A 69,996-nucleotide genomic window follows, 5' to 3' on the forward strand; every position below is an offset into this window, starting at 1 on the left:
CAAGTGATGTCTGTCCCCCGCCCTGCCTGTAAAGAGGGAGGGCAGGTCCCTGCAGCTCATCTTGGTGACATTAGCTAGCCTTCACACAACAGAAGGAACGGGAGCCTTAGAAGCTTCTGAGGCGTGCCCGAGGCCCCTGGACAAGGTCGTCTCTGGTCCTTTCCCTCACACCTTGCTCGTGCCTTCCGGTGCAAGGGACCAGCCTGACCCCGGCACTCTGCCTGCCAGGTGCACCAGCGGGACTGGCCAGCTCGGGGGCCCTGGATGCCCCTTTCTGCCAGGAAGAGGAGGAAGGAAGCCTTCCTCCCACATCCCCAATGGCACCAGAGGACAACAAGCCTCTGAGTTCCCCATTTTCCGCTGCGGAGTACACAGTGGCCCAACGGAGAGGCCCATTCGCGCCGCACACAGCCTTCCGACTTCACCGGCGGTGTATGTGGTCGTGTCGCGGCTCACGTTAGCTGTAGGGACACGAGGCTGATACCAGCCCTACTGTTGCCACCCAACAGCCTGCAGAACGTCTGAGGCGTATGCACTCCGAGCACACACGTACTAGTGATCCCACGGCGTTCACGGGCAACAGATATTTAAACGTCATCAGGACTCACATATTGAGGTTGTACATAATCACATGAACGACAGGTAACAGGCTAATGTTCTTAAAATATTTTTTCTAATTTTTTTAAAATTTTATTCACTTTAAAGAGAGAGAGAGAGAGACAGAGCATGTGCAGGGGAGGGGTAGAGAGAGAGGGAGACGCAGAATCCGAAACAGGCTCCAGGCTCCGAGCTGTCAGCACAGAGCCCGACGTGGGGCTCGAACCCACGCACCGCGAGATCACGACCTGAGCCCAAGTCAGACACTCAACCGACTGAGCCCCCCAGGCGCCCCAGGCTAATATTCTTAATATGGCAGTAGAGCAAAGTACACATCACTTTCAAGACAAATATCCAGAGTCCTCAGCGTTTCTAATTTTGTTTTTGTAAAATCCCGTCTTCTCCGTAACGACTGATCACAACATCACACCCTCTACGATGTGTCAGGCGCCGCGCGGAGGACCTTACCTGGGTCCGCGGGTTCGTCCCTACAACAGCTCGGATGAGGACGCTGACGCCCACAGCCACTGCAGATGAGGGAACGCAGGTGCAGGCGCCCAGTGACCGGCGCATCCCAGCTCTAAGCTGAATCCCGGGGCCGGACCCCGGGCGGCCAGCCTCCACGCCCATGCTCTTCGTAGGTTCTTGGCGAGCACCCTGCTCCTTAGGGAAGCGGTCCGTTGCGCAACAAACCTTCTCCACGATGGCAGAGGGCAGAAACGAGTCCGCACTTTTCACATAAGGTGGGTGCTCTTCCTCAGCCAATGCTGATCTATAGGGACCTACATAAAAAATACGGATGAATTCTATATTAATGATTGATGGACTCAATGCAGTCCCCTTAAAAATGATTCCGAATGACAGAGAGACAACATCCCATCCTTTATAGATTCAACGGTTGCTTGACTGAGGTGGGCGGCTCAGTCCGTTGAGCATCCGATGCTTGATCTGGGTTTAGGTCACGATCCCAGGGTCGTGGGATTGAGCCCCTCATCGAGCTCTGTGCTGAGCGTGGAGCCTGCTTGGGATTCTCTCTCTCCCTCTGCCCCTCCCCCACCTGCTCTTGTTCTCTCTCTCTGAAACAAAATTAATTAATTAATCAAAACATAATCATTTGGTTGAGATTTATTATTGGTCAGTGTGAGTGCTGAGGAAGGAAGGAAGGAAGGAAGGAAGGAAGGAAGGAAGGAAGGAAAAATATAAACTATGTCCTCTCTTGTCCCCAGAGACCAAAGTCCGGTCTCACCTTATCTTTTATCTGATCGAAGTCAGGTGAATTTGTATCCTCCAGAAAGTTCTGCCTTTCACAAGATTAAATCCGTTCCGCACTAGACGCTCACTCATCGAAAGTGGAGGAAGACCTAATATGACACTGAATGTTAACAACACTGGAATTAAAATAAAATTTAAAATCCATCAATCAAATCTTACAACTCCATGTTTAAAAAAAATGGAGGAAAGAAGGAAGCGTTTCGGGGGAGGGAGAGGACACGTGAGCTTTGCAGACCCCGAGGGTGGTCCCTTATCTCAAGGTCAAAGAAAAGGCTGTGCTCATACGTGATGCGCCGCGATTCCGTTTGCTCCCCGGGAATCGGCAGGAGCCCGCTGAGCCAAGAGCAGATCCAACTTTACGTGAAGCTGGTAATTAATACTGTTTCTGCTCTCCTATTTTTAATAAGCCATCTGACTGCTCTTTTTTTGGGGGGGGGGGGGAATTACAGATTAACTCACACCGCTTTAACTTAAAAATCAGTGGGGTAGACATTTCTTCTTCCAGGAGGGGAATTCTGGATTCCCTTAAAAATCCCAGCCTGGTTCCTCCAACATCATGGCTGCTAACCTGGGCCTGCCTTTCAGCGCGACGAGCTGGGTGCTGAATACTGATTTGAGGTGTGGTTCACCGTGCAGACTTTAAATCGTCCTTCCCACAACTTTTCTCTCAGAAGCCTGGCGGTGGTGACAATCACAGGACTGGTTTCCTCGGGTAAAACTATGCTAGCTGCAATTTGCTCTGACAGGCTCCGTAATTTTAAGTGCAATTAAATCCTAAGAATTTGCCCAGAAGAAAAAAAAATTTTTTTCTATCACATTTTAAAAAAATAATAATTTAAGAGAAGGCAAAAAAAAAAAAAAACAACAGTTGAATCGAACAGCTCGTTTCTAACTCATTGCTCTATTAAAAAAAAAAAAGGACAGACAGACAGAAAGAGGAAAATGTATTTGGCTGAGCCCAGAAATCCATGTCACCGTATAGGCAGGCATCTCCTGGGGCCCAAGCGCGAGGCCCGCCAGAGGTCACGGCCTCCTGACCAGCTGCTCGGCCACCGAGGGCACCCACAGCTCCAGCGAGAGGCGGGGGGTGGGGGGGTTGGTAAGGAAACTTTCCGAAAACCAGCTTCAGGGGCCGCAGTCACTTGATCCCCCTCGGGGACAGCTGGCCCGCTGACTCCAGGGACCAGCCGTGTCCACACGCTCGCCCCTCCCTCCGAATCACAGAAATGGAATCCAACGTGAGAGCACCAGCAGGCCAGGCCAGCCCTCCGGCCCCGACCAGACGCGGGAGCAGCGGGAGGGGAGGTCTGCCCTTGCAACCGGCCAGGGAAGGGGCTCCCAAGCTTAGCTGTCTGACTGCTCGCCTTTGGGGAGATTCAAGCTGCACTGCGAATCCGCGGCTCGGGTCACTGGTGTCCTGGAAAAGGGACCCGTGTCCCTACCGCTTCTTGGCACTCCACGCTCGAAATCTTTATTCAACAGGAAGCTAATGTGACACCGAAGCAGCCACCCAGGCTACGTTGGGAAATCAGACTGTTCTTTAAGAGATGTCAAATTATACCTCATGTTGCGGAACATTGCATATAAAATAGGAATTAAATTTAGTAGAACATCTTCGACAGGACACCTTCAACCTTCCGAATCCTCGTCATGCGGGAGCAGGTAACTCAGCAAGGACAGGCCAACGGAGGGGAGGGGTGGAGAACCGGCCCGGCCGCACGCCCCCCCCCCCACCTCCCCACCGCCCCTCTCCACTGCCATCACACCCACTCCCCAACCCCAGTGAGGGTTTACTGTCCCCCTGGAGAGACCAGCTGTTGGCCAGCCTTCCCTCCTCCTGGCATCCCCCCGTGCACAGCACTGACCGCCCCCGGCAGGCGTGCCCCCCCCGCAAGACTCCTACCGGTGACAACACTCATACAGCCTTGCCATCTTTCCCTACCAGGCCCTGAACTCGCTGGAGATGGGGACCCCCTCCCTCACTCCCCAGCACCTCACAGGGCGCCCGGCACATGGCACAGTTCCGGGAGACGTTTGCCGAAGGCTCCTTTCCTTTCCAAGCAGCAAACACAGCAGCAGGCATTAAAAAGACGCCTGGGTTGCACGCTGCTGTTGTTAAAAGTCTTCCCCCGGCCGGACAGTAAACCCCTGGGGGGGGGGGGCAGAAGCCTCGCCCGTCAGCCCCTCATTTACCGCAGTGCCTGGGTCAGCTCTTCGGGCCTATTGGATGCTCAGTAAACGTTTACTGAGTGAAGGAGCTAAAGACAGTACTAACACAGAGATCCTGAAGGTGTGAAGCAAAACCTTCCAACATCCCCGCATGGGAAACGTTGGAAAGTTGTCCCTCGGCCTTTCTCTTTTGTGGAGGCCCACCCAAGTGCGCAGAACTTGAACTCATCTGCGGCAATCCGGCGAGGTATTAGGGACAGAGATCACCCCATCGGCGTGTCCTGGAGAAGCAGGGTTCCTCCACACGTGAAAAGCTGTGCAAACATCCTGAGGTCTCCAGGGGAAGAGGAGCAAGTACGAGAAATGCTCAGATGGGACGCTGCCACGGGCCTCTGTCCCCTGCTGCGGGTGAAGTTCACCTGCAGGGGGTTTAAACCTCCCTGTGGCCGGGCCTCTCCCTTGGGTGTGGGCTTCAGAACATACCTGCTTCTTCCCTCGGGCGCCCCCCCAGCCCTTTAGATGCAGGGGATGCTGGCCTTCAAAGTCTCTCCCTGCTTACTAGCATAAGCTGCCAGCTCCTTGAAGCCTGTACCTCTGGAATCCACACATACTGAACCCCAAAAGTGTGCATTACTAAAACAGGAGCACTTTGCTCTGAGCACCAGATGGAACCCTGAAGAGTCAGTGCAAACAGAACGCTGGCACTGGGGTCCTCGGTCGGTCCCATGACTGCCACTCGATTTCCTATAGGTCGTACCCTCGTGTCCAGCAGTGTGACATCCGATGGAGGACTGTGACACTTCCCGAGGGCACACGGCCCGGCCCGTGTGCGTTGAATTTGCGCATAGAGGCCCCAAATGCGAATTCACAAACAACTCGAATTCACAAACAGCTCGGGACCTTTCTTATAAAATAAACGAGAACTAATTAAAATATACATCACATTCTCACCTAAATGGGAATGCTCACTATTTCTGCGCAAAACATCTCTTCAAACAGCAGACGTTTATTATTAGCCCTGATCTAGGTCACACAGACTCACTGAGTCAAAGCCGGATGCGATGGTAGAGGCTGTGTAACCCAACCCTCTACCCCGTGCAGGAGTCCCGTCCGCATGCTGAGGGCTAACTGTCATCATTTTAAGGACCTCTTAGGACTCTAGGTTCTATTAGTTATGAGCAGTTTATTTTTGTTCGAAGGGTCAGAGGCAAATGAAGGCGTGTGCAGTGTTTTTAAGCAAGGGAGGCTTTTCTGGCGGGGAGGGGTGAGACGCGGACATCAGTGGGTCAGCACTGTCCCTGGCGCTGTGGACAGTCCTTACGTAGGGTAGGACATGAAAATTAGCCTTGGGTGTTAGTGCAGGGAGCTTTTAATCCACTAAATCAAGGGCCTTAGTCCATTTTGTGTGTGTGTGTGTGTGTGTGTGTGTGTGTGTGAACTATTTAAAAATATGTAAGCATTCTTAAAACAACACTGAGGCACCAGCTACGATGAAAACTGACCGATGGGAGAGGGGTTTGAAGGACCCTGGAACTGGTGCCTTTTCTGTTTAAAGGAAAAGAGTGGGGGGCAGGGGCGTCCTGCCATAATCCAAATCCATGATCCTTCACACAAACGTCCAAAACTCCAAAGAGCTCCGAAAACGAAAGTTGATTTCATACACTTAGCACACGACCCTGACGTGAAGCTGCTTAGAGTCTCTGTTCCCGCTTAGGGTGAATATTCATATGTTTGCTGTGAAAACATCCGTGTCTCTGATAAGGGAGTGGTCCCGGGCTGCGGAACACTCCATTATATACATTATACATAACACACTCATTCTCTTCCTAACATCGGGGGGGGGGGGGAGTCCAAATTCTGGAAAATATCCAGTCCCAAACGTTTTGTGGAGCAGTGTTGCCAAAGTCTGATGTAAGAAGGGACCCGGCATAGAATTAAGATAGAGAAACATCTAAACTGGTAAAAAAAAAAAAAAAAAAAAAAAAAAAATTTTTAAATTTTAAAAAGGAGGTCAGCACTTGGGGTTAAAACTGGAAACCTGGCCTTGACCCAAAGCTATCTCTCACAAACACCCAAACACACAGCACTGGTCCCCAGGTCACTGGCCCAAAGCCCAGCATTAATTCTGTATTGAACCGTAAGTCTCAAGTAGGTAGTTTTGTTCCGTTTCTCTCTCTTTTTTCCCCCAGAAAGACACCAAGGGAACCAGTTTAAACCGAACCTGCATCTACATGTTTTCTTAAACTACTGAATGGGAGTAATGTCAGAACATCAAAACGCTCTCCGAAAGTAACGCAAACAGGATCAGTGTCTCATCCCGTCTAAGTCCCTGGTCGAAGAGACACAGCCAGAAGAAGGTCAGATGATTTCAGGGCTGGGAAGGGCTCAGACCACCCCACGCACTTGTTAAAACTTTTCCTGGGGGAGAAAGGGAGGAAGGTCTTCAAGTTTTAAAACAGCTCGAAAATAATCTCACGCGTAGGTTTCACCCCCGCGGTGCTCGAAATGCACCTCTGTGTTCAGTACACCTGCTTCTTCCTTGGATTGTTTTACTGGCACTTGCACATATGAGCTGAGAAGCTGATCCTCCGGAATGAAGTTTCCAGTTCCTCAGCTGAAGGTGAAGGCTCTCGGGATGGCCCCCTTTAGAACCACAGCACTCCCCTAAACGCTCACGCTTCTGATTCGGTTAACTTGATTAAGCGGCGAGACGTGCTACCTTGCTCATACAAGAACGGTGAACACATTTTCGCTGAACTCGAAATGCTAAATGCTCCCCCTTCAAAACCCTGAGAGAGTTATTTTCATCATTTCCATTTCTTCCTGTACCACCGCAAATGCTAATCTCTTTGTTCCCTGAAGAGTTTCACAAGTGCGTTTGTTCATGTGTCATTTTTATCTTGTTAATTGCATCCTGCACTATTGACCAGGGTGGGATTTTTCAACTTCTTCAGGGCCAGCCCCATCACTGGTGCTCCAGCACGATGGGCGTTAAGCCCCGATGCCGCCGAAGAAGGTACGCGTCTTGAGCCCCTCCGGGGACACAGGGACAGCCCCGGAAAGGCACTTTGTTTCTTTTCCAGAAGTACGTAGGACCTGCGGTGGGGTGGGGGCCGCCTCCGAGAGGGGGTTCCTGTACAGCCCAGCCTGCAGGTAACCCGCCAGAGGCGCCGTGTTCTCGTGTGCCTTCGCCGAGACATGACAGGCACTTTTCGAATTTCTCGCCTGTTTCTCAGGAATCTGCTCCTTTTCTTGGGAAAAATCAAAGAATATCCAAAGCAGACTGAACTGTTTGGATTTCTGGATTTGCTTTTGTTTGTTTTTCCCCCGCTTTCTACTGCAGTCCGACTGAGTCATATTCATTTTTTAAACAACTCAGGATTCCATCTAATTTAAATAGTCTGATGTTGGTTGAAAAAGTCCAGTGACGGGTCCTGTGAGTTCGACGAAGAAGTCCGTTTTCTCCGGCGCCTTCGGCGAACTGCACGGGCGCATTTGTTATTGTGCTCCTCCTCCCTGCCGGCTGAAACGTGATTCTGATTTCTACATCGACGCCCCATTGACGGATGGGTGGCCTACTTTCTGGGCGCTGGCTCCTGACGGAGCCCCAAGACATGTGTAAAGTGATACCTGCTCTCAAGGGGCCTTCATTGTTTTCTCCTCAACCAGAAACATTCCCAAAGCCATGGCACAATATGAGAAAGCAGCACAGGACAATGAAAGACAGATGGTGTCACCAGGCCCTCCGTGAGAACCCTGTGGTGGAGACGGCTCCCGCTGGAGCCCAAGGCAGGCCAGGTCAACGAGGGTCTGAGACGGAAACCAGGTCTGACAGGTGCCGTCTGGACAGGTGGAGAGGGTTTCAGGGAAGCAGAGGGCGCGAGGGAAACCGAGGGGCAAGAACGAGAGAAAGAGTCGGTGAAGAAACCAACGTGGCCGACGCAGAAGGTTTTCAAGGCAAGGCTGGAAGTGACTGAGGCTGGGACCCGCAGGTCCTGAAGCCCGCTGTCTGTTCCTTCCCGCCCGGGCCACGAGAGTCCTGGATGCGGTCACGCAATGGAAATGCGGACAGACAGCCGGCTGGCCCACCGCGCGGTGTGCGCACAGAACGAGAGGGCAGAGGTCGCGTCGCTGATGCTGGCAGCCACAGGGCCAGGAGGGGCAACGAAATACGAGAAAAGAGGGGCGACTTCGAGAAAATTTTCAAAACAATTCATGACTAACACAAACCACTCAAAAATCAAATATTCGATCTTGCACACTCATTTTTTTTTTCAACGTTTATTTATTTTTGGGACAGAGAGAGACAGAGCATGAACGGGGGAGGGGCAGAGAGAGAGGGAGACACAGAATCGGAAACAGGCTCCAGGCTCCGAGCCATCAGCCCAGAGCCCTACGCGGGGCTCGAACTCACGGACTGCGAGATCGTGACCTGGCTGAAGTCGGACGCTTAACCGACTGCGCCACCCAGGCGCCCCGTTGCACACTCATTTTTAATGTTCCCCTTATGGATCCCCTGGACCGCCCATTTTCCCTGTGACGGAGGCCCATTTCATTGCCATCTGAATTATAATGCCTTAATTGTGAGCCTGTCACCTAGTCTCCCTTCCCAAAATGAATCCAGAAACCACCAGGTACGAACTTCTATTTAACAGAATAAACATCTGTGATGATACACCAGGAGCAAACTCCTAATTGTTCTAAAACTGGCACTTTGCTTTGACAACCAGCTACCTATTTTTTTTTTAAGAAGAAAATGCTTTATTCCTTTAAAACACCTGCTTTCTTTCCTTTTTGACTTCTAAAGGAAGAGATTAATTTTCACTGGCAAGAAGAGAAATCACCCTCTACTATAACAAAGGAAAAGCCATGCTCCACGTTAAGAGCTGCCTGCTTCGTGAAATGACACACAAGAACATCAACGCAAAACCACAACTCAAGCTGGGGTCAACCCCGCTTTCCCACATGAAAGCCGGCAGCCTGATAACCTCACCCCTTTGGAATTAGGCTGCCTTTGGAGGCTGCAATTCTTACTACGCGAGGGTGGCCTCAGAACCACATTTCTGGACGGCAGGATTTCCATTAGAATCGCCTTGCCTTCATTCACTGCCTTTTCCCCCACCCCCTTCACCCCAGGGCGGTCATTCAGGGAGTTATAATTTGGCACTAAAATTCAATTAAGCCCCAACGTTGCTCATACGTTGTCTTTTTCTCGGCAACGCGTTCACGTCTCCGGCCGGTTTTCTAAACGTTAGCGGATCCATTTGGGAGCGGAGGGAAGTAAAAGTTTCCGCGTCTAGAAGCCGGCCGGGGAGCTCGACACATTCAAACACTCGCACCGCGGGGTCAGGGCACCAAAGCGCCTCGGGTCTCCACCGCGCTCGGTGCAGCTGGGGGAGCGGAGGCCTCAGGGCGCCGGGGACACTGCCTGGCGCTCGGCGGCCCTGCACCACCGGGTCCCCCGCGCGCCCCGGGGAGAGGGCCGCTTGCAGGCCGCTCGCAGCCGAGCCCCCGCGGCTCACCCCGGCGAGCCGGCCAAAGTCTGCCCAAGTACGGAGACCCCGTTGAGGACTGTGGGAGTTTGGGCGGCTTAATGGGATTGTGTTCGGTGCTTCAGGCGCTCCTTTAAAAGATCCCATGGCACCAACGAAACTCCAATAAAAGGGCCTAATTGCTCTCTGACTTTCTATGAAACTTTCTAAGCTGTGCTGACATCCTCGAATACAACTATGAATTCGACAGTGGGGACCGGAGGGGGGGGGGGTGCGGAGAGAAAGCGGTTCTCAGCGAGGCTTGGGTGAGGTGGGGGGCGGCTCGGGGGAGGGGAGGTAGGGCGGGTGTGAAGTCTGCGCCCGGGAAAGAAAAATATGAGTGTTCTCCTTTGTGTGCGGACAAACAGCCGAGCGCCGGAGGTCGGGGCCGGGGTCACGCGGCTCCGGGCTGCAGCTGCCGCCGTGGGGCGGGGGTCCCGGGCGGCCCCCCGGGCGTCTCGGCCCGGCGGCGGCATCGGCATTCCCGCGGCGCGGGCGGCCGCTGTCCTCGCACGACCCCGGCCCGTCCAGAGCGCGCCCCGCTACGACCCTCGGGTAAGCTCCGCGCGCCAGGGCCCCTCACCCCTCGACAGGGCGCACGGGAGGCCCAGGCTCGGGCCCCGCCTCCCCGAGCTCCGCGGTCCCCGCGCTCCTGGGACCGGACGCCCAGCCTGGACCCCCAGGAGCCCGGCCACCGCGGCGCCCGGCCCGCGCCCGGGGCCTGGGCCTGGGCCTGGCCTGGCCTGCTGAGCCCGTTGCGCCTCGCTCCGGGCCCAGGAGGCCGGAGCCGCCTCGGGGCCGGCTCGGCCCTCGCGGGAGGGGGCCCACGAGAGCACAGGTGACCTGCCCAGGGCGCCCGTGGCGGGGTCACCCTCCCTCCGAACTACTCCGTGGGCGGTGGCCTTACCAGGGTCCCGGCCCGGGCGCTGGCATCCCCGGGGCCCTCTGCGAGCCCCCGCCGCCCCCTGGGAGCGCTCCGGTGCGCAGGCGCTGGGCGCAGGGGGCCAGACTTCCGCCGCGTGGGCGCGTGGGCGCGCGGGCGTGGGCCGGGGCCTCGGACGCTGCCCTGCGTCCCCACGCGGTCACCCGAGGGTGAGGGCACACTGGGGGCTGGGGAGGGGGGGGGCGGGTAAAGAGATGGCGGCGTCGGCGAGGCCCAGGCGCCGGCAATCAAAGGCTGGGGATGGCGCCCGCCGCGTTGCCCACGGCCAGGCCCAGGGCATGAAAGGATCTTTATCCTCGAGTGACACGGCGGCGGTTTCCTCCTGCCTCCCCCTCCCGCGGCCCTAATTGGGGCCGGCTGCTAATGTGATTAAAGGCCAGTTAAATGTTTCTCGGGGCAGATGGTGGGAAGAGGCCGGGACCCCTGCCCCCTCCCGGGGTCACGCCGGGCCCGTGGTCAGGGGGCCGGTGGTGGTGCCAGTCCCAGGGCAGCCTGGCCGGGCGCCCGCCGATTGTTCACCCCGAGGCGGGGAGGCCGCGGGCGGGCTCCTGGGGCTTTATGTAAGCTGGTGGGCTTGGGGCCCGGCCGGATTTGGGGATTCTTTTCGCACAGTTTCCATTTTCTGGCCTTTGGAACAGCGCCCCGGGCCCTCGGGGCCCTCCCCCTCCGGTGCCCGGCGCCTGCGGGGCCCAGCCGCGGAGGCAGGCCTGGGGGCGCGGGGCGCTGAGGGTCTGGCAGGCTCGGAGCTGTTCTCCGTGGGATCTCCCCACCGAGGACAGTGTGGCAGATGGTGGTGCTGCGGGGGCCAGGCGGAGCCCCCAACCCGCAGCGCCCCCAGACCTAGGCGACAACCGGGTCCCCACGTCGGCGGCGGCGGCGGCGGCGTGGGTGGTCTCGCCCTCCCGGGAGGGCTGGACGTCGTGGCTGCTGGGGGCGCAGGGCCTCGGAGCCAGGGTGCGCGCAGCGCTGCCCGCCGCGCCGGCTCCCGATGGCGGCCGGAGGCCCTGAAGACCCCTCCCCGAGCCTGCCCGACCCGGTGGAGGCTGTGCGGCCCCCGGACGGCTCCGCTGCGCCCCGCGCCGGGAAGGCCAGGCCGGTGCCCGGGGCCGCGGAGTCAGCGCTCGGAGCCCCGGCCGCACGGCCCGCTCCCCGCCGGTCCCCCGGCGGGCCCCGGCCTTGCGCTCGCGCGGGTTCATCGCTCTGGAGTCCCCGAGAGGCCAAGAGGGAGGCTCGGCTGAGTCCCCGCGCCTCTCAAGTGGCAAATCTGGAACCAGTTAGGATGGGGGAGGCAGATGGAAGCCAAACGGAAGCCCGGCGGCAGAGTGAGCTCAGGACGGTCCGCCAGGTGGCCCTGGCCGTGCGCTCGGGCGGCGGCGGCGGCGGCTGCGGGCGCGCGGGGCCCCGGCGGAGCAGGTGGGACGCGGCCGGACCCACGCCGCAGGCCGCGCGCCCCCGTCCGGCCCCCGCGGGGGTCTCCCCACGGCCCCCCGTGCGCCGCAGAGAGGGAGACGGCTCGCCAGCTGGAAGGCCGCGCGGGGCCGGGGCGGCGGGGACGGCGGGAGGGCGCCCGGCGCTTCGGGCGGAGCCGGCCTCGGACGGGCCAGGAGAGGCCATGGGCGCCCCCGCCGCGCGGCCCGTCCCCCGGGAGCCCGTCACCTAAGCAAGCGTGCTTCCGTGGAAATTTTACAGATCGGTTGTTTACTCTTTTCAAATATTTTCTGGAATAGTCTGCAGAACTTTCTCACATCTAACAAATGGCAGACTGAACTGATGAGAAGATATGAAATAAACAGAATGACATTTCAATTTAAGTGGGGCGAAAGCAAACGGTATTTTTTTTTAATAATATTTTTGTCAAAATGTGCCGTGGATCTAAAATTTTGTCGTGTTCAAAATATATAATTTGGGGGGGGGGTACCTCAAGTACACATTTTATGCATTTTTCAACCAGAAGAAGTAAAACCTTTAAAAGGCAAAAGCACAAAGCAAGAAGAGGCTGGGAAGGAAGTGGTCTCTCTCCAGCTCTCCTGTTTTTTTCTTCTCCTCCCTAATAGCCTGAAGGAAGATATAGTCAAAATAAAACAATTACATATTAAACTAACACATAGATGGAGTTAATTCCTTCCCAGATGGTCTGAGGGACCTGGCTGTTGCAGTGTGCCCAGAAAATGCTAGATTCAAGGTGATTTTCTCTCCCTCAGCCGCTCAGAGAATTGTAAACAGCTTCAGCCTCATGATTTGTTTTAATCTGCTTATTGAACGCAGATAAAATTAGAACCGTCTTCCACTTGACATAAACGTCGCTCAGGAAGAGTCACCAGGTTTTTTCGCCGAAGGAATATCTGGGGGGTTTTTTTGTTTTGTTTTGTTCAAAATGGTAATATTTAACTAGTATGTAACCAACTACAAGTTCTGAGGTCAGGAACCCCATGGCCGTAAAAAAGAAAAAAAAAAAAATCAGTGTTTAAACTAATCTTGCCCTTGTTCTCTTCCAGCGATCTTGTGTCGATAAGCAAGTACCAGAGAGTAAAACAAATGATTTGTGTGTTCCTGGCAAATAATTTTTTGAGCTTCAAAAAATCAAAAACACGTTGCCTGTTGCTTTTTAGGAATACCTTGTAAACTGGACGGGAGGGGGTGGTGCAGGAAATACAGTTTCATTGACCCTTGGAAAACTGGAGGATAGTCGAGGTGCAGTCAGCTTTGCTCTGTTAGGGCAGGTGCCGCTCGACAGGAGGGTGAATCTCAAGGTGAGGCTTCAGGTGCTTGGTCACCTGTGAAGACACAGGGGCCCCCTGACAGTGGTGACAGGTGCGGTGAGGTAATGAAGCAGACAGGTCAGTTGTGCAGACAGGACCTAGCCCCCCTCCACCACCACCCCCTTGCCCCCTGCAGCCTGGCCAGCTCCCGTCCTGCCGCCCCCATGACCACGTTTCAGTCCCATCTGGAGGACCCTCTCCCTTTTTAGGATGTTTTCTCTCCTTTAAACACACCCTGCTGGCCCACTCAGCAGCATTACCGGGGACCCATTTGTCATTTTCGCTCACAAAGCAAAAAGTTAACCAAAGTCTGGACCAGAGAAGCCTCCCCCCTGCCCCCGCCAGGCTCCTCTGCCACCTCAACAGCCCAGACCATGGGACATCTTTATTCACACCCCACAAAGGCCAGGCGACCGCGCGTGCAACCTCACGCCTGATTCCAGACGCGGCTGTATTTAGGTGTGTGAGAGTGTTGGAGATTTTTTTTTTTTTTTTATTGTTTCCATCCTCGATTTGTTCTGTTTTCGCAGGGAACCAGCCGGGGTTTATGCCCCGTGTCCGAGTCTCTGTGGTGGGAATAGACCCATTCAGACAAGGCCTAACAGATACGTGGGGCCAGCCCACCCCCCAGCCAGGGTGAGTTACCTGATTGAAAAACAAATCTGACAACCCCAAAGCTTTCCTCCACGTGCCCACCGCCAGCAGGAGGGAACACAGACTCCTTCCTTCCCCAGCAGGCGTCCCAACCAGCCTGGCCTTTCTTGGCCCTGCCAACATCATTACCCTGACATTCCTTTGCCACCACCCCCCCCCCCAAGACAGTCTCCCCTGCCACCAACATGGCTCAGCGACAGGAGAGGCTCTCACTCTGCCTGTTCCCCGTGACCACATGGGGTACAGCGCCTCTCAGAGCCGGCCAGCCTGGTGAGGGCCCTCGAAAGCCTAGCTTTGGGGAGCTCAGCAGCATCCCTAGCCTGCAGGTGAGGAACCCCGTGGGATCGCAGTCAAATACCAACACCCCAACCTGTCAGACCCCACACGGTGGTGCCGCCACCCTGCCGAGCCAGCCACATTGGTGTGCGGGCAGAGGCACATTGCGGAAGTCCTCTAGCACATCCTGGCTCCTGTCCTGCGCCCAGCACTGGCGTTCTTGTTCGGAGAACAAAGGCCCGGAGGCCCCTGCAGAACAGAGAGAGGCTGAAAGCAGTGGCTTTCAAAGTTTGCTGACCGTGGCCGGGGTAAGAAATGCATCGTGCGTCTCAACTCGGTGCACGCATAATGGCTACGTATGAAATAAGTGATGAACTTTTCATGCACGCGTAACCAAATGCTTTCGCAAAAGAATACTTCTCTTTCCATGCATCATGAGCCCTGACGTTTGTTATCCTGTTTTGTTTCTTCCCGGTGGCGGCAGCCACCTGCTAAAATGGTCCCATGCTCCCAGAGGGCAGCAGCTCAGAGTTTGCAAACCACTGTCTTCAGAGCTGAGGGTCTGCGGGGCGCAGGAGCGTGGGACTCGATCTGGGGCACCCACAGCCCCCGCCTGCTACGTTTGCTTCCCCTATTCCAGCCCTGGAGTCAGACTGTCTTGCTGGGATTCCCAGAGCCATGACACTGGGGAAATCCCCTGCCCCCCCTCACTGAGTTTCCTTCTCTTAGAATGGGGGTGACGGTGCCCACCTCCAAGGCTCCTGGGGACAATCAAATGAGATCGTGCACAAAATGAGGGCCTGACTCCGAGTGCCCAAGCATCCGTCTCTTCCATTTGTCTGCCAGGATGCCGGCCCCAGTCTGCCTCCCAGTAGGACTCTCCCCCTGCCGGCTTCCCTTTGGGCCACCTCTGTGGTCCCCACTGCAGGCTTCAGGGCTCACAGATCTGTATAGTCCAGCTCTGTGTCCATTGAGCCCTGATTAAAAAAAAAAATTTTAATGTTTATTTAGTTTTGAGAGAGAGAGAGAGAGAGGGACATTGATGAGCAGGGGAGGGGCAGAGAGAGGGAGACACAGAATCCAAAGCAGGCTCCAGGCTCTGAGCTGTCAGCACAGAGCCCAACGTGGGGCTCGAATTCACACACCATGAGATCATAACCTGAGCCGAAGTCGGACACTCAGCCGACTGAGCCCCCCAGGTGCCCCTGACCGAGCCCTGATTAAGTCATAGGTCACACCCCCGTGGACCTTCCGCTGGCTGCTGGTTGCTTTGGCACTGACCCCAACAAGAGTACGTTGTGGGATGGGGGTGCTGCTCTTCTCGTGTTGCTGATCGAGTATCCGGGGCCCAGAGGGGCGTCACACAATTAGTAAGGGTAGAGCTGGGGTTAGGCCAGCTGTCCTGGCCTTGGAACACTGTCACACTCCCCCTGATGCGCAGCCCCTGGGTCCATGCCCAGCGTCCTCCCTGCAGCCAGACAGAGATGACCCTGGCCTCAGGCTCTCTCCCCAACCACCCTCGAGGGATGGCTCCCTCTCCTGGGGTGTGGGGCTTGCTCCCTGGGGGAAGGACACGGAGCTCCTGTCTTCCACGGCCCCAGGCAGCAGGGAGGACGATCATTCCCCGGCTCGCCTTCTCCTCCTCAGTCCTGGGAGGGCTGACTTCATTTTCCCTTGAACAGCCACCTCCTTGGGGGCAGAACCACAGTCTTCCCGCACCCCCTACCAGGCCGCTCGCTGCTTCAGTGATGAAGTCAGACGTGAGACCAGGAATAGCTGCCCTTACATCCTCTGCACATACGCACGCATGTACACACACACACACACACACACACACACACACCCTCATGCGTGCACACACTTACACACGCTCATGCATACACACACACACTTGCAAATTACTTTCACACACGTTAACCGCTGCAGCCTTCCTGTAATCAGTATACGGACATCAGGAAACAGATGGCTCACTTACTCTTGGGCCAGGTAATAGAATTTTCTGGAAACCGATGGAAGTTGTCTGTGAAAGGCTCTTCCCCTCAAGTTTTTTTCAGGCTTTCTGAATCTTCCATGGCCTTAAGGTGGGAGGATGCTGTGCAGGGAAGCTCCCTGTCCCCTGAAGCAGACAGAGACCTCCTGTGGGACCGAGCCCTTCTCCAGACACCCAGGTCCCTGCCCACAGCCAGTGATCTAGCGGGAGACAGACAGGCAGTGTGGGGGCTGTGGCAGGGATGGGCCGTCTGGGAGCAGGCAGCTGTGGACCAGGTGGCCAGGGAAGGTGGTGTCAAAAACGAACGTGGCAGCAAAGCTCTGGAGGAACGTTCTGGCACCTGTGTATGCAGAGGCCTGATCCAGGACCCGGTGCAGTACAGGGGAGCAGGAAGGAGCTGGTCTGGCTACAGCAAGGGGCAAGTGGCAGACGAACTGAAAAAGAATGGTGGGGTGTCTCTGGCCCTGCAGCCTTGTCTACCCAGGAGTCCACGGGCACTGCGGGGCCCCTCTCCCACCCCGGCCCCCTCCGCCCCGCCTCTCAGGGCTGCAGCAGGTCGCGGCAGTTCAGAGTGTCCGAGGGACCCGCACGTCCACGGCTGCTCTGCGGGGCCAGCCCCGTCTCTGGCTTTTGCAATCTGTCCTTCGGAGTCAACTTTCCCTTGTAAGGATTTTCCCTTTTACTTGTTTGGTTCATCTGACAGCTTTTTATCGCTTTGAAGCTGCTCTTGTATGATCCAGCTGTTCTGGCCTGCTGTCTTCCTCCCTCTCGGGCCTCACGGGGGAGACTGAGAGCGGTGGACACCCCACCACTGCTTCCTTGTGGCCTCCACTGCCCATCTGCCTGCGCGGCAGAGCCCCGGGGCCCTGGAGCTGAAGCCTAAAGCGCTGACGGGGCTCAGAGTCGTTCTCCAAGCTTGCTCCAGCCAGAGGCTTCGAACCGCACAGTGGGGAGGCGCCTGCACCCCCACTCCCCATGTATGCAGGTGCACACACACACACACACATACGCCTGTTGTCCCATGAAGAAAACTGTCCACATACAGGAGTGAGCTTCCCGGCACCGGCTGACCCAGGGTCGCCCTCCAAGCCACCCTTAGGGCCAGTGCAAGACGCCTTCTGAGGCTCGTTCTGACCCCGGGGACCTGGGCGCTGGAAAGCAGGTCCGGGCTTCTGGTCCCCCGTGATGGTCGGCTTAAGTGTGTGCTTCCCCTTCAGCATCCATGAGTGAGCACTGCCATCTGTCCACCTGCCTCATCCGGGCATTGCTTCTGCTGGACAGCTCTTCACTAGGTGTGCAAGCATTCTAGAAAGTTCTTTGAGCTCCATTGGCCGTCGGGCCCTGGATAATCAGAGATGATGAGGCTGGCCTTGCAAGGCAGACAGACAGGTTGCACAGAGGTGAGCAGGTTCCTCGGAGGGGTGGGGACCCCGCCCTCCCATCCTCCTGCTGGCCCGCTTTGCTGTCACACACGCCCCGCTCACCTCGTGCTCCCTTCCCCCTTGCTTTCTGCCCCCCTGCTCACTGGACTTTGGATGCATTTTATTTTTTTTTCCCTTCTTGCCAACCTGTCACCCTGGTCACTGCCCTCTACCCAGCACCTCTCCCAATATATTTTCATCTGAAGTTTTCTGCCAGTGTAAACCTCCAATGTTCTACTTTAGTGTGTATTAATATTCATATTCTTAGGGACACAAAAACCCCAACGCAAAAGAATGCCCGACAGCGGCAGGTGCCGGGGGAAATTGGGACCCTGTGGCCAGGTCTGCCTGTCCACCCTGCCCAGAGCTTGCTGAATTACAACTCCGAGCAAGACGCTCGAAGCGTGCCCCCGAACTTTAGTTCAAAGCACACCTAGTTTGGAGTCTGCTACAGTCGTGGACCTATGGAAGTAGGAAATCCCTCGGATAGCATCTGGCCTGAGCCCCTCGTTTTAAGAGGAGACCATAGTGGTTCAGAGAGGGACAGGACTGGCCCAAGGTCACACAGCCAGTTGATAAGCCTGGTAAGACCTGGCGGAAGGGTTCTTGGCTTCTGCTCTGGCTGGTTAAGCATGGCAAGCGTTGAACGCAAGCCCGTGTCTTTGGCTGCAAACCGGAGAATGTAACCCAGATAGTCATGAAGGGTGTGATTTACACGGCCTTCTGAGCGTCCAGCGGAGCACAGCAATCTGAGCTAAGCATTTGCTGTGTGTTAGTACCGTCATGCCTCACCTTGTCTGAAGAAGCCCCCTTCCCCAGCCCAGTTGGCTCCGTGGGTACCCAGCAAGGATGCCTTCCAGGCCACGCTCCGTGCACAGGGCTCCACGCTCCGGCCCAGCCCCAGCCGTCGGAGTCTTTCAAGAAGTTGAACTAAGCACAGCAACTGAATCAGACGGACCTGAGCCTGGGGCCCCGAGATCCCACAGATGCAGATGAGGGGATGTCTCCATACATTAAACTGCGGGTTTTCGGTCACGTCCCCCGCCCCACAGTAATCCTCTGTGCCCCCAGGGGCCTCTCATTGTCCCTTCATCAGCCCACACTGAAGGGAGGCCCTGGGGTTTCAGGGGCTGGACGAGACCAGGGCTGGGGAAGAGGTGGGTACGTGGGAGGCAGGCTAGGCTCCAGACGATGGGATGCAGGGCCCCACGTCCTTAAAAGGGTGACAGGGACCCCAGCAGCGCCGGGAAGGGACTGACACTGAATGTCAAGATGACATAGGGTGAGGACCCCGGCCCTGGTACCGCCCTCCAGCCCAGACACACTGGCCTGTCGCCCCACCCAGATCCCCCCAGACACCTGTATTCACTTCCTAGCGCTCCCATAACGAGTGGCCGCAAGCTGGAGGACTTAACACAGTAGATACTCTGTCACATTTCTGGAGGCCACGAGTCTGAAACCAAGGCGTCTGCAGGGACACGCTTCCTCTGAAAGCTTTAGGGGAGGATCCTTCCCGGCCTCTTCCAGCTTCTGGTGGCCCTGGCTGTCGTTGGCTTGTAGCTGCACTGCTCCAAACTCTGCCTCCATTGTCTCTCTCTCTCACACACACACACACACACACACACTCATACACACGCCCAGAGCCTCTGTGTCTCTTCTCTGCTCCTCACGAGGACACCACCATTGGGTTTAGGGCTTACATGACCTCATTCCTTCTGCAAATAAGTGCACTTCCAAATAAGTGCACATTCTGAGGTTCTGGGTGGATGTAAATTTGGGAGGGGACACGACTCGACCCAGTACAACCCCCACACGCTCTGAAGAAAGAAGGGCCCTGTGCAACTTGAGCGGCCCTGGTGTATGAAGACAAAGTTTGCTTCATGACTGAGATGGCCTCAACAGAGCAGCCGGGGACTTCCTGACGAGCCAGGCCAGGGGTGTCCACACTGCCTTCTGTTGTCTCAAGTCAGGGCAGCGATGCTGCGGGGCAAGCCAGCGTCCTCAGGGAAACGGGGGGGGGGGGGGGGGGGTTGGGGAAAGGCAATGGGCAGGAGCACAGGGCGGGGGTGGGGCCTTGGAGAGAGCGGCTGCCAGCCTGTCTTCCTGTCCCCGTGATGTGTGGCCTCCCCACAGACTGGCTATCCCTCCAGAGCCCTCTCTTCACTGGTGCTGGTTTGCGTGCTGTATAGACATCTGTGCTTCTGTTGGCCCCAAACCCCAGGTTTCCCTTCCCCACTGTGGCCCTTCTGGTTGAGCGGGGCTGGCCCAATGTCACCTGCCACTTCTCTGCACACTGGTTGTCCACTCAGGAGTGGACCAAAGGGCAGGGTCGGGCCAAATCAGAGTCAGATCGGGCGCTGCGTGGGCACTGAGATTGCCGAATGGCAGAATGACCTGTGGAGTGACCTTGCCACCTTGTGGGGGAAGCCCCACCGCACAGTGAAAGGGTCTGGAGGAAAGCTGAGTGCAGAAAGACAGACGCATGCGGTGGCATCATTTGAGCCGTTGGGTCCAGATGAAATTTGGACACCTTAGTCTCAGGAACCAGCGCATTCACCTATTTAAGCCAGCCTGAGTGGCATTCTTACGCTGACCGGCCACGCCTGTGCCCTCCGCCAGCCCTGGCCACGGGCAGGACAAAGTTTCCCAGGAGGTGTGTCCGACTCAGTACCGGGTCTACACCCAAAGCCCTGTCCACACTCAGTCCCCAGGGGTCATGGCTGTGCGCGGGGCAGAGGCCAGAGATGAGGTCCCAAATGAGACCAGGAGGAGCTAGGGGCCAGGTGCCCCATACAGATGGCCAAGACCACGTCTGCGTTCTAGACCCCGGGCCACCGGGTCCGTCCCACCATCGCTGTGGAAGAACCGGGCTATGCACACGCTTCCCAAGGAGTCTAGGCTCCTTGGTCACCCCAGCCCCTGCACCTGCGCCCTCCCTTGTTAGGCAGCTGCTAGAAGGTTCGGAGAAATGAGGGATCGAGCTCGGGGGCCCACGTAGAAGAGAAGACCCCCTTTGCAAGGGGACGGGCATCAAAAATGAAGGAAGGTTCCAGTGGGGACGGGGCAATATTGCTGCCCTAAGTCCAGCCCCCGGGGGTGAGGGGTCTGCCTTGTGAGGGAAGCACATGGGATGCGAACCAGGTCTTGCAGGGGGGGCTGCTGGACAGACGCTGCTGCCTTCATGGCCCTTCACGGTCTGATTTCCTCTCTGCAAAATGAAGACCTTTGTCTTTACGAGTACCCTCCATGACTGAGTTTCTCCAAGGGTCTAAAAGCCAAGGTCACCAACCAGTAGGAGGCCTGGGGCCGGAGCCCCCCGTTTCCCAGGTGACCGTCAGGAGACTGGCCAGAGATCGGGTGAGCTGGTCTTCACAGAGACAGGACCAGGGTCCCCGAGACGCACTGGTCTGTCCTCCCCCTAACCCGAAGCGGGAGCGAGCCCAGGAACAAGACCATTGTCAAGGCCTGACGTCGTCCACACCACCCCAGTTGTTCTACAGATGGGGAAACCGAGGGGGAGGAGGAGTCCCCTGCAAGGGCGCGGAGCTCGCCGAGGGCAGAGCCGGTCGCCTCCCATCCCACCGCCGCCCACGGCAACTTGGCCCTCGTGAGAGCCTGAAGTGGCCCTTCCGCTCCAGGCTGCCGGGATACCTGTGTCACCGATGGCAACGTCACCCTCTCAACAGCCACGCGAGGTGCAGGGAAGCGACTGCCGGCTCACGCATATGCTGGATTGGAGCCGGGGTTGTACAAGGGAGGCAGCCGGTGGGGGCCCAGGCCTACAGGAGACCCAGTACTCTTCACATTCCGTCTGGGACTCAACATAGCTCCTTGGGAGCTTTGACTCGGCTACCGAGCAGCTACGGCACAGAAATAATTGGTTCCCACCTCCCCAGCTTCTGCTTCAGAGCATCAGGGAGGGCCCTGGGTAGAAAAGAAGACCCCCCTTCTGCAACTGGACAGACACCAGGATGAAGGAAGCCCCCCAGTGGGCCTGGACCTGGCGTGGGGGCCACACGGGCCCAGGGGACACCTAGAACAAGGCAGGCCCTCTCTTGGCCTCACTTTGCTCACCCATAAAATGAGGCATTGGAATAGACCTCGCTCAAGGGCCTTCCACCTCCCGTGTTCTGGAAACCACGGGAGATAGAACTGGCCTGTAAGCAAGCACCAGTGGGCCCCCCGGAGACCCGGCTTCCCCTTCTGGAATCCCATTGCTGTCTTCAGTTCTCCTCCTAGAGACTCGGTGTTCTCTTTGTGGGGGAAGGGGGGGTTGGGCTTTTTAAACGACACGACCGTGTTTCTCTCTTTAACACAGGAAGACACAGTAAAGGAATTCAAAGCGATGATTACCCTTCCAGAATGCCCCTGTTGACATTTTCCAAAATGAAGTCACGCCCGCAGCCGGAAAGAACCTGCAGAGGAAGAGGTAAGCGGTGAAAGCCGACAGCCCCCGGCCCCCTCCCCGCCCGAGTCCTCACCGCCAGCCACAGAACACGCGGGGGCTCGGGCTCGCGGCCCGCACCCCACACCCCCGAACAGGCCCTACACCCCCCACCCCCAGGCCTTGGTGTCTTCATCCACAAAGGGGGCCAAAAGGTAATACCCACCTCCCGGGCCTTCGAAGGACCCGGCGAGTTACGGGCACACGCGCACCCGGAGGAGGGCTCCCAACAGGTACCGGCAGTTCTGGCGAATTCGCCCACGGAGCGCATCACCGTCTATTTCTAACCCTTTTTGAAACGCAAGATGTATCAGACTTTGGCGTCTCGCTTTCTTTGCCTTGTGTATTTTAGAGCTCCGTCCATCCCAGCGCATGTGGGCAGACCTACCTCCCTCTTGATTAGGAGCCTTCGGATCCACGGGCCCACCCTCCCCCGGTCACCGATACCAGGAGACAGGGGAGTTAGAGGCCTAGAAGTGTCGATTCCGGCCCAAGCTGTGTACGCATTTTCGGTTTGGCCGGATTTACACTTCCATCGACGAGGATGAACGTCCCATCTCCGAAAACCCGCTAGCCCTGGGACCGCCGTGGTCTGGGCAGTTTCCAGTCTGGCCCGAGGTCGCCACCTCGGGGACAGCCTGGCGAGGCATCGCGGGACCACAGAGCCACAGTGATGCGGCAGAGACACAGAGACGGGGAGTGGGCTCCAGGGCTGAGAGACGTCTCAGGGACCCCGGGGGGAGGGGCAGGAGCCACAGCGGCAGCCAGTTCCTCGGTGACCCTCAGGCCCTGCCTGGTATTCGTCTCCCAGGACATTTGATAGAATGAATGCCGGCCTTTTGGCCGGGACATTATCAGCCAGCTTTTCCCTCTGCAGCCCCAGGGCTGGCTGGGACGCCCTCCTCGGCCCCTTTCGGGGGAGGGGGTGCCTGCGGAGACAGCCCGTTGTGTGGCCTCCTCAGCAGGTCCGGCTCTGACCTCAGAGAGCCGGCAACTCGTGGAAACAGCCAGATGCCATTCTGAGCCAAGCCCAGCGGGGCTGCTGCCGGGCCAACCCAGGTCATCCATCCAAGTGACCACAAAACAACGCAGCCCATCTTCCCCTGCACCTTCTCTGGCCTAGAGAAGGTTCCAGAAGAGAGGCTGCAAACCTGTTTCCAGTGAAAGTGGCACCGCCGGGTGAGGAGACAGCCTCCAGGGGGACAAGGCAACTCGCTGGGAAAGATGGACATTCAGCACACTGCTGAAGACATTCACGTGCCTGGTCTCATCATCCGCCTGAAAGGGTTCGGCCCACAACCACCAAGCTCAGCCATGTCCGTGGCTTTGCAGACGCTGTTCCCTGTGCTCTTCCTGCTGTCTCCATCCCACCTGGCGTTCTGGGGCCCTTTGCTCCCTCCTATGGTCACCGAGCCACGGGCCCCCTCGTGCCCCACCTTTTGTCGCCTCGTCCCCACCCCAGCACCCAGATTGCGAGCCTCTAGAGGTCGCTGGTCATGTCTTTCCATTTCTGTGTCTCTGTAGCCCCAAGTAGTCGTGCAAGCTGGCAGGGATTCAGGAGGACGAAGAGGGATGTTTGCAACAGCGCCCCCCCCGCTTGCCTCTGAGTCCTGGGCCGGCCGCAGGGCTGGGGTTTTGCACCTCAGTTTCCTGATCTATAAAAAGGGGCGTGGGGATGGCAGGTACCAAAGGCCCCTCCAATTCTGTTGTTTGTGGGTTTTCTCATGGAGGAAGCTGGAGGGTGGGAGAGGCCGGGGAGGCCCAGAGAGCCCCCCACTCTGTTAGCCTCATGCAGTGAAGGGGCAGCTTCGTCCACAGCGGCCAGGGCCGTTCCCGGGCTCCACGGTGTCCCAGGGAAGGCAGCAGAGGTGGGCGGGAGGGCATGGGAGGACAGGCTTTCACTGACCATCCAGCCCAGCAAAGCTAGAAACCGTCAAAAAGTAAAAATTCCATTTGTAAACAAGATCGAATTATTTGATTGTGAAACCAGTGTCCGTGGAATTTAAAATAATTTAATATGAAACAATATCATTTGAAATGCTGGCCAGCCAAGGACCTGGGGGCAGTCGGGGTGGGGGTGGGGGGGCTGGCCTCCTGTGGCCAGACACGTGGAACCCAGCCTCTGGGGATAACAACGAGCCACCGGTCAACAGGCAAGGTTGAGAGTCCAGTGTGTGGCAAGCCCCGACCGGGCCCGAGGCCACCAGCCTGGGCCTCCCGTCCTCCCGGAGTTCACAGTGACGGGCAAGCAAGACGCCAGCGATCTCCAAAGCAGTGCCAGAGAGCAGGGTGGGTGTGCCTAGGTGGCACACGGTCCAAGCCAAAAGGGAGGCCCAGGTGGCCCTCCCTGGGCCCCAGCCGGCGTCCTCAGGCAGGCTCCAGGCCGTCCCCGTATTGTGGTGAGGAACTGAGGACAACATCCTCCAAGCACGGACAGCAGGAGAGGGGTGTTCAGACTAGAAATGATGACCACTTGTGACCCCAGCTCCGCGTGACCTGGGGCCAGCAAGCCGCTCCCAAGCCTCTGTTTTGTCATCTGTGGAATGGGAACAATCCCGGTCCCCCCTCCCCGGCGGCAGCGAGGATCAGCTATCATCCCTGTGTGTTCCCCTGAAAGCTGGCGTGCCCGACGGATGGGGGCACTCCACGGAGAAGGTGTGATGTGGCTGGCACTGTCGACGGACGCCCGCAGAGGTGAGGCGGGTGGGAGCCAGGTGCCCCGGACGCCTCCGTGGGCTGTGCACCCGGCTGACTCTGGACCCCAGCTGCGGCGGCCGCTGGCACTTTGCGGGAGGCTGGGGCGGGCAGGGCCCCGCAGATCCCGGAACAGCAGCGCCCCGCTTCCCTGCATCCCGCCTCGACGTAAACACGGTTGGGAACATTTCAGGACCGCGACAGCAAGAAAAACAAACCCGCGGAACCCAGACAACGAGCTCAAATGCTAACTTTCATGTCACATCCAGAAACCACGTGTTCATCGGGCCACCTGCGGGCTTGCGGCTCAGCGGGGAGGTGCAGGGTTGTTGTGTTTAGAAACCAAGCTAGGGGTACAGCTGCGGGCGCCACCTCCCTCCGTCCTCCCAGACACGGCCCTTGAGGCCGCCTGGACGTCGGCGAGGGGATGGGCACCCATGCCTCTGGCTTTGAAGTCGCCTGGGAGTCAGTGGAGCGGGGTGGGGGGAGGGTCCTGTCACTGCGGGCACCACCTTGGGCACCTCTCCGTGCTCAGCGGGGTCTGGCAAAGGCCTGAGGTCACCTGGCCAGTGAGTGACAGACTTAGAACTCACGCCAGGACCCCCGACTCCCCAGACACACTCTCTTCCCGCTACCCCTGGCTGACCAGCCGCCGTCCTGCTCAGGCAAACCGACTACCTATGGGCTTGGGGAGGGCTCCAGATCCCTCCTACCCTTTGAGACAGCGATGCTGAGAAGTGTTATTTTTATTCGTCCCCAAGCCTTGCCAGATTACATTGTCAAGGCCAGCACTTTGGAGATATTCCCTTGGTTTCGCAATTCACGCAGTGACTAACACATGTTACATTTTGAAAACCTCTCTTGGTAAAAATTTAAGCTGACTTGTAAATACATAAAAGTCTCGATGTTAATGGGGTGCATGATTTCTCGGTGGCTGTTTTGTAATCCCAAGATTCCAAAGGGATGTGGAATTCTATAAAAATGGAGAACGAGAACCCTCCCAGAGCCGCCCTTTGGAACCATCACTACGGGCAGCGGAACAGCCCTTACATCTGTCCGTCGTTACAGAAGTTACAAAATCACTTCCCGTTTCCTGCCCCTGGCAGGGCAGGACACTTCCGGGGGGTGGTCCGAGCAGGGAGAGCAGAGAAGCCCGGAGCGGAGGATCGGGGTCCCTCCACGGGGCAGGAGCGCACGCAGGTAAGTAGGGTGCGGGGCACCGCTTAGCTGAGCTGCCGAGATGTCAAGTCTCGCCGAGCAGGACTCCATCCCGGCCTCACGCCCCCCTGCAGCCTGGGCCACCCACACCCACGCTGTGCCCGTCACACCCACAGCCCCTGCTCCCACGTCCCGGCTCCCTCACTCTGCACCCAGCTCAGCTGATTGCACCAGACCGGTCCCCACCCGGGACAGTCCGCGCCTAGGCTGGACGGGCGGCTCTCTGTCCGAGCATCCGAACTAGGACGTGAAACGGCGGTGGGGCAGTTGGCACTGGGACAACGTGATCTTCCTGCCCGTGCCGGGACCGTGGGGCACGCTGGCTTTGGCGTGGGAAGGTGACGGGGAGAGGAGGAAGAGAGGAGAAAAGTCGAGAATGGTGAGGGAGAGGCCGCCCGCCGTGACAGGCTCCGTAAGGAGTGGGCCCAGGGCTGCCCCGGTGATGACGGGCTCAGCTCGGTGCCCAGAGCGTGGGCAGTGCCTCCCAGCCCCACCAGCACCTCCGTCGCACCCCCAATTTATTGCCCTAGAGGATAACGCTTATCAGCATACAGTTAACCCCGCTTCTCGTTTCGTTCCCCCGTTCCATGTCGGTCTCCGCGCTGGACTGTAGACTCCGTGCCTTAAGTGGCCTGTCTGGCTGGCTCCCCGCCATATCAGCAGAGCCCAGCCCAGTGTCTGGGCATAGCGGGCACTTCATGATCACTTGTTGAATTCACGCACCTCTGAGAGAACCGGGGAGCCGGCCTCCTCCACCGCACCCCCATGGGTCGGTTTCACCCCTTCGAGAAGTCCAACCAGACACAAGAGCGGCTTCGCTCCTTCTGTGACCTCAGACAGGCAATATGGGGGTGGGGGAGGCGACTCCCTAATCAGCAGAACGCTCACCTGGGCGGTGCAAGGGCCAGGAAGCGGCCGCGAAAGTCGAGACACGTTTATGATGCAATAAACTCCAGGATGAACACTGGTCTTCTTCCAAGTTCGGGGCCATTCTGTCTGGGTTCCCCCCGGGGCCCTCCCCACGTCCCACCCCACTCCCCCAAGCTGCCTGCCAAGCCCGGGGATTCGGGCCATCAAGACACCGTGTCCTTGAAGCTGTGGACCGCCCCCCCAGCCCAGGCCCTCACGGCCAGCATTCCGGTGACCTGGGCGTTTGCAACCCCATAAGCTAAAAAGCATGTCCAGCCAAAGATAAAACGTCGAGAGGGTGCTTTCTGAAGAAACGTTCGAAGCCGTGGAAGAACTCGGTTCGGGAGGTGCCAAACAGGCTTCTTTTCTGCGCTACCTAAGTGGGCTGGATGCAGTCCCAGCTCTCGAGACACACACGTGGGCGGGAAAAGGGGTAGGGGACAGACCCTGAGACGGTCACCGTGCGGTGCGATTGGGACACGTCACAAAAATGGCAGTGTGCCCCAGGCCCAGGACGGAAAGACCGGCTGTAAATGGGGGATCATCGAGGGGTCCCCAAAGGAAGGAAATTTCCGTTGTCTCTTGTCCTTTTAACTCGGCATCTCTAGAATACCTGTTATATTAGAGCCGGCTGGGTCCTTAATGGAATTACTCAGCCTTCGGTAATAACGAGCCTGTCTAGGTCATGTGGGGAAGCGCTTTTAAGTTATTCTTTTTTATTATGGCAACGACTCACAACGCTTGAAAAGACATTTTCCTTAATTCAATTACCAAGTGAGCTAAATGCATTTGCTGGAGATAATTAAGAATCTTTATAAATATAAAACAATTATCCCATCAAAATACAGTGCTCGGTGTTATTATTCAAGCTGGCTTTTCCATCAAGCGCCCTCCTTTCAAAGCCCAAAGCGCTGCAGGCCTGCCTTTGCTAATCTTCCCAGGGGAAGCTGCCGGTGCCCAGGCCGCGTCGTCCTTCGAGCCTTTCACCACGACGCGGGCGTTGGCCCCCCGTCTACGTCACCCCCTGGACCACGAACTGGACCGCGGCCGAAGCCCCGCCCGGCAGAGCAGGTTATCGAAAAGCGATACGGACCAGACAAGACAACCATGCAGAGTTCGTTGCCCAGCTCGGATGCTGGAACGGAGAGAGAACGTCGGTGGGAAAACCAGGGAAATCCAAATCCAGTCTGCAGTCAAGTTAACGATGGACCGATGTCGGCTGGTTGGTAATGGCATCGTGCTGCAGTAACACACAGTGTTAGCCACAGGGAAACTGGCCGGGGGGTGCACGGGAACTCCGTACTATCTCTGCAACTTCTCCATAAATCTGAAATTGTTCTACGATGGACAGTTTATTCAAAAAAACCAAGACCGCGGTGGGACCGACTGCATAAGCGGAAGGGCGGATCACTACTGCTCGGTACTTCCCATCTTTAGAAGCCTGTCTTGGGCGCCCCCCCACCCCCAACTACAGGCAGGAACAGCAGTTACGTCATGCGTGGGGGCTGGGAAAAGGGGAGCGCCCTTCAATGGAGTTGTGTTTGATGTCAGGAGCCCCAGACGCACCAGTCACACGCCCCTCCTAGACCTCCCGAGGACCTGGGCGGGCTCTGGGGGAGCCAGGCCGAGTTAAAATCCCTCCGAGCTGCGTTGTGACTTTCGTGGCCGCACCATAATAATATCCATATTTAAAATTTTCTTTGGGGCGCCTGGGTGACTCAGCGTCCGACTTCAGCTCAGGTCACGATCTCATGGTCCGTGAGTTCGGGCCCCACGTCGGGCTCTGTGCTGACAGCTCGGAACCTGGAGCCTGCTCCTTTGGATTCTGTGTCTCCCTTTTTCTCTGCCCCTCCCCCACTCACGTTCTGCCTCTCTGTCTCTGTCTCTCTCAAAAATAAATAAACATTAAAAAAAATAATAAATAAAAACAATATAAAATTTTTTTCTTTTATAAACCTTCAAATACTTCGCCATGTTTCAGCTTTAAGCAAAATCCAATAGATGGGCACGAGCCCCTAAGAGAATGGTGTTGGGACAGACATTGTCGCGCCGTGCCCGCCGCACCTAATGGAGAAGCAGGGTCCCCAGGCCACACTTCCCAGCTAAGTGACCTGGAACAACTCACTTAACCAGAGCACCTTCGATCCCTCGTGTGGGCACCGCGGGTAATAAGGGCTGCTGTGCGGGCTTTGATGAGGACGGCCTGAGTTCATCGGTGTGACAGCGCTAACGCGAGCCCGGCCCCCAGCGGGAGATCGATAAGGAAAAGCCGGCTTCTGTGAAACATCCTAGCCGTCTGAGCAAGACAACAGTATTTCCATCTTCTAAACGTTCCCAAGAGAGCCTCGGCAGGAGTCTGCCAACATGACCTCTTGATTACCCTCCGCAAGTGCTCTCGTTACTTGAAAGGCATCCGGCCCCCACCACCTCGCCCTGAGCGCTCTGCACCCCCTGGCCCCCCACTTACCACCCGAGGCGTGCATGCACACTGGGTGTCCCCGGACGGCCGCCTCCCGGCCCTTTCTGGATCTCATTCTCCTAGCCGGGGGCTCAGGTTCCCTCACCGCACTAAACACAAGGGAGGGTGTTTACGAACGGGATCTGACCCAAGTCCAGGCTCAACCCAGAATTTCCCTGTTTGCTTTTGCTTCTCCTGGGTGCACTGGCGGGACGGCCCGGGGACTCGAGCCATCGCGATGACAGTCTCGGTGTGGGCGTCAGGGCTGACCTCCCAGTCCTCCGGGCCGCTTCTGCTGAGGGCTCAGACAGGCTTGTCATGTTAGGTAACTGCCAGGGCTGAGCCTGCAGGAGAGACTCCGTCCCTGGCGCTCCTGCGAGTGTTTTCCCGGTTTGTTTAGCTTGGGAAGTTAGGCAAGAGCAGGTAGAAAAACTCTGGGTCAAACACGAGCCGTTGCAAGAAACTGACTCACGCTTTACCAACAGCATTATTCATCCTCTTTCCTCTAGCGGGATATTCACGTATTCATTTATTCGGCAAATATTTATGGAGCGGCCAACATGTGTCTCTGGGTCCACTCACACCCCAACCTCACATCCTTACAGACCCGGTCAAAGGTTGCCCCCTCCGGGAAGCCCGCGCCGGGACTCTTTGCCAGACACCATCCCTCTCCGTCCCAAGGAAGGTCAGCGGAAGGAGCTGGCCATGGGGTCAGACGGGCTGGCTGAGAAGCAAGGCTCCAGGACCCCCCCATGTGTGTCCGTGGGCAGGTTACTGAAGCTTTCTGCCTCTTTCCTCATCTATAACGTAATATGAATACTTACCTCCTACAATGAATGCCTGGGGATGCTACATAAAAGGCAGTAAACGTCGTTTGCAAAATGCACCTTAGCTTGTGGAAAGAAGAAGAGTCGGGCGCCTGGGTGGCTCAGTCCGTGAAGCCCCCAACTTCAGCTCAGGTCGTGATCTCACCGTTCGTGAGTTCGAGCCCCGCGTCGGGCTCTGCGTTGACAGCTCAGAGCTAGTTCCCCCCCTCCCCGATTCAGTGTTCCTCCCTTCAGACACAGATGAACGGGTTCCCTGCCCCTTCTTAATTAGCCTGTCCTTGTGACTGGTTCTGGCCAAAAGGTGCTGAGAAAGAGAGATGTGAGCCGCTTCTAGACTAAAGCAATCAACAGCCCATGCCAGACTCTCCAGGGCCGTCTCTCCTCCTAGTCCCTCGGTGCCCATGGATGCCGTGTACCCAGATAGCAGAGCTGTGTTGAGATTGAGGAAACCTGGATCATTGAGTTACTCTGTGGCAGACAGTTGCCTGGAGAGTTGCTCAGATTCCCCGAAAACTTTGTAAGAGCTTCAAGAACAAGAAATAAGTCTCTGTTAGGTTGAACCAGTAAGAGGGACTATTTGTTACTGAAGCAGAACATAGGCTACCCCGACTGATACACCTGGCAAAAAGAGATAGCAAGCAGGGTAACAAGGTAACTTGTTCATCACTATTGGGGCCTAGGCGGAGAAAACTAATCTCTTCTGAGAATTCATATCCACAGTCCTTACTTCACAAGAGTTGGGGGGGGGGGGGGATTTACAACATCTTTGTGATCCAGAAAATCCCAAACTGTAAAATCAACTTAAAGATATTTCTGATAAGGTCCAGTTAGTGGAAACAAACTCAAATCCCCCTCAACCTGACCTCATAGGATTCCCACAAATACAGACCCACTGAACAGGAAATCACAATCCCAAGTTAGAACCCCCAAATTCAACAAATAAATGCAATTACTGAGTAGGAAACTTAAACTTTTTCTTAGTGTTTCAAGAACTGAAATCATGAAACCGAACAATGGGCAGTTCGCAAAGTACTTTCAAAAAAGACCAAATAAACTTGAAAAAGAACCAAAACAACTGGCTATGAAAATCTTATTAATAATATTAAGCCCTCAGGGCGCCTGGGTGGCTTAGTCAGTTAAGTGTCTGATTTCGGCTCAGATCACGATCTCACGGTTCGTGGGTTCGGGCCCCACGTCAGGCTCTGTGCTGACAGCTCGGAGCCTGGAGCCTGCTTCTGATTCTGTGTCTCCATCTCTTTCTACCCTTCCCCCACTTGTGCTCTGTCTCTCCCTGTCTCTCAAAGCTAAATAAATGTTTTTAAAAAAAGTACTAAAGAAAAGAGCATGCAGAAAGAAGATCTCAGGTATGTGTGTGGTGGGAGAGGTTGGGGCAGAGTGTAGTAGCTACTAAAATGTGAGGGAAGGTCTCACTGAGAAGGTGAAAGCTGGGCAAAGACTTGAAGTAAGGGAGGGAGTGAGCGGAACAGAGTATGGAGGGAGAGCAAGCCAGGCAGGGCGAACAACTAGCAGATTAGTCATTTGCGTATCTTCTTCCGTGGAGTAGCTGCTCAAAGCTTTTTCTGATGAGGCACTGTTTGTCTTATCCTAGAGTTGCAAAAATGTTCTTATTTATTCTGATAAAGTCCTTCATCATGTGGGCGTATTGCAAACCTGTGCTCGCAGGCTGTGGTTCATCTGTTCATTTTCTTAACAGGTCCCTTGAAATACAGATGCTGTTCATTTTGATGACCACCATTTGGCCAAGTTTTACTTTTATGTTTTTGGTTGTGTGGGTCTTATTAAGAAACCTTCGCCTACCCCAAGGTCACAAATATTTTTTCTAGTTTTTCTAGACGTGTTCTATTTTTGGGCCTTTATGTTTAGGACTGTGATCCCTTTCACGTTAATTTTTGTGTATGATGTGAGGTAGGGGTTGAGGTTTATATTTTTTATATATGGATATCCCACTGTTGCACCAATGTTTGTGGTAAAGATTTTGCTTTTCCCAATGATTTACCTTGGCCCTTCTTTAAAAAATCAATTGGTCATATATACATGGATCCATTTCTGGGTTCTCTATTCTATTCCATTGATCTAGATATCTATCCTTAGGTCAATGTCATACTATTGCTTTAAAATAGGTCTTAAAATTCAATAGTCTAAATCCTCCCACTTTGTTCTTTTTAGAAAATTGCTTTGGCTATTCTAGGTCTTTGGCACTTCCATTTAAATTTTAGGATCACCTTGTCAATTTCTACAAAAAAGACAGGCTGTAATTGTAATTGGGATTATGTTGAATCAATAGCTCATTGAAGACAGGACTGAGGGACACCTGGGCGGCTCAGTCAGTTGAGTGTCAGACTCTTGATTTCAGCTCAGGTCATGATCCCAGGGTCATGGGATCAAGCCCTGCTTTGGGCTCTGTGCTGAGCATGAAGCCTACTTAGGATTCTCTCTCTTTCCCCCACCTCTGCCCCTCTCCCCTGCTCTCTCTCGCTCCAATTAAAAAAAAAAAAAAAAGACAGAATTGAAATCTAATAATATTGAGTCTTTGGATGCATGGACATGGAATATCTCTTTATTTCTTTGTGCCACGTTTAATCTCTCCCAGGACTGCTTTATAAATTTTGGCATACAGTCTTGTATATATTTTGTGAAGTAAATCCCTAGGCATTTCATACATTTCATGCTATTGTAAATGGTATTATTTTTAAGCTTTTTAATTTTGAGATAATTTTAAAATAGCAGAAGAGTTGCTAAAAGAGTACAGTGAGTGGCCATATAACCTTCACTCACCTTCCCTTAATGTTAATACCTAAATCATGGTACGATTTTGAAAACTGAGACATTAACATTGGTATGATACTCTTTACTAAACTACAGACTTTGTTTAGATTTTACCAATTTTTCCACTAGTGTTCTTTTGGACTCCAAGATCCCACATCATATTTAGTTGACACCTCTCCTTAGTCTCCTACAATCTGTGACAGTTGTTCAGTATTCCTGTCTTTCATCACTTGACACTTTTGAAGAGTAATGGTTAGGTGTTTTGTAGACTGCCCCTCAAGCTAGCTTTGTCTGATGTTTCCCCATGATTGTCTGAGGTTAAGCATTATCAAGAAGAACATCACTGGGGTGATATGCATCATAGTGGGTAGTTCATAATCACTTGGAGATTCCTGCATGGTATTCTACTATTTTTTCTTTTCATTAGTAAGTTTGGGGTGGGAGACACTTTGAGACTAAGCAAACACTCTGTTTCTTCTTAAACTTTTGCCCGCTAATTTTAACATCCACGGTGCATCTTGCCTCCATCACTTCTGTGGAATTATAATGGTGATTCTTCTGTTACCCTCGTTCCTTTGACAGTTAGCTGGAATTCTCTAAGTTGTTGCTCCCTTTCTCCCATTTATGCGGTTATCCCATTATTAATTTTATCAGCATGGACTAACAGACATTTACTTTATTCTTTGAATTATACTTCAGAATTGCCATTGTTTATTCCACTGCTTAAATTGTTCTAGCTTTGGCCATTGGAAGCTCTCTCAGATTGGCTCCAATAGCTTTTCAACATTCCCCCATCCCTTTGCTTTTTACATGATTATATAATGTCATCACATGATGCCATTCGTATGATTGGCATTTGATTATATGATTCATTTGTAGTAAAGTACTTTTTAATTTTGATTACCCAATGTTCTTTGCTAGTTTGTAGTATATATATCGTCTGTATACTATATATATTCATATATATATATGCTACATATAAATACGCAATTGACTTTTGTATATTAAAAATAGGTTTCTTTTATTTTTTGAGAGAGAGAGAGAGAGAGAGCACATGCTCAAGTGGGGCAGAGGGAAGCAAAGAGAGAATCCCAAGCAGTTCCCACTCCCAGCACAGAGCTTGATCCCACAACCCTGAGATCACGACCTGGGCTGAAACCAAGAGTGGGGCACTTGATCAACTGAGCCACCCAGGTGCCCCTAAAATGGGTTTCTTGTAGGCAACATATAGTTGGGCCTTGTTTTTGTATCCAGTGTCACAATCTCTGCCTTTTACTGGAGTATTTAGACCTTTATGGTTTAGACGTTTACCTCATACAATTATCAGCATCGCTGGGTTTAATTCTAGCATATTTGTGTCTGTTTTCTATTTGTCCCATCGGTTCCTTTTTCCCTTTCTTCTTCCTTCTTTGGGATTAATTTTCATTCTGTCTTCCCCACTAATATCTAATAAACTATATGTCTTTGTTCTAATTTTTAGGATTTGCTCCAGGATTCAAAATATGCATATTTAACTTCTCAGAGTCTGGTTCCAAATGTTACACAAGGTCACGTGTGACACAAGTATCCTGAAGCAACATGCTTCATTCCAACTCTCCTGCCCATTGTGCTATGGTTGCCATAGATTATACTTTTCTCTCTCTTTTTTTTTTTAATGTTTATTTATCTTTGAGAGAGAGAGAGACAGAGCATGAGCGGGGAAGGGAAGAGAGAGGGAGACAGAATCCAAAGCAGGCTCCAGGCTCCCAGCTGTCAGCACAGAGCCCGACACGGGGCTCGAACCCACAAACCTGGAGATCATGACCTGAGCCGAAGTTGGATGTTTAACCGACTGAGCCACCCAGGAGCCCCACTTCTGCTTCTCAATATGCAAAATGTTACCTTGTTGATATTTGGTATCAAGTAGGCAATTGTCTCTTAAGGAAATTAAAAGTTGAGAACTATTTTAATACGTTTTTTAAATACGTATAGCAGAATAATGTGAAAGATTTCATGGACAATAGCAAATTATGCCCCATATATGTTTTCATATGTTTATGTTTAATACACAAAATGGGTAGAAGGATCCACACCAAACATTATTTCCTTTGGGGAACAGGTCAGAACGGTTTATTTTGGGGGCGCCTGGGTGGCGCAGTCGGTTAAGCGTCCGACTTCAGCCAGGTCACGATCTCGCGGTCCGGGAGTTCGAGCCCCGCGTCGGGCTCTGGGCTGATGGCTCGGAGCCTGGAGCCTGTTTCCGATTCTGTGTCTCCCTCTCTCTCTCTGCCCCTCCCCTGTTCATGCTCTGTCTCTCTCTGTCCCAAAAATAAATAAACGTTGAAAAAAAAAATTTTTTTTTAAATAATAAAAAAAAAAGAACGGTTTATTTTTATTAAGGTTCTATTTGTATTTGGATGGAATGAGAATATATGACACCTATAATGTCAATATACTTAATCAAGTTTTTATTTTATTTTTAATAACATTTATGAGCCACCAGAATGCCACAAACATAACTGCAAACAATTACTCTTAAAGTGGGCTTTTGTTTGTTAAAAAAAAATTTTTTTTTTACATTCACCTATGTATGTTCCAATTCCATTTCCAATACTCTTCACCACTTTTTGTAAATCCAGCTTTCCACCTGACATCATTTTCCTTCTTCTTGAAGAACTTTCTTTCACATTTCTTGTAGTGTCGTTCTGTTGGTGTCTTAAAAACGATATTGCCGGGGCGCCTGGGTGGCGCAGTCGGTTAGGCGTCCGACTTCAGCCAGGTCACGATCTCGCGGTCCATGGGTTCGAGCCCCGCGTCGGGCTCTGGGCTGATGGCTCAGAGCCTGGAGCCTGTTTCCGATTCTGTGTCTCCCTCTCTCTCTGCCCCTCCCCCGTTCATGCTCTGTCTCTCTCTGTCCCAAAAATAAATAAACGTTGAAAAAAAAAATTTTTTTAAATAAAAAAATAAAAAAAAAAAAAAAACGATATTGCCTTCATTTTTGAAAGATATTTTTGCAGAGTAATAGAAGTCTAGATTAACGGCTTCTTTCACTATTTTAAAGACGTCACCCCGTTGACTCCTGGCTTGCACTGTTTCCAAAAAGAATACCGCTGTCATTTTTGTATTGTCCCCTCTGTATGTCTCATTCTTCTCTGGCTGCTCTTGGGATTTTCTCTCTAGCTCTGTTGTCTGAAAATTCACCGTGATGTGTGTTGGCGTGGCTCTCTTTGTGTTTATCCTACTTGGGACTTATTGAACTTGTCGGATTTGCAGAGTTAGAGTTCCCGTCAAATTTGGACGTGGCATCTCAGCTGGGCCTCCTGGAAAGAGCACTTCTGTCATTGAGTAGAAGAGCCAACCGGTATGTTTTACCGAGCTGGATAACCACGCTGCTCAGAATGCTGTCCAGGAGCCTGAACAGGTGGTTAAGGCTCAGTGTTAATGGTGCTGTGGTTGGGATGGAGTCGGGTGAGACTCTGTGAGGTCCTCTCCATTACTTGGAGAGTTAGGACAGCATTGCCACTGCCTCTGGGCACAGTTGTGGTGATGGCTACGCCACACGGTGGCCCAGATGCAGGAAGCAACACGAATCCTTTGGAAAAGAGGTGCGGTTTGAGCTTGGGGAATGGGCGTCTCAATCAGACCCATCTTCCCTGGATGCTGTGGACACACCACGGCCACACGGGCAGGAGAAAGCTCAGCACGTAGGAGGAAGAGTCTGCATTGTCTCTGGGGTCTCCCTCCCCACGGAAGCTGGATCTGTTGGTGCACACAAGCGCCTCCCTGACAAGCTAGCATTGCCAAGCACTTGGCTTCTCCCGGTCACCTCGGTGTCCATTCCCAACACTACATTTGCTGCTGCCCGTTTCCCTCTCCCAAGCGTTGGCCCAAATGTGGAACTCAACCCTTTGTCTTTCCATAAGAAACCACATATGGACGGCCCGTGTCTGAGCGCAGTCTCTACCGAAGGTTGGAGGGGAGGGGCTCTTCCATCATGGCCATGAGGACACCAGGACTCAGACCTTCCTCGGCCCTTCCCGTCCCCCTTCCTGCCAGACCCCAGCAACCCCACACTCTCTTCCTTGCCTGGAGTTCCCCCGCCTTGAGGGTCACCCTCCCCTCCAAGGGACTTACCCAAGAATTTTCCTCCCCAAAGACACAGAGCTGGAAGGCAGGTGAGCAAAGAGGTACTCCCCCCAGGTGCAGAATTGAAGGAGGCACCAAAAATTCCGTGATGAAGACAAGCCACCTCTCGTGTGATATTTTTAAAGTCGAACGTGACGCAAATACAACCCAACCACCAAACGATAAGCCGCCCGATTCAAAAATGGGCAAAGGACTTGAACAGACAGTGCCGCAAAGAAGTTACAGAAATGACCGAACAGCCCCTGAAAAGATGCTCAGCCTCATTAGTCGTCAGGGAAAGTGCAAAGCAAAGTCAGTGAGATACCACTGCACAACCACTGGGATGGATACAAGAAAACAGTCACTTAAAAATGGAGAATAACAAATGTTGGCGAGGATGTGGAGAAACCGGAAGCCACTCCACCGCCGGTGGGCATGCAAAATGGTGCAAAGCGTGGTTCCTTTAAAAACTAAACATAAAGGGGCGCCTGCGTGGTTGAGCCAGTGAGCGCCTGACTCTTGGTTTCAGCACAGGTCACGATCTCGTGGCTCATGGGATCGAGTCCCGAGGTGGAATTCTCTCTCTCTCCCTCTCTCTCTGGCCCTCCCCTGCTCATGCTCTCTGTCTCTCTCTCTCAAAATAAATAATTTTTTAAAAATAATTAAACAGGGGCGCCTGGGTGGCGCAGTCGGTTAAGCGTCCGACTTCGGCCAGGTCACGATCTCGCGGTCCGGGAGTTCGAGCCCCGCGTCAGGCTCTGGGCTGATGGCTCAGAGCCTGGAGCCTGTTTCCAACTCTGTGTCTCCCTCTCTCTCTGCCCCTCCCCCGTTCATGCTCTGTCTCTCTCTGTCCCAAAAATAAGTAAACGTTGAAAAAAAAATTTAAAAAAAAAACGTTTAAAAAAATAATTAAACATAGAATTGTCCTATAATCCAGGAGTTCCACTTCTGAGGATATACTCAAAATAATTGAGGGGGGAAAAAAAGCAACCTTAAATACCCATATTCACAGCAGCACTATTCACAAGAGACAAAGTGCAAATCAACCCAAGCTTCCCTCAGGCAGATGAATGGATACACGAGATGGAATATTATTCAGTCATAAAAAGGAGGGAGTTCCGACACCTGTTACACATGGATGAGCCTGGAAGACGTTATGCTGAGTGATACGGGCAGTCACAAAAGAACATCGTGTGACTCCATTCACACAAGGTGTCTAGAGTACGCAAATTTGTGAAGACAGAAAGCAGCATGGGGGGGCCAGGGTCCGGGGAGGGGCAAAGGGGAGTTAGTGTTTTGAAAAATGTAAAAGTTCTGGGGATAGATGGTGGCAATGCTTGTACAACACTGCAAATGTACTTGGGGCGCCCGGGTGGCTCAGTCGATTGAGCGTCCGACTTCGGCTCAGGTCATGATCTCGCAGTTCGTGGGTTCGAGCCCCGCGTCGGGCTCTGTGCGGACAGCTCGGAGCCTGGAGCCTGCTTCGGATTCTGTGTCTCCCTCTCTCTCCGCCCCTTTCCTGCTCACTCTGTTTCTCTCTCTCTCTCTCTCTCAAAAATAAATAAACATTAGGGGCACCCGGGTGGCTCAGTCGGTTGAGCGTCCGACTTCGGCTCAGGTCATGATCTCATGGCTCGTGGGTTCGAGCCCCGTGTCAGGCTCTGTGCGGACAGCTCGGAGCCTGGAGCCTGTTTCGGATTCTGTGTCTCCCCCTCTCTCCGCCCCTCCTCCACTTGTGCTCTTTCTCTCGCTCAAACAAAAATAAATAAATAATCATTAAAATTTCTTTAAGGAAATATTAATATATTTTACCACAATTAAAAACAAAGTAACAAATACACCGACGGCCTGCGCTCTGGGTTCCTGGCTCTCCGCGGTAGCCGCGCGGGGCGAGCATCCAGGAGGGGCTTCCTCCTCCTCTGCCCTCTCAGCTCCGTGGACCAAAGTCCCCATTTCATCTGGCCACGGGCCACTGCTTGTAAAACAACAAAGGTAAATATTTTCTACCTTGACTCGGTAGAGTAGAAACAGAAGAGATCCGGTTCGATTTTTAGAGTCACTGTGTTTTGTTCCCCGAATGCGTTTCCTAACCTTTATATTGTCAATGCTCCTTGATCCAGAAGGCACACAGGGGACCACTCCCCAAGCCTCCTCCGTGGCACGCCCTGGTCACCAATCGGCCGGGACTGAGAGCCGCCCGCCTCAGGCCTGCTGTGACAGTGAGCCTCCTGCTCGCCGTCCTCACGATGCAGGCACAGTCTCGGGGCTGAATGTGCCTAAGTCACACAGCTGAGCAACGCTGCACGAGCCCAGAGCGTCCAGGTGACTTTGCCCAAGGACACACGGCTGGCCGGAACTTTGGCTTTGGGCTCTGGCCCCTCCCCCACCACCCCTCCACCCACCAGACATGTCCTTGTGCATCTTTTTTTTTTTTTAATTTTCTTCATGTTTATTCATTTTTGAGAGACAGAGTGTGAGCGGGGGAGGGGTGGAGAGAGAGGGAGACGCCGAATCCGAAGCAGGTTCCAGCTGTCAGCACAGAGCCCGACGTGGGGCTCAAACCCGCGGATCGGGAGATCCTGACCCGAGCCGAAGTCGGACGCCGCATCGGCTGAGCCCCCCGGGGGCCCCCAGTCCTTGTGCCTCTTAACAACAGCCTCGGATCTAGTTCAAGCCCATCTCCCTGCAAGGCTCCCCAGCACCACGACCGCCAATGCACGCAAGCAGGAGGCCGGGTCCTCAGCCGGTGCGGGCCGGCCTGGGCTCTCGGGGCCTGTCTCCTCCTGCACCTGAGGCTGGGGGCCCTCCCGGCGGGGCAGAACCCCCCGATAAGGAGGCTTGCGTGGCCCGAGACGCCCGTGCCGAGCCTGGGGTGGCGCCGGGGGCAGCGCGCATTCCTGAGCCTGGCCTTCGCAGTGTCGGCCCTCCTCTCCCACAAGGCCCCGCGTCTCTGCTTGGTATGCGACAGGGGTCCCTGCCAGGGTCCCGCTGCCTTCCCAGGCCATTCAAGTCAACTCCAGCAAAGGCTTTTTGTTGTTATTACCACCCTCCGCCATTAGCAGGGACGGTTTTTGTCTTCCCAAATGGGAAAGTATCTTTTACTGTTCTCTTTTGACATTGACTATTTGGCCCAAAGCAGGGACCAATTAAACTAATTAATCCCTAGGCACCTTGCCGACCGAGAGACCAGGCTCTTGTTCCAGAGGGAGCAAGCGGGCTCTCATATCGTGTGGCTCCGACCTCTGGGCCGGTCAGCAACCCGGAGACCCCAGGCCTCCAGGGATTCACGTCCTGAGGCTTCCCGCCCCCCCCCAACCCCGACCTGCCCACACAAGGGGCATCAGTCCCCCTGGGGGGCTCTCTCGTGGAGCCAGACTGCAGCTCCCAGGGGGACCGCTTTCCGCTTCCATATGCAATTAGCACTTTCTCTTAGAGGGGGAATGCAGAACCCCAAATTCGGAAAGAGCCCCATCAGCTGAAAGGAGGGGCTCTCAGGGTGGGGCTCGGAGGTCCTTGGGGGCCTCTGGCGGGGGCCGGGGGGGGGGCGCCTGTGCTTCAGGGCCGCCCCGCTCCTGCTGAACCGGTGCCTCGTCAGATGCATTTTCTTCACGGACAACAGCAGAATGTCTTTGGCTCTCTGGCAAGGAGCAGCTGTTCACGCTGTGTATTCAGATACCATTCTGGCAATATTCACAAGGTTGTTTTTTCTCTTCCCCGCAGGCTCTGAAACCATCCATAGGGCAGTTGGACGCGCTGTCTACACATGGCTCTCCCGAGCGGCATCTTCCAAGAGCCCTTTGCCGCTCCGGGCCCCTCCCCCGCCGCCTCCCACCCCTGCGAACGGGCCTGTTTCTGCGAGCACTGAAGACGGGGAAACACGCGATCTTGAATGTGTCTCTTTCACGGTCACACATTTCTTTCGTTGTGCATCTTGGCTGATCCATGATTTAAGATCCCCAGCAACTGTTTCCAGGTCGGTTTTCAACGTGTTTTTGCACCTTTGACCCCCCCCAATCCCTGCCACCCCCCCACCCCACTCCTCCCAGCCCTCACTCACCCCGCCCTGAGAAAAAAGAAAACCAGAGGGCACTGGCCAGGGACGTGAAGCACGTCTCTGAAAGCATTTATTTTTTCAGTAAAAGTTTCATGGTTTTGCCTCTGGTTTCCCCTTGCTGCTTGGAGCCCTAGGCTTGCAGACCCAAGATTTGTTCCGCGGCCTTGCACACACGGGTACATCCTGACAAGCACCGGGTTCCAGAACTTTGCACAACACTGTGACCACAAGCACTCAGGATATGTGAGGCCGTGTCTCCCCGTTGTCTCCCGACACCCGGTCGTTTCCTGGCCCAGAGGCACCACCAGGGGTCCGCACCCTGCCCCGGTTCGGTGTCTCTCCCTCCAGACTAAGTACAGACCCCACACAGGGTGCTCGGGCCCCCAGCCCTCCCAGCCGGCCTCGCCCTACAGCCCCCCACATGCTGGTCTGAGGGGCCGCTGGCCATCTAGCAAACAGCCCACATCCCCCCCGTGGCCCTCGCTCTGCCCATGTCCCCGCCTGCTGCGGTCCCCCCCCCCCCCACCGCCCCCACACGCCTACCCTCGTGCCTGAGTCTCCTATGTTGCGGTAACAAATCACACAAACTTCATGGCTCCAAACAGCACAAATTTATGACTAGACGGTGCTGGAAGTCAGGCGTCCAAAGTGGCCTCGCTGGGCTAGAACCAAGATGTCGAGGAGCCAGCTCCTTCTGGAGGCTCTAGCGGGAGCATCCGTTTCCCGGCCACGGCCAGCTTCTGGAGGCGCCCACATCCCTCGCTCCCAGCGCCATTCTCCGTCTTTGAGTCGCAGCATTACGACCTCCGCTTCCCTCATCATCACATCTCCTTTTCCCTGACTCTGAGCCCCTCCTCACCTACGTCCCTCCTTCCCTTATGAGCACCCTCGAGGTCACGATGGTCCACCCGGGCAATCCGTCCCTGTCTCATCCGAGTCGCCCCAGGGCCTGTACTCAGCCGAGCACAGGACACGCACCTGCTCACAGCTCCCAGGCCGTTGGCTCCCGGGTCCCGCCGGACTTCCCACAGCGACGTATGAAGTCGCAGGACAGAAGTGTCCGCCCCAGGTCACAGGTGGAAAGCTGAGGCGTGTGCAGCAGGGAAGGGGTGCACAGGGACCCTGCCGGGCCTGCGGCCGCTGGTAGTGAACCCGCGGCACACAGCGGGCATCTGGGCCTCGAGGCACACGGCCACAAGTATGCGAGGGCGGGTCGGGAATCCCTCCCGTGGTATGGGTCCACGGCGCAGGCACTTTGGGGTTTGGAACAGAGGGTCTCACTTCTCCCCCAGACTCACCTCTTCCCCATGGGGCTGCCCGAGGGAAGAGCACGGGACGAAGGGGCAAACAGACCCGGGCAACACACGCGTGCGCACACACACATGGGTGGCTGAACATCCCGAGCCTCAGATCCCACCTCACTATGGACTATGAGCGGGTTGAAGTGTGCACGTTCCAAGCCCTGGGCCTCGGAGAAAGGGGCAGAGCATGACTTCTCTGCTTGGCCCTGGCTGGAATGCAGACGGGATGGAGGGAGCTGCCGCAGCCATCTGAGACCGTGAGCTCAGAGTTTCTTGTGGAGGACAGAGCAGCGGGCTCCCGGGCATCTAGGCTTCTGACGTCCCAGTGGCTCCACATCCAGAACTGCCCGTGTTTGGACTGAAGTGGGAAAAAGAAAGAAACGTCCATCATGTTTAAGCCACTCTCTGGGGGCATCTTTGTTCTAGCAGCAAGCATGAACAGCATCCCGACTGATACAGATTCGGGCACACAGAAGGGACGGGCGCTGCTCTTGTAGTTAAATCCCCCCCGGTCTGGCCTCCGTGGTCCAGGACACAGGTGTTGTGAGCTGGAAAGCTGTCGCCAGCCCCCCACCCCCACCCCGCCGTGCTGTGATGTTGCCCTAAAAGTGCTCCCTCAGACGCATAGAAGGCAGACCACATCCCGATGGCCCCTGGAACTCTAGGACTGGTTTGAAAGACTCATAATGTTGGGGTGGAGCGGGGTGGGGGGGGCTCCTGACTCTGGGAACTGATCTGGGAGAGTCACCAGATGGCTTTGGAGACACAGTCTCGGTGGAAGAGAAGAGGTTGGTCCCAGGAGGCATCCCCAGCAGGACAGGGGGGCCGGCCCTGGGGCCGCGATCTGAATGGAGTGCTGTCCCCCTGGCCAAGCCTGTTGATTCCGGGGACAGCAAGGCAGTTGCTCTTGAATGAGCAAGATAAGTCAACCGCAAGATGGGCCTGGAAAGAAGAGACCAACTTCGTGAGAATAAAAAGCCAGGTCTGGACAAGATCTCTAGGTGGGGTTACATGCAACATGGCAGTAACCGGTTGTAAATGGACCAGCAGTTGACTAGTTTTAGAAGGAATTATATTTCCAAATAAACCCCAAGCCTGGCTTTCAAAAGCCTGTTGTTTTTCGTAACCCGCCCCCAAAGAAATTCCTGGACGCCCCAGGAATGTGGACAGAACCAGAAATGAGTTAGGAAGGCTGAGCACATGCCGGGCTTCTTCAGGTGTGGGCTGAGGGCGGACGGTGGGGCAGGTGCCCGCTCTGGGAGGACAGAGCCAGGACGGCGGGGACAGCAGGCGAGGTGGTCCAAGCGAGCAGACAGACGCAGGGGGGCCCAAAGGGCTGGCTGACGCAGGGCCGCGGCGAGGCTGGTCCTGGGCGAGCGGCTGCCCCACGGTCCACCCTCCTCTCCACCAAAGGCAACTCTTTACAGCAGTCCGTCCCTGCACCGCCGTGAACTTGCCCTTTTCATGACGGTCCATGGTTCCCCTTTCGTTGAGGGGTCACAGCAGCCTCGAAGTGCATCACACACGGATCCTGGGTGTGGCTGGACACAGAGCCTGGAAGGGACCTCAGGGCCACGCCCACTGGAAGGGGCCGAGTGCGCTCAGAGCACAGAAGGGAGAGTCTGTGCGGGAATCACGGGCCCCAAAGAGCCGGCCTGTGGCCTAGATCGTTAGCGGTCCCCCAGTCCACCTGCCCTTTCTTTCTGTCCGGGCAGAGCCCTTCAAGTTCAAGCTCCGCATAGGGCAGCCCACCGAAGGGGATGCCCCCTGCCTCCCTCACCGCAGCCCGTGGCCGTGTGACCAATGGGCCGTAAGCAAAACGCGCGTGTGTGGCTTCCTGCGGAAAGGGCCCCACGGCCCGCTCTCGTCTACCGTCTTCCCCTGGCTGCCCGGCGGATCTGCGGCTCCGGGCAGCAGCTTCCTGAGTGGCAAGGTAGAAGGTACGGGAGGACAGCGGGATGGGAATAGGAGCAGCCGGTGCCCCGGCCACCGGGAGCTGCCGCGTGAGCCCTGCGTGGCTTGTGACGCGGGAGAGGTTCCGCTCACTGGGCCGCGGGGACCTTTGTCACAGCTGCCGGCCCTGTGGTCCGGCTGACACAGCCGTGGGCCTGCGTGCGGGCTGGGGAGGGGGAGGGAGGCCTCGCCACGTCTTCATGCTGCAGTGCCGGCCTCGCTCGCCCCTCCGGAAAGGGCCGCGTCGTCGGTCGCCGCGGCGACAGTGCGGCAGGTGCGCGACCCGTGGCCACGCACACCCGAAGTTGCTGCTGCTCTAGCTCCTGACGATGTGCTTTGTCCGGGAGGCACCGGACTCGCTGTGTGTCCTCGGGTGACTTAGTCATCTGTGCCTCTGTGCCGTCGTCTGTGAAAATGGGGACTGCGGTCCCCGCTGCCTCCCCAGGGCGCTGGGGTCCGGTGAGACGACGCAGGTAAGGCCGGGCGCTCTGCCGGCTCTCAGCGACGTCACCTTGCGGCCTTCTGACCCTGTGCTCAGAGTCCGGGACCCCGAGGAGAAGGCAGGCACGACGCTGCCCGCCCAGGAGACCCAGGCGCGGCCCACGTCGCTGAGGAGGCCCGTGAGAGGTTTGCGGGCGAGAGACGCGGTGTGGGACGCCCGGAGCGGCCCGGGCACATGGCACCCGTGGCGGGGACAACGTGGGCTGCGTGGGGTCAGCTAGAGGGTGGGAAGAGGGTGGCAGAGGGGATGGGGATGGTGTCCAGTCCCCCTGTTGCACGTGGATCCTCCCGCCCTGGGCCGCTCCCCAGCAGGGTCCCGGCTGGGCTGCGGGCTTTGGAGGAGCCGGGATGGCATCCGAGTCATCTCTCCCTCCTCCGGGGTCTTCGCCCCTTCGGCAGCCCCCTCACCCGCCTCCTGCCAGCAACGCGGCAAGGGGAGCTTGTCAGCCCCGTGCCGAGAGCCCTCCGGTGTCTCTACACCACATGGCAGGTGCCTGGTAAACGTTGGGTGGACGGAGGCCTGACACACAGTAGGTGCCTAGTCTGTGTCTGAGGATGAACATCGCGGGCGCTCGATAAATGCTGCGAGGGCCCGGCGCACAGTAGGTGCTTTAACTTTGGCCAAATCAGCCCTTGGTCTCGGGCCCCAAGGGGGTCTGGAGGCTCCCAGGCCCGACCCACTGTGCGCTCACACCTGGGAGACCTCGGTCACCTGGCGTCCCCTCGCCCACCTCTGCCAGGATCAGGGTGTCCTCAGGGGACCCCAAGAAGCGAGTGCCACAGAACTGGGAGGCAGTGTTCCTTTCTGTCTTCACATCGGGCTAAGACTCAAAACAAAACTGTCAGATTTCAGAACATTTCACAGCGGCAAAAATAACTACACTTGGGGAAAAAACACGCAGACACTTCTCAAAGTCATCTAGTCGCTTCAACAATGTGCCAAACGCTTCTGGAATTGACAGGTTCGGTTTGCCACGCACCAACTGTGCCTGCCCCTGCCAGCCTCGTCTCCCGAGGCCCCCGAGGCCCCCGCGTGCCAAAACCCCGGCGCAGAAGAGGCGGCCGGGGCGAGGCGGCCGAGGCACCTTTGTCTGCCCCTACTAAGTGCCGGTTCCAAAACCGGCCCCGGGATTCACGAGCCACAGACGCCAAATCTGAGGTGACAGAGGCAGGGCAGGAAGGGGAAAGGCGGCTCTGGAAAATACCTGATGATGTGCAGGGCGCACGCTGCTGCCCGTCCCACTGGCTTCTCACAACCGCCTTGTGGAGAGGCCGCCCCATTTTCCACGAGGGCACCGGCGCGCAGGGATGGCACTCGGGTCGGGGGCGAGCCACCCTCTCCTGGGAAGGGATGCCGGCTGTTCTCCGAGTCTGCAGTACTAGAAGAGGGAGCCGGCCACACACCGCCCAGCCAGAAACGGTTCCCAGCCCCCTTGGCAGCCAGGTGTGGCCACAGGAAGCCTGATCAAGCGGTGTGAGCAGAAAGACTGTGTCCAACTTCCTGGCTGCCCTCCCCCTCCCCTCTGGGATGGCAGGAGCTCAGGCAGCCACCTTGGACCCTCGAGGATAGCAGAGCCACGAGACAGAAGGAGCCTGGGCTGCCCACACCGGGGAGCTGCCGTGGGAGCCTGGGCCACGTCCGCTCGCTCATCAGGCTCTTGAGGAAGGACACTTAAGCACCTGGCCACCGAGGGTTGCTGTCCGAGCTCTTCCTGTGGTTCTGTATCAGGGGACCGACCAGGGCAGCCTCGTGGTGAGCCAGAGCACAGGAGGTTCCAGGCAGGGCAGTGATCCGACCCCACTCATGTCTTTTAAATGTCCCTCTGCCTGTTGTGTCCACGGGGATTGCGGCTGGCAGCACGGCCTCTGACCTGTGAGAGGGGGTGGTGCTCAGCCTGGGGAGGTGGCGGAGAGAGAGAGAGGGGTGGGTAGGACCAGGACGCATCTCAGAGGAGGGGGGCCACACGTGGGGAGGAGGCCTGGGGCACCGGCACTCAGGGCCGCTCCGGGACTCAGCTCAGGCGGTGAAGTCCGAGGTCCCCGTGAGGGGTCCAAGGGGAGACCCTCCCGTCCAGCAGGCGTGTCAGGATTTCGGAAGGTGGCGTGGAGGCATTACGTGGGGGGCTCACCAGCTTCGAGTTAGTAGTAAACACAGGGAGGACATGAGGTCCGCTGAGAAGGGGGCCCAAAGGTCACAGGAGGAGGGGCTGAGGAGCACCAGCTTTGGGGGTGAGCGAGGGGGATCCTCAGAGAAGACTGGGGGAAAGCAGCCCAGAGGGGGCACGGCCACCTGCGTCAGTGCAGCCAACGGGCCGTCCCAGAGGAGGCCAACCGTGCACCTCCCCACAGAGTGACCACCAGACCCCCCGACACAGTGGCCATGGGGAAGGTGGCCGTGGGGGAAGGTGGCCATGGGGGAAGATGGCCACTGACGTGGTGGCCATGGGGGAAGGTGGCTGCTGACATGGTGGCCATGGGGAAAGATGGCCTTGGGGGAAGGTGGCCACAGGGGAAGGTGGCCCTGGGGGAAGATGGCCACAGGGGAAGGTGGCCCTGGGGGAAGATGGCCACGGGGAAAGATGGCCTCGGGGGAAAGTGGCCACTGACACGGTGGTCACGGGGGAAGGAAGGAACAAGACACAGACAGCAGAGGATCCGGGAGACAGGCTGCAGCGGGGTCCTTCTCTGCAGGTTTTCCCCGACACAGAACGGGTGTGGACGGCTGGCAAGGGCAGGTCCCCGGGGAGGTCCCTGCGGAGCCCCGCGGAGCCCGGGGTGCAGGACGAGGGGGCTGGCACCGTGCTTGGTGTTTTTCCAAGTCCCTGGTTTCTTGCCATCTAGACCAATTCTTACTGAATGTTTTTCTCAAATGCAAAATCCTTAATAGTTTTGTTCTTCAAAACTTGCTTTTTTTTTTTTCTAGGCAATATCCTCAGTGAAATCACAGATTTGATGGGTTGACTTTCCTCCTAATACACATGACACCAAATACACAGTTATGTAAAAGGCCCCATCCGCACGCCGCCGCAGTGGTCTTGGGGCCCACCCCGTCTCCCTCGCTTTTGGAACTGACCTGGGAGGAGGACCACTGGGCAGTCCCTGGTGTCAGGTACCCGGGCCCAGCCCCGCCTCACCTCTCCCCGGCAGGGCGACCTCAGGCAAGTTATGTAAGCCCTCTGGGCTCCACCTCCATAAACTGGAGACAACAGTCTATCTCAAGAGTGGGCGTGAGAGAAAGGATCCACAGGGAGCCCTTAGCGGAGAGCTGGCACTCGGTTTAGGCCGAGGAGCGCCCGGCACGGCAGGATGGGCCCCGGGACCGTTCCCGAAGGTTCAGGTGAGCGGAGAGCCCACGGGACCTCCTGGTGCCGGCGCCCGGCCCGCCTCACTCTGGCCGGGACCTGGAATGTTGTAACATATCCCAGCAAGGCTCTGGAATGCATTACACCCCAGGGAGCAAACATGAGCAGAGGAGGGACCTCTGTGTGTGCCAGGCTGTGACCGTCCCCCCCGCCGAGTGACATCGGCTTCTCCGAGGACCCTACCGGGGAGAGCCGCTCACGACCGCAGACAGGCACATGGGCTGGAAGCACACCATCCTGCCCATTTCCACCATTTTTAAATGTGGTTCTCTCTGAGCTCCCAGGATCTGCAAATACAAACCTCATGCTTCCTTTCTGGAGCTGCCTCTTACACGCTATCCTTTTACAGACGGGAAACTGAGGCAGCAGGAGTGACCTTTTAGAACCGGACAGAACTCTCGAGAACAACCGGTCCCACCTCTGCCCCTGCCTGTGGAAAGCGAGGCCCAGCAGGGGCGGGGCGGGGTGGGGGGGGGGGTGGTACTCCAAGAGGTCAGCGGCCTGTCTCGTTGCCACAGGCTCAGGAAACCACCGTCCTGGGGGGCTCTCCTGCCCAGGTAATACCCTGTCACCATGCAAACGGGGATACCGCAGGCCTCTCTTCTCTGCAAAGTTAGCAGCTCATTCCATGGCTGGGTGGCGGCTGTCTGTGCAGAGCAGAGGCCAGCTGAGTCCGGGGTCAGCACGGGGACCGTGCTGGGCCGACCCACGCCTTTCTACCCTGACTGAGCCCTTGGCAAAGGGTGCCGCGCTCTGACCGCCTCCCGCACCCTCAGCATCAGGGCCTTACCAAGGCAGTGGCTCCCCGAGAGGCCAGCTCTCTGCACAGATAAGGAGTGTCTGTGATTAGCAAGAGGTCATTTGCCCCGGGACACCTGGCCGTCCAGAGCCGGGGACACCCCTCTGCCCTCTAGGGCCTCTCTAGGCCTGTGGGGCAAAGGTGAGCCCCTGCCCAGCTCTGTTTCAATTACTTCCAATTCTAAACTCGCAGGGTCCAAAGAGCAGACCCAAACATACTTCTATAAAAATGTGTTTGAAAAAGAACATTCTCTACTCATGCTGGCCCTCTGCCTGCTTCCACTTTGGGGTTCTGGGCAGACTTTTAGAAGCAAACCTCTCACCAATTACCAAGAGCAAAACAACTCCCAGAAGATCTCAGCTGTGCCAAGCAGAGCAAGGAACAAGCCCCTTTTGCAGAGAGTTTCCGCTCCAAGAAATCCCGGGAGGTGCACATCGTGTTGGCCCTGGCCACATCCATAGCTGAGCCGGTGCCCTCTACCTGGTGCCCCCGCCCACTCCCTGACCCTACCCCCTGCTTCCCTCCCCCCTCCACCCCGGCCATCTCTGCCTTCCTCCTCAGCTCCTAGAAGGACAAGAAGGAGCCCCCCAGCTGCCACCAGCCAACACTGAGCACCCTGGACCGTCAACACACGGGTCCAGGAAGTCCAGACAGAGAGGGGCGCCGTAGCCAGCTAGGGCTCCCCGGGGCGCACCCTCTAAGGTGCAGCCACCCCCTTCCCATTACCATCGCTGCAGGCCCTTGGGCTCTGGGCAACACAAGCCAGGACTTATTTCCATGTCGCACGAGGGCGCTGAACATTCTGGTACCTCTGGTACGAGGTCTTGTACCCCAGCGGCCTGAGGCTGCGAAGGAGAGGAGGGCTCCGGGGGGGGGCCCCTCTCTCCTCATCTCCAGCCCCCTGTTGCAGATCACTGACGGGAAAGGCAGCAGGAGGGACCTTCGGATGTGCTCTGCTCAGGGGCTCGGGGCCGGGGCCAGGGAAGTGGGCCTACGCCGTGTCCCGGAATGATCCCGATACGCTGGGAGCTGGGCCTTTCAGGAGCAGATTGGAAAATCCCCCGGAGCGGGTGGGGCCTTGCCAGCTGCTTGGGAAAATGTCTTTTCAGAGCTTAAGGGCGTCATCTCCTCGATTCCCTCTCATTCAGGCTGCAGGTTGCAGAGCCCTGTGCCTCGGGCTGGAGGCTGGGGCCCCACGGAGGAATCCAGCCCAGCCACCGCCACCCCCCCCCCCCACCTTGCTGGAGGAGCCTCCGCCCAGAGCAGGAGACGGTCCTGACAGGAGACGGCGGCAATCACGCGGGATAACTGGGGGTTGTGCACTGTGTGGAAGGAGGGACCAGGCTTGAAGGAGGGAAGAGGTCAGGGAAGGCTTCCTGGAGGAGGCGGCTCCCGAGGACCAAGTCGGAGTTAACCAGAAAACAAGTGGGGAAAGAGCACCCCAGGGGACGGAAGCAGACGTGCAAAGACCCCGGGTGGGAGCAGAAGTAGCCTGTGCAATGGTGAGGACAGAGAGCGTGCGGGCGCCCAGTGGAGAGGTGCGCTGGGGGGACGCCGGAGCCGGAGTCCAGACGGGGCCTCGGTGCCACGTGAAGGAGTATGGGCTTTATTCGGAGAGCAGTGGGGAGCCATGCAGGCCTTTAAGCTGGCGACGACCCAGCCTGGGTTTATGTCTTGGAAAGTCTACCCTTCTGGCTGCCAGGAGAGCACAGCACAGAGGGAGGCCAGCCGTGGGGACTGGTGGGGGCGGGGGGGGGGGGGGGAGGGGGATGAGAATCTCCTTTCTGGATCCACAGCCACTTATCCCCAGCCCTTCCCACCTGGCCCCTTCTCCGGCCTCACAATCCTTCAGACTCGCCATGATTGCCCTACCTCTGAGCCTTTGCAAGTGCTGTTCCCTCTGCCTGCCGTGTCCTTCTTTGCCATCTACCTGCAGAGCCTATGCACATGGGCAGCCAGAGTGCCCGCCCTGCTGGGCCTCCCTGCCCACTCCTCTTCTGGGAAGAATTTGTTCCTCCTTTAGAAGGTTCCAGCAGAGACCTGGCCACGCCCCAGGTGTGGCAATCCTCTGGTCAGGAGGCGACCTCCCCACCAGACTAGAAGCCCTTTGAGGGCCGAGATGTGCCTTTTGGATCCTGAACCCTCAAGCAGGGGAGGGCACGCGTGGGGTGGGCCCCCGGGGAAGGCTTAAAAGGCTGGCAGGTTGTCCCGGGACACCTGGTTCTGAGGTCCCCTTGAGTCCCGCAACCTCAGCTCTAGCTCACCCCGGAGCAGTTCAGCCCCATGTTGGCCAGAAACTGTGAGATGCCACCTAGCTTCCCGGCCAGAAGGAGAACTCTCTCCCCGGCCCCTGGATGCGCTGCTCGAGAGGCCAGCAGTTGATGTCAGCCCTCTGGAGAGTGACTCAGCTCGATAGGGCTCCCTTGCCCAGGATCCCCTCCTAGGGTGGCCCGTATCCAGTGACCGGTCACCACGGGGCTATGCGAGGCCAAGCCATCCATCCCAACCCGAGATAACTCGGAACGGCCATCCCAGTCTTAGACTCCTCGGGGCTCGTCTGCGGGCCCCGCTGGGAGAGCAGCTCCCTCTGCCTGGTGGGCTTCCTGTCCTTCCTGTCCCCAGGTACCGACCCAGGACCCCCCCCCCCAACATGCCCTCCTCCACCTCCGGATCTGCTTCCTGGTTCACGGCCTCAGTTCTCACGTGAAAATGGGGCCGAGGAGTGGGCTCATCCACCGCTGGCTGCCTGCGAGGACCCCTGGCCGGTGCCAGGAGTTAAAGGCAGGAGAACTTGTCCAGATGTTCACCAGAGCGGACAGGGCTGGTCTTCCGGCGGGCAGACGTGGGTGGTGGGTGTGGTGCCTCAGGGTCCCGAGGGATGGGGAGACCGCCCGCCATGTAGGGGGGGGGGACCGGGATGGCTGTTGCAACGCTCGCCTGATGCTTTGGGGAAAGATAACACTGTATGTGGGGAAACCACGAGGCCTCCTCGGCGGCAATAAATCCCAGGATTTAGCGAAATGAGTAATCAGGCTCTAAAGGTTAAGCTCCCAACACAGGCAGGTCTGCTATGACAAGGTCAAGGCCAGCATTGGAAAATTCTAAGATCTTTAACAAACGGGGTGGTGACTTCTGAGTCGAGGCACCCAAAACCTTGAGCCCCTCGCGGCCCCTGAACTCGCCAAGCTGGCAAAAAAAAAAAAAAAAAAAAAAAAAAAAAAAGTGGTCTGTCTGTTCCTACTAAGGGCAAGTGCTCCCATTCCCTTGAAGATGTCAGGAACCTCCTCACCACAGGACAGCAGGCACCCCCCAGAATTCACCCCACCTCCCCTCCCGGCCCCCAGGGCAATGACTCAGGCTAAGTTACAACGCAACTCATCCACGGTCATGGGAGAAAGAGGAGGGGACTGAGGACCTAGCCAGCACGGGACTGGGGTCCAAAGGTGCCCGACCAGGGGGTGGGACACACAGGTGGCTCCGGGAGGGCTTATCTCTTTGGGAACAGGTTTGCGGGGTGTGGCAGGTGCCACGGATGACGGTGCCAGCACACGGAACCGATGGCACCCAGCAGCACGGGGCAGCGATGGCGTCCGCTGAGGGCAGTGGAGATGCCGGGGGCGCCGTGGCAGGCGAGCAAAGGGGCAGAGGCGTAGGCACGCTGGATGGATAGAACACGGACGGCCCGCACGGCCACCGGAGGACGGCACTCCGTGGAAGGACCTGGAAGAGACACCCCTTAGCAAAGCAAGGAACGCACCAGCGCCTGCAAGAAGCCCAGGGGCGGGCGCCCTCCGTAAGCCGGGGCTGATGGTAGGACGTGATGCTTCAGAACCAGGCTCGCTGGTGGCAATGAGGACAACAGGGCCCCGAGAAACAGGGGTGAGGTGGCAGCGGCCAGCCATCCGCAGCAGGTGGAAATGATTACAGCAACGAGCATCAGCATCTGAGCGGCAGCCGGTGGGCTTTGGCAGTGGTGTGTGTGGCTAATAAAACAGGGGGCCGATAGCCAGGTAGCCTGTAAGGGTAAAGCGCAATCTGTCCAATTAAAAAATACTAAGAATGATGGGGCGCCGGGTGGGGGGGGCTCAGTCGGTTAAGCGTCTGACTTCGGCTCAGGTCACGATCTCACGGTTCGCAGGGTTGAGCCCTCTGTGGGGCTCTGTGCTGACCGCGTGGACCCTGGAGCCTGCTTCAGGCTCTGTGTGTGTGTGTGTGTGTGTGTGTGTCTGTTCCCCCTCCACCCGCACTCTGTCTCTCTCTGTCTCTCAAAAAGAAATAAATGTTGGGGCGCCTGGGTGGCGCAGTCGGTTAAGCGTCCGACTTCAGCCAGGTCACGATCTCGCGGTCCGTGAGTTCGAGCCCCGCGTCGGGCTCTGGGCTGATGGCTCAGAGCCTGGAGCCTGTTTCCGATTCTGTGTCTCCCTCTCTCTCTGCCCCTCCCCCGTTCATGCTCTGTCTCTCTCTGTCCCAAAATAAATAAACATTGAAAAAAAAAATTAAAAAAAAAAAAAGAAAGAAATGTTAAAATATAAACATTATATACGTTAACGTATATATTCTATACATTAAGAATGAGTGATCGGGATGCTACAGATGACACCACAATGCAAAGCCAGGATCCTTTGCTCGGTTCCCAATCAGACCCGGAGTCAACTGATAGAAGGCGGGCCAGTCTCCGGGAAGAAGGACGTTGGGCCACCCCAGGTATACGCGTCCCAACAGCCCGTTCCTCCCCAGAGGGGTGTAAGCGTGCTGAACGAGTCTCTGGCAAGGGAAACGGAGAATACCCAGTCGCGTTGAAGGCTGTTGGACTCAGGGTTCCAGGTGACACTCCCGGTGTCATCCCCGATGGGGGGTGGGGGGATGGGGACCAGGGGGTAGGTGCGTCCAGATCCAAGTGTGGCTCTGGGGTCTGTGGGCCTCCCCAGTCTCCCCAGTGATTATTTCCCTGGATCTTCAGTGAATAATTCAAACAGACCTATTCGGTGGTTGGGACTACCCTCACCTGGGCCAAACAAGGAAACCAAAAACAGTGTCACACACAGGAGAATGGCACGAATGAACACCACCTTTCAAAGCCTGGGGCGCCTGGGGGACTCAGTCGGTCAAGCGTCCGACTCTTGGTGTCGGCTCAGGTCGTGATCTTGCGGTTCGTGAGTTCGAGCCCTGAGTCGAGCTCTGCGCTGACAGGGCGGAGCCTGCTTGGGATTCTCTCTCTCTCTCTCCCTCGCTCCCTGCCCCTCCCCCACTCATGCTGTATCTCTCTCTCTCACAATGAATGAAACTTAAAAAAAACCCTTTAGGGGCGCCTGGGTGGCGCAGTCGGTTAAGCGTCCGACTTCAGCCAGGTCACGATCTCGCGGTCCGTGAGTTCGAGCCCCGCGTCAGGCTCTGGGCTGATGGCTCAGAGCCTGGAGCCTGTTTCCGATTCTGTGTCTCCCTCTCTCTCTGCCCCTCCCCCGTTCATGCTCTGTCTCTCTCTGTCCCAAAAATAAAATAAACGTTGAAAAAAAAAAAATTAAAAAAAAAAAAAAAAAAAACCCTTTAAAGGCCTAACGGATGCGGGAGTGGCGGTCCCCCGTGTATCTCCGTTTATTAAATTTTTTTTTCTAACGTTTATTTATTTTTGAGACAGAGAGAGACAGAGCATGAACAGGGGAGGAGCAGAGAGAGAGGGAGACACAGAATCGGAAGCAGGCTCCGGGCTCCGAGTTGTCAGCACAGAGCCCGACACGGGGCTCGAACTCACGGACCGTGAGATCGTGACCTGAGCCGAAGTCGGACGCTTAACCGACTGAGCCACCCAGGCGCCCCTGTGTCTCCATTTAATTTGCCTGTCTGACCCAGGAGAGTCGGGGGACAGGTGCTGGACGGTGTCAGTGGATCAGTACCAGCTCAGCAGAGCGGTTGCCCCAGCCACAACCTCTGTGCCAAATATGGTCTTTGTCAGCCCAGATGGACGCGTCCTCGGGTTCTTGGTAGGGGCCATCGCGTTCTCATCCCGGGAAGAAGAGAGGATCCGAAACGGTTTGTCCTGACTTGCGATGAACAATAATACACAGTTCATCCTGCACCACGGCCCCGTGCTCTCTCTTCTCTGTCTCCTTCTGGCCTCGAGTCTGTCATATTACATACTGGCTGCACACCCCCCAGGACATGATGTTGGGCCAGTGTCACAGCAGCGCCACGCAAATCAGGGGCGCCTGGGGGGCTCCGTCGGTTAAGCGTCCGACTTCGGTTCAGGTCATGACCTCATGGCTCGTGGGTTCCAGCCCCGCGTCGGGCTCTGTGCCGACAGCTCGGAGCCCGGAGCCTGCTTCGGATTTTGTGTCTCCCTCTCTCTCTCTGCCCCTCCCCCGCTCATGCTCCGTCTCTCTCTGTCTCTTAAAAATAAATACACAGTAAAAAAAAAATTTTAAATACCCTGCAAATCAACTGCATGAATGAGGCCTTCTCTCCGGGGGGGTGAGATACAAGCCCTTTGGAAACTCCTGGGCCTGCCGCATCCGTCGTGGGAGCGTCATGGCCGCGAGGACGCCCCGCAGCGTGGGTCCCCACTTTCCAAGGCCGGTCCAGCCAATGCCACTGAGGAATGTCCAGCCTGCCAGCGGGAAGGGGCACCGGTGAGTCCGCAAGGTGGAGCCATTCCCGGGGGGGAACCTATCAGCCCCTCAGAAGCAGGTAAACCACGCTGGGCTTTTTCCATCCTGGAAGAGGCGACGATGAATTTTGACAGGAACGGAGAAATCGTACGGGCGGGGTTGAAGCCCGTGCTCAAGGCGGTACTTGCAAGGATGGGGCGCTGCCCTCGGGCCGTGGCGCACGCTCTCCGCCAGTGACCTTCACAGCGATTTATGTCCCCACCGGGTGGAACATACGGGTCCGGGAACGAAGAGGCAGGAGCTGGAGCGGCCACGTCGACTGTCACTCCCGGTGACAGATTTGGGGAATGTGCGCCTCCCGCCCCTGCGATTCGGGGCCCTGTTAGAGAGGCCACCGGGGGACACGGTAAGGGTGTCACTGAACCGGAAGCTACAGCCGACGCCACACTTTGGCTTCCTGGGCCAAAGGAGCGGCCAGGAAGCAGCGGCGTCACTGTCCCGGCGGGGCTGGCTGACCCGCCTGGTCAGGAGGAGGTGGCGAGGTCGGCGCGGCACGCAGGCGGCCCGGGCCGCCGCCTCTCGGAACACACCGGCCCGGTTGTGACGGTGATGCGGCAAGAGCGGCCTGGAAGGGACACGGAGACCAGGACCCCAGGCATTTCAGGGCTGACAGTCCGGAGAGCCCGCAGGGGACCCCGCCGAGCGCTAGCTCGGGGGAGGGGTCTAGCACAGAGCAGGGGACGAGTTCCGCGTGCAGCCTGAGGCCGGGCCAGGGTCCACCTCTTCCGAGCGTCTGTTAGGGAGGGCGGCCCGCCAGAATCCTGCAGAAGGGTTCCCAGAGGCTCCGTGGGGGCAGAGCTGAGCAGCACAGGCCCCGCGTGCGGGGGAGGCCGCCGTGCGCTGCCCAGACACCCCTGCGGGACGGGATGTCTCCACCCGGCGGCCTTCGGCCCTCGGCCGTGGGGACGTGTGGGCCGTGAGGCCTCGGCGGGTCCCGCCCCGTGACCGGTCAGTGTGAGAGGAGGAGGCCCACCGCTCTCAGCTCCCTGTTGCGCTGGCGGAGGCCTGGCTGAGACTTGATTACGGCTCAGCGTCCTGCCTCCCTGCCACAGGCGGTCCCGAGCCCGCTCCAGACCCGTCGGAGTGTCCCCAGCCCCGGGCCCCGCACACCCGCGTGACCTCTGACGTGAGCGAGGAGAGACCTGGGTGGTGTCGAGCGACTGAACTATGAGTCGGTTGTGGCGACAGTGAGCTCCCCCGCATCCTCTCTGGGGGACGGGGGACCAACCCAGCGAGTGGATGAACGCCGTGGACAGCTCGTGTCTGGAAAAGCAGGGGCGGGAGGGCGCACCGCATCCCGCTCGGGTCAAGAGCGGGGTCCCCTCTGCCCCGGTGGCCTCTGGCCTGCCCCGTACGTCCCGGCGGTGCGTCCTCAGCCCTTGCTGGCAGCCGGCAGCCGGAGCAGGTGCGTGGGGAGCGAGGGGCGAGCTGGCCACCGCCTCCCCCCAACGCCTGCCGTGCGAGACCCTCCCCTCTGGGCGTCTGGCCCACCCACCCACCAAGGGAGCCGATGCAGGCCGCCCACCCACCTGAGAGCAGTTCAGAGGCCCTGTGGGTCTGGGGTCCGTGTCTCCCACCAGAGTGGGAGCCCTCGGGGGCGGGGCTCGCGGCAGAAGCAGCCGGGGGTCCTCAGCACCCAGGGCGGGGCCAGGTCTGGCTGGCGTCCAGGTTCCCTCCCTGCAGCTCCGTGCTGGGATAGCGGAGCCCCTTCCTCCGGGAGACCCGGAAGCCCATGACCTTGAAATGATCAAAGGCCCACTGCCCTCTCTCTGTCCGCGGCTTTGGCTCTGGGAAAAGACTGTAAACCCTGAGTTTCCTCCGTCCGCCTCAGGAACCCCACCCGGCAGACGGTACGGGGACCCCAGCTGCATCACCCAGAGCCCCAGCGGTCCTGAGCAAGGGCCTTCCGCTCTCTGAGCCTCAGCGTCCCGTCCCTGGAGGGTCACCAGGGCCCCCGAGAGCTAAAGCATCAATAGGTGCCCCGCGTGGACAGAATCTTCTTCCAGACAGCATCCCGTTTGCCGGGTGCATCGGACAGGCCCGGAGAGGAGGCAAGTCTGGGGTGGCAACCGGTACTCTTCGAGAACCCCCCTCTGAAGGGCGGTAAGTTCCCCAGCTCTGAGGCGGCAGCTCCCAGTGAGGAGTGAGGGCTGGTGCCCGCCCCACCCGCGGACCACCCACCCCCGCTCGGGCCGTTCACGTCGGGTCAGAGGCGAAGGGAAGAAATGAGGAGGCGGCCCAGCGCTCTCGACCCACCGCCTGCTTTTGCTGATGGGAGGGGCTACCCTCTCCTCACCTCCAGCCCTTACTGGGTCCACATACATACGGCTTCTTTTGTGAACTGATGCTAACAGTAGACAGTAGCGGGTGTTTTGTTTTTGTTTTCAACGTTCTTACTTGGCAACTCTGAAGTTGGCATCCTATGACAGGAACCGAAGTTGATTTTTGAAATTTTAATTGTTTGCGAAATCCGCAGGCCCAGGACTTTGCGGGAGCCTCTCGTCTGATTCTTACAACATCCCCGTGGGACGGGGTTTGTCACACCCATTTTGCAGATGAGGGTCTCAGCCTGGAGGCCGGGGCGGGGCTCGAGCCCCGCTGGCCGGCCCGCCTCCCTCCCCGACCTCTTCCGTGCTCCCATCCCGCCCACCGCAGAAGAAGGGGTCCCACCTCAGTCCTGACGCCGGCCACGGATCAGAGTTGGCCCGTCCCTTCCCGGGGCCCCTTCCTCCCCAGTGCTGAACCTGGGAAGCCCCACTCCCACCTTCTCCCAGCCAGCTAGATGCCCCGGGCTCCCGGGCCCCGCCGGCCCACGAGCCTCCTCCCAGAACCAGGCTCAGGCTCACAGACATGGGGGCTTGGCCCGGGCGGGTAAGGCAGGGGGTCCCAGGCCACCCGGCCTGGGCCGCCGGCAGCCCGCTGTCCTGAAATGGCTCGGACCACAGGGCCCAAGTGCAGTTACTCAATGGCAATGAGGACAAGTTGTTTTCCGTGGCCACGGGCCAAGGGCTCCGACTGTGGTCTGCCTCGCCTGCCTGGAGAGCCATCTGGAAAGGGGGCGTGGCTGCACCAGCCCCTCCTGGGCAGCCGCCTCCTCAGCTCTCACCGCCCGCAGGATGAGCTGCCCCCGGTGGCGCCGCCCTCCCTCCAGGCTTGCCCAATAAACTCCAAACTCCGCGGGTTGGCATCCGAGGCCCCGCACGTCCCTCCCACCCGATTTCCACGCCCCCCGCCCCATGCATCCTGAAGTCAGCCAGATCCCATCCTTTCCCCTGCCCGTGCTGTTCCCGCTGCCTGCGGTGACTCACTTCCCACCCGGCCCGGTGCCCACTCCGGGGACACCGCCTCCTCCCCGATGCCCTCCTGGCGCCGCCCGGGACTTCTCTTCGCGCTCTGAGTCCCCGCGGCCCTCTGTCAGAGCCTCGGTGTTTCCATCGCTAAAACACGCACAGTAATAGGACCTGGCTCACCAGGTGGTGGTGAGGACTGAGTCAACGAGACGGGTCTGCGGCCCGGCCACTCACACATAGTAGCTGCTCCATAAACGGCGCGGGCGTTATTGTCATTATTATTGAGCTTCCCTGTCGCTGGGGGCAACTCCTCTCTTCCACCTGCCCCACGAGGGCGGGTCTTGCCCAGAGCTCTGTGTGCATCTGCTGGCCCCCCTGTCTCCCCCCTCCCCGAGCAATGCCACCCTCCCACGGCCTTAGCCACCACCCGCAGCGGTCTCCAGGGGCCGCTCTGCTGGGCTCTATGCTGCCACGTGGGCACGTCCACCTGGAGGCCCCTCGGGGCCTGAGAACCAGCATTCCCACCACATCCCCTGCCTCCTCCTGTCCCAGCGGACTCTGCTGGTCGAGTGCTGGAAAATCCTTTCCAACCGCGCTCTTGGCACGGAATCCTGTACTGGGCGGGAATGCCTCTGGCTACAAACAATAGAAGCCACAGCAAATGGTGACTTGGCCGAAGAGGGGCTCATCTTGCTGGCGTACCGAGGGGCCAGGGGTCAGCGGTTGCAGCCCAGGCCGGCCCCTGATGATTTCTCTTCACGGTGACCCCATTGTCGCAAAAAGGCTGCCGTGGCTCCAACCTCTCAAATGATGCTCAGAGGCCAGAAGCAGGAGGAGGTACGGGGAGGACAACCCTCTTCACATACCTGCTCTCATCAGGGAGGACAAAACCTTTCCCAGAAGCCTCCAGGAAGCACCCCCTGCATCTGGCTGCACAGACCTGGCTCCTGAGGGGGAGCCCGGGAGGGCAGTTTGCTACAGCCGCGAGACATCCAATCACTGGGCTGAACCCTGGACTCCTCTCTCTGCCACCCCGCCTCCCCCCAGCCCTGCACCCCGCCTCACCACCCGCCTCCCGCCCATCCCTCCCTGCTCCGCACCAGCCTCCCGCACTTGCCTTGTCCTGACCCCACTGAACAAGCAGAGTGATCTTTTAAAATCCAAACCTGGGGCGCCTGGGTGGCGCAGTCGGTTAAGCGTCCGACTTCAGCCAGGTCACAATCTCACGGTCCGGGAGTTCGAGCCCCGCGTCGGGCTCTGGGCTGATGGCTCAGAGCCTGGAGCCTGTTTCTGATTCTGTGTCTCCCTCTCTCTCTGCCCCTCCCCCGTTCATGCTCTGTCTCTCTCTGTCCCAAAAATAAATAAACGTTGAAAAAAATTTAAAAAAAAAAAAAAAATCCAAACCTTTCCATGACTCCTGACCCCTCTAGGAAATGCCCAAGCTCCTTCATGTATCCCCCAAGACCCCCGGACCCAGCCCTGGCTCTTTCTAAGCTTACCCCCCACCAGTTGCCAATGACCCACGGGCTTACTGAGGAGCCCCCAGACGGATGCTGGCCAGGGATCGAGCACGCGTTGTTTCTTTCGGTGGGCAGGGATCCCAGGACACCAGGAGGGGTGAGGAGGGTCAGCAGCGGGGGTTGGGGGGGAGGAGCCCACGGAGGGTTACCGCTGAGGGAAGAGACCAGGAACTCCAGTGTCCCATCCGCGGGGCAAGGAGCCAGCGCGGAGGCCTGCTCTTGGGGTGGACAGGTGGGCGTCAATCCTCTGGAACTTGTGGGCTGAACCGCTCCCTCCTGCAAAGCAGTACAGGCTCTGGGGGTGGACGTCAGGCCTGGGCCACATGGGAGGCCAGAGTGGGAGTGGGCAGCGGGCAGCGGGCTCCCTCCCAACAGCCCAGCACCCCTGTCTCCTTTCAAGAATCCCGGCCCCTCGGCCTGCTTCCGATTCTGTGTCTCCCCCTCTCTCTGCCCCTTCCCTGCGTGCTCTCCGTCTCTCTGCCCCCTCAGTTCCTGCCTCAGGCCCCCCAGCGTGCCTTTTCGGTGCTCCTCTCCCTCCCGCTCACCCACCTCAGCGCCCGGCCCGGCCCGGCCAGCCTCACTCCTACCACGGGACTAAGATCTCAATCCTTCCCCAAGGGGAACCCATCCTTCTCCCCGGCCCCAGCCCAGCCCCGGCTTGAACAGTGGGTCAGTCTTAATTGCCACCCCGAGGGGGCTGGGGCTCCAGGCCTCAGGCCCTTCCCTGACCCCAAAGAGGGGAGGCAGGAGGGCAGAGGGAGCACCAAGCCAGAAGACACCGCTGCCCCGTGGGTAGCAGAGCTGGGACCCCAGGGTTGTCCACCTACCGCCGTGGGAGGTCAAAGGTCGGAAGGAGAAGGAGAACCCAGCCCAGCCCTTGGCCGCAGGACACAGAACGATGACAAGGAAGGAGCCGGTCTTCAGAGCCGCCAGGACGAGGCCACACCCTCCGTCGCTGCAGTCTGGACAAGCTCTCCGGCTCTGCGGGCCTCAGTCTCCCCATCAGGAGGACGGGCACCATCACACCGACGTCACAGACCGGCTTCGAGGAAGCCACGTGGTGCACGCACACTCAGAAGGCCAGGGCCACCCCTGGCTGCTCTGTCTCCCTTCTCACCCTGGGAGGCCCAGCCCAAAGGCCGTCTCTACCAAGCGCCAGACCGGTCCCTCTGTCCCACGCGGCCGAGGCCCAGGGCCGCCGGGGTCTGCGTCCTCGCCGGTCACCCCGCCAGACCGGCAGCTCCACCAGGCGGGCCTGGGCCTCCCCAGAGCCACCAGGGGCTCCCTCCTCCCTGGCATCCTGGCTGCCCCCGTTTGCTCCCCATCCGGGCGCTGGGGCTCCTCTCTCAGGCCTCAGCTCACAGTCGAGGCACGGGGCGGGGCCAGGGCCACGGGGCGCCCAGGCTGCAGGCCTGGGTCAGGCAGCAGGGACCAGAGGGACGGGGGAGTGCTGGGGAGGGGAGGGAGCGCGGGGGGGGGGCGGTGGCTACAAGCTCGCAGGCTGGGGCTTTGCAATTCGTCCTTTGAGGGCGTTCCTCGAACTCCTTCTCCTGTCACTGCAGAGTGGATCCAACTGGGATTTCCCTTAGAGGCCATCTGGAGGTGGGAAGGGGGAGGCCCAGAGAAGGCGCAGATGTGCCCACGGTAGCACAGCGAGCTCACGCCAGGGCCGCGCACAGAGCCCGGGCCTCGTGTCTCCCAGCCCAGGAGGGTTTCTCGCCCCTCCTTCGTTCACCTGGCGAGCAGAACCAGCCTTTGAAAACTTCCCTGGGCTATGGGAAGGGGCCGGAAGCTAGGGGCTGAGCCTCAGTTTCCCCTTCAGAAAGTGGCCATTGAGGGCTCCTTGGGACACCTACGGGCTCCTGCAGTGCCCGCTGGGGAGGAAGGTGAGTCGGAAAGGGCGCTTGTGGCCCGAGTGCCCTGGGATGGGACGGAAGACCCCCACCTCCCCCACCCCCTTCTGCTCCAGGCCACCTAACTGGCCTCTGGCCTCTGGTGACGAGCAGGCAGGTGGGGCCGCCCTTGAAGCAGAGACAGGGTGGCGGGCATGAGCCCCCAGGACCCTCGCCACCTCCTGAGGCCCTCCCCTCGTGCCCACCCCCGTTCCCTGGGGTCCAAGGGCTGATGGGGGTCCAGTCCCGTGGCGACGTCCCTGGCCGGGTGGTGCCCATGTGTGGGGGTGGGGTGGCTGCCAGCTCTCCGGTGTCTCACTAATTGTGTCCTGGGGTGTGGCCCACTGTGGGCACTGGAGCCCACGAAGCAGATGGTGGGAGCAGTGACTCGGGCGGAGGCGAGGCCGGGAAAGCCCCAGGCGGCAGGGCTGGGTCGGTGACAGACGGCCCAGCGCCCAGGCCGAGGACAGGACACTATGTTTTGATTATTTCCAGTTTCCTGACCCCCAAGTAGTGATTTAATGTTCCTGTTTACTCCGAGGGTTAGAACAGAAGGCGGGACGGCTAAGCTGGCCTCCTCGGCCTCCCCTGGTGTCACCCCTGAACTCCCAGCAAAGAGGCAGTCAGAGGGAGCAGAGGGTCCTCGGGGACAGTTCGTGGCCTCTGGGTGCATCAGGGACCTCAGATGGGCTCAGGGCTGGGCCTTGCACAAAGCGGGTCCTGTCGGGGGGGTTAGAGGGCGTGACCTGCCCGTAGGAAGCACGGCTGGGTGACCCCCAGAGCTGGCCTGAGAGGCTGCCTGACGGCGGGGACGGGGGGCCAGGGCTCGCTTGCCCAGCTCTACCTGGTTAAAGGCGGATGCATCCACATTCCCGGGCCTCCCTGACATTATCTAGGGCTTGGACTTTGGCTGGGACCCTGTCACCACTCAGAGTCTGAGTACATCTCAGGGACTGCCTGGTAAGCAGAGCCAGGAGCCTGCGGCTGGCTGGGAGGGGCTCCAGGAGGTCATAAGCCCAGCTCCTCACTCCGGAAATCTTGGCACACAGGGGCCGGCTTGTAAAAGCACTTCAAATGTGGCCTTCCATAAGCACCCTCTGAGGCCGTGGCCGTGCCTGGCAAAGTGAAGGGTGTTGCTTTTTTCAATTACAAGTAATCCAGTTTTCTGTGTGTACATGAACCCCAGGCCATGTCACTGTTGGCAAAAAATGTGGATGCTGGTATACTTTCTGCACAGGGACGTCTATCTTAGAGGGTCTGTTCCTTTGTTCAAGAAGCATCCGCCAGCACTGGGCGGGCTCTGGGAGCACAGACGAGTGGATAGATGCAGGAAAGAGAGGGGTAGCGACTGGGGCTGAGCTGGGGAGAGGCCCCCTTCCCCCCCACCCCCGGGAGGACCACGCAGGGAATGGAGCCGTGCGGAAGCAGGGGCCAGTCCCATAGGGATAGACGGGGCTCAGGACGAGATGCTCCCCAGGCACGGCCTGGAAGGTTCCAGGCTCCAGATGCACGCGGAGCCCGGGAGCACTACCTGGAGCACCCGTGTGCAGCCGGCCTCTCCATGACTCCTTCTTCCCAGAAGCTACAGAGGTGACAGCAGAGTCATAGAGGGGAGATGTCGGTTCAGCGTCCCCCACAGGGTAACACGGACCAACTCTCCTGTGCCACCTGTGGTCTTCAGCTGGCCTTGAGTAGCGCCCGAGATGCCAAGGGGAAGGTCTCTGTCCCCGGCCAGGTGCCGTCCTGCCCTGCCCTGAGGTCACTGGGGTGCAGAGCTGGGCAGGCCCAGGAGATCACAGCCCCAGCCCTGTCTCCACCTCCGAAGTCCTGTTCAACCATGGACTCAGTTTCCCCTTCACTGAAACCAGAGTTGACCCCCAAGGACCCCTCAGGTGCTCCATCACCTAGCACGGTGGGGCGAGTATAGGTGGTGGAAGAGCTCGTCCCTAGAGCCGGGCCCTTCGTGTCCACAAAGGTCACCCCCGAACCCCAGCCCACAGGCACGCACGAAAACTGAGTTCTCTTGGCTTCCTTTGCCAGCGTTCACGCAGCCCTGGTGTCCAGCCCCCGCCCGACCGCTTGTAGCTGTGTGACTTCAGGCAAGTTTCCTGACGTCTCTGAGCCTGAGTCCTCGAGGTGACAGATGGGAAGTCCGAGACGGCACCGAGGTGACATGGCTCTGAAGAACACTGAAACCGTGAGGAACCGTGGGCCCTTGGGGGGCATCACGACAATCACCAGAGGGGCTCTTCTCCAAGTGCTCAGCGGCAGAAAGGCAGGTTTGGGGGTGCATAGACTCAGCTTCGAAGCCCAGTCCTGCCATTTGCCAACCGTCTCCTCCTTGAAGACCTCCCGGAGGGGGCCGGTGAGAGAACAGACTGAGACCGAGGGGAGCCCAGCACAGCAGGGGCTCAGGAAGCGTCCCTCGCGAGCCTGCACGCAGGCAGGGAGGACTCTGAAGTCACTGGACAATGTGGCCCCAAAGGCTGAGACTCCACCCCGGAGGTCGGCAGCCACTGCCCCCCGCCCCTGCCCACGACCCTGCTTCAGGGTGACCGTTGGATGGGGCAGCTGGGGGACACGGTGGGGAGAGGGTGCTGTTTGTGCAGAGAAGTGGAACAGTGGGAGCCAGCTCGTTCAAAGTTGGAGTCCCTTTTTCCAGAGTGGTTGTTTAGAAGGGAAAAAAACATCCTCCAAATCACAGCACAGAAAACCTGTAATTGCCAGAGAAACGGGGGTCGGTGGCCAAGAAGGATTGCAAAACAACAGCCCTGGGGAACCGTCCGCTCATGCCAAGCCCTGCAGAGCCACGGCTCGGGGCATCTTCCCGGGTGCCCGCCTGGCCTCAAAGGCCGGGAACCTAGACCCCTCGCCCTGGACGTCCGTGCCCTGCTCTGGGACAGGGAGAGACGCAACCCCAACAGTCACGGAACCTCACGGTTTGCAAAGTGAGCCTTTGTGGGGAGGGTGCTAGAATCAGGAGTGGGGAGGGGGTTGGATGTGTTATGGGATGGGCTGGGGGCAGCTCTCGCCTGAGCATGGGGTCCCAGGGCCCAGAGCCGTGGGTAAGGAACCTGCAGAAACGAGCAGGGGTGGGGCCCCAGCTCGCCGCCGCAGAGCGGGAGGAAGAGAGCCGGTCACCGCGTTCCTGAGAAAGGGACCCACGTCTCCCTGCCCCCTACACCCCTGCATCATGCCCCACTCCGACAGCCACCCCCGCCCCCCGCCGCAGGACGTCCCTGCCACCCCCTGAGCCGCACGGACTGTGTTGCCAAGCCAGCCCCATTTCCCGGATCCGTGAATCCACTTTGCCGTCGACACCTCGTCCCCAGGCGGTCCGGCTCCGAGAGCCCTGGCGGTTCCGGCCCCGCCGCCCCACCGGCTCTCGGGGTCTCGACCGTGGTTGTGGGATCGAAAGTGGCTCTCGCGGTATTTGCTGCCCACCGACGGCGTGCCGGGCTGGGAGTACTGAGGGGAGCACGAGGCGAGTGCCCGGCGAGGAAGCACAGGTTCCCCTGGGGGGAGGGAGGTAGCCGGGACGGGACGGCGTGGCACCCTCGACTCACGTGGACTGCCCGTGGGCCCCGCTCCGCCACAGCCTCCCTCCCCACCCCCGCGTGCCCGACGCCCGCAGCCCTCCACGGAGAGGACTCGGGAGAGGAAGTAAAGGAGGAGGCCGGGTTCTGGTGTGGGGGGCTCCACCAGCTCCCAACGGGACGCACCCGTTCCAGGCAAGCTCCCCGTTGGGTGCAGGGGACCCAGAATGCAGCCTCAGGCACCCACTGCGGCCGGCATCCTGCCAGCCACAGCCCCTACAACGTGGCCTAAACATCCGAGCTCCACTCTGAGCCTCTGAGCCTCCGGGGAAGGAGGCCAGGTGCCCTGGACTCAGTCCACCCCGAGTGGGGCCTGAAGACCCATCCACAAGTGGGCAGCGGCCACACGGGCGGGGCCTCCAGACCGCAAGCTCCTCACGTCTGTCCCCAGGCCACCACCAGGCTCAGGAGGGAAAGCCTGGCTTCCTGGAAGTCGTGGCATTCGAGCAGGGCCTCAAGGACAGCAAGGTCAAGGGGCAGGGCTTGCCTTTCAGGTGGACGGCACAGTAAGGTGAAGCCAGGACCGGCGACAGGCCTGTGTGCCTGGCGTGTGATGGGTGACGACATGGACAGCAGAGGCCGGGGTGGCGCCCCAGCACCCTGAGCCCCGAGAGATCCCGGGATACTTGTGTCAATGAGAAGGGCTCACCTTGGAGGCACAGCTGGGAAGAAGGGCGCCCTCCCTGCCAGGGGCTGGAACAAGGCCCACGCGTTTTACAGAAAGAAATACTTAGGGGCGCCTGGAGGGCTCAGTCAGGTAAGCATCTGGCTTTGGCTCAGGTCATGATCTCATGGTCTGTGGGGTCGGGCCCCACGTCAGGCTCTGTGCCGACAGCTCGGAGCCCGGAGCCTGCTTCGGATTCTGTGTCTCCCTCTCTCTCTGCCCCTCCCCTGCTCTCTCTCTCTCTCTCTCCCTCTCTCTCTGTCTCTCAGAAATAAATAAACATTAAAAAAATTAAAAAAAAAAAAAAAGGACATACTTAGGCTTAGGAGACAGAGCATTTTTCTAAGGCCACCAAGGAAGCCGGGCCACAGAGCCTGCATGGTGCTTCTGTGGGACGAAGGAAGGCACCCCTCCAGGCAGGTGCATCCCAGCACCCTTGTCCTCAGCCCAGACTTTGGCTTTGCATAACCACCCCCAGGAATAACACCAGTCACTGTGGCCGCCATGTTTTAATGTTCACCGTGGGGCAAGACCTTGACGTGGTCCCTACAGAGCCCACCTATGTGTTTGATTCTACTTTTTCAAGGGTGGTTATTTGAGCAAAGTTTGTCTCCCCAGCAGAACAGTAAGCAACGTGGGGGCAGGACTGTGTCCGTTTTGCCCGCTAGCACCAAACCCGCCTCTTTAATAAATGCTCAACAAATATTTGCAGAATGAAGGTTCTCTCTCAACCCTAAAACAACCTGGTTGACTGCATTTCACACAGCTAGAAGCGGGGGTCAGTAGGAATCACCCCCCACCGGAGCCTTCACCGCTGCCTCCACGGCCCCACCTGCTTCAGGCAACCTGAACCATCCGCCACCCCCCACACGCAGTGACCCAGCCTCTGGGTCCATCTCCGGACTGGGGCAGCCCCCCAGCCAGCAAGAAAGAGAGGCCGCATGGGTTGGGGAAATTGCTGACCGGCTGGGGCTCAAGGCTGATTCTGCCGTTGGCTTGCAAAGGCCCTGCTCTTCCCCGAATCTCCACTTCCATGATGTCCAAGAGCCTTTCCTTTCTGATGGTCTGTGACGTACCGTCCAGAGCAGGAAGGCCAAATCCGCTGCACACGTGCCCCAGCCTGCGATTTCTGCACTCGTGGCAGACATCACTAATCAATTACCCATCGATCTTTCCCACCGAGTTCGTATTGAACATCAGAAACCTTGTCAACACAGGACACAAGGCAACCATTTGGATCACAATTGACAAGTGAGATAAAACTCTTTACTCTCCCTGGTGTGAAGAGAAGCTGGACCCGGGAGCAAGCCCTAAGGTGCGAGCCTCGTGCTACTATCTAACAGTTCTTGCCTTTCTGCAGGAAGGCCTCCGACCCCGCTGATGACGAAGCATCAGAAGGCCTTGTGTCCTTGACGGCCTCCACCTCCAGAACGACGGCTCCCTGACCCGGCCTGACCCGGGCCAGGGGTCAGGCCCGGTCAGGGTCGGAAGGGTTTGCCCCACGGGGGTCTCTGTGATGATCCCTATTTCTGAGTTCGTCTCGTGACAGCTCCTTGAGTCCCGACTCGGAGCCCACCACCTCCAAAAAGCCCCCCTTCCAACTTTGCCTCCCATTTGAGGCCAGGTTCCCTGCGGTGCCTCTGCTGGTTACACACGGTCCTTTAGTCATTCAGCAAACGTCCGTGTCGCATTTGTCTGCGTGCGTAAAGCTGAGGCCTTGCCTCCAGGCCCCGCGCCGGGGACAGAGCCCAGGCAAGCGAGCCCGCCACGAGCAAAGGCGCCCACTCACCTCACAAAGCACACAGCATTCATCCGTTCGCCGGTTCGTCGGGCATCCTGTGCCGCGGTGCAGGGCGGGCACCGTCCATGCCCTCCGGAGCTACCCCCCTGCTGGAAAAGACAGACACTCGAAAGACAGTCCTACATACAATTAAATGGCAATAAGGAGGCCACTCTTTAAGAAGGGGGCCTCGCAGGGGCGCCTGGGGGGCTCAGTCGGTTGAGCGTCCGACTTCGGCTCAGGTCACGATCTCACAGCTCATGGGTTCGAGCCCCACATCGGGCTCGGTGCCGACAGCTCAGAGCCTGGAGCTGCTTGGGATTTTGTGTCTCCCTCTCTCTCTGCCCCTCCCCCGCTCATGCGCGCGCGCTCTCTCTCTCTCTCTCTCTGTCAAAAATAAATGAACATTAACAAAATTTAATTAAAACAACGAAGGGGCCTTGCAGGCGGGGGCTCTGACGTGTGAACGGAGCCCCGAGAGGTGGGCAGAGGCTGGGCAGGCACGAGGTCCCTGAGGCTGCCTCCCCTGCCTCGCCTTGTCCGTCTTCCCAGCCACCGCCCGCAGACGTCAGCTGGAGCCCCGCACAGCGATGCCAGCCCAGCCAGGAGGCAGGGGTAGAGCCGATGCCCCGCGCCCAGCTGCTCCTGCCCTCGTTCCCACGCACCCCAAGGAGGGAAGCGGCCAGCATCCAGCCCGGCCAGGTCACCCGCGGGAAGCCGACGGCCCTGGGGCTGCAAGCCAGTCCCAGGCCTCCTAGTAGAGGGGCGACTTCAGCTCAGCCGGGAAGGGTGGGCAGGAGAGGGGGTGACAGGACACAGGGTCCACTCGGACCAGGCATCGGCGGCCCACGGTGGCAGATGGGACATCACCCGGCCCTCTCCACCTGGGCTGCTGGGGCTCACTGTCGCTGACAGGCGCGGTGAGTGGGACTGTCAGCTCCCCCACCCATCCCCCTGCCAAATTGCACTTAATTATGATGATAAATGATGGCAGGCGTCCACAGCCACATCGCAGAACATGACAAACACTCCACATCGCCGAGCCAACAAGCTCCGCTCCCCCCACCGCGGCGCTCCTGCCGGGAGGCTGAGGGGGGTTATCTCGGGCCACGGGCGGCCCCCACGACAGGCTCAGGGTGGGCGCTGCTGGGCAGAGCCCGGGCCCCACGGTCACCAGAGATCTGGACCTGAGCCCCCGCCCGTGTGCCCTGGTGTCCCTCCGTGTCGCCTGCTCTCTCGAGCAAGGCGTGAAAACAACAACCCGCTACCCCGCGGGGAGGGGCTGGAGAACAGCAGCCACCTTCGTTCTGGAGCAGCGTCTAGAATCAAGACTGCAGTTCACGCCCACCCTGCGGGCACACGCGGCCACCAGGGGAGCCTGCGAGGACCTGGAGTGGTCCCACAGCTGACGGCCCGGCAGGGGTCAGGCTGGGTGAGCCAGGCCCGACCGGGGAAGGCCTGGGCTCATCCCGCGGGCCTCCCTCGCTGGATGGTGTCGGGGAGGGAGGAGGGCACCCACGTCCCCTGACGGGAGCCCCAGGGCCAATTCCAGCATGACAGGGGGGACCT

General features: G+C 57.8%; 2 long non-coding RNA genes and 1 other non-coding gene across 3 annotated transcripts; 2 read left to right on the forward strand and 1 right to left on the reverse strand.

Annotated features, from left to right (window-relative positions):
• Positions 1-802: 802 nt before the first annotated feature.
• On the reverse strand, positions 803-887 carry TRNAP-UGG. The gene has a single exon. It is a non-coding gene; the product is annotated as a tRNA-Pro (tRNA).
• A 9,131-nt stretch (positions 888-10,018) lies between these two features.
• LOC122469551 lies at positions 10,019-24,019 on the forward strand. The gene is made up of 3 exons (XR_006293518.1): positions 10,019-10,124; positions 21,931-22,041; positions 23,019-24,019. It is a non-coding gene; the product is annotated as an uncharacterized LOC122469551 (long non-coding RNA).
• A 1,196-nt stretch (positions 24,020-25,215) lies between these two features.
• Positions 25,216-43,516, forward strand: LOC122469552. The gene is made up of 2 exons (XR_006293519.1): positions 25,216-25,950; positions 40,774-43,516. It is a non-coding gene; the product is annotated as an uncharacterized LOC122469552 (long non-coding RNA).
• The last annotated feature ends 26,480 nt before the right edge of the window (positions 43,517-69,996 follow it).

This window comes from Prionailurus bengalensis, chromosome B3 (genome assembly GCF_016509475.1).
Source record: "Prionailurus bengalensis isolate Pbe53 chromosome B3, Fcat_Pben_1.1_paternal_pri, whole genome shotgun sequence".
NCBI lineage: Eukaryota > Metazoa > Chordata > Mammalia > Carnivora > Felidae > Prionailurus > Prionailurus bengalensis.